Source organism: Impatiens glandulifera, chromosome 1 (genome assembly GCF_907164915.1).
Source record: "Impatiens glandulifera chromosome 1, dImpGla2.1, whole genome shotgun sequence".
Classification (NCBI taxonomy): Eukaryota; Viridiplantae; Streptophyta; class Magnoliopsida; order Ericales; family Balsaminaceae; genus Impatiens; species Impatiens glandulifera.
In genome coordinates this window covers 34,831,409-34,903,497 of record NC_061862.1, presented here as the reverse complement: position 1 = coordinate 34,903,497, position 72,089 = coordinate 34,831,409, and the positions used below count along the sequence as shown (strand labels likewise).

The following is a 72,089-nucleotide window of genomic DNA, read 5'->3' as shown; positions in this document are numbered from 1 at the left end:
GTAGTTGTGACTTATTTGATTTATCTTGATGCAATGAAAACTGTCAAATTTAAATGTATCCATATGACTTAATAGGTGCTCATTGATTTAATTAACTTATTCATTGTGAATAAATTGTTATAATATTTTGGATGAATACATTATTATAAATAAGTTAATTTAAATGGCTTTATTATTCTGATAAATAAGTTAAAAAAAATAGAATAAATAATTAAACATATCAAACACATCATACATCATGCTAATAAATTTTATGAAACACACTATATTATATAGTGATAAAAAAAAATAACGTGAATCAAACAACCCATACATTATCATATTTATTATATTATAAAATGGTATGATAATATTATTAATACTGATGTTAAACTAATGTTTAAAAAATTCAATTGGCAGAGCCGACGTAGAATATACTATAAAGTTCAATTATGGATTTCATAGTTTTCTGTGCCTATGATTTTTACCAGCCTAAGGACTTGTTTGGAATTCAAATTCTTTGAAATTAATTTAGGTTTTAACATATGTATATAAGATTAACACGAGAATAAATAAGCCAGAAAATGTAATAGATTGTTCACCTTGGAAAACCAAACATGTCTTTATAAGGTTAAAAAGAGTAAAATAAAAATTGGGTGTTATAAAATTAAAAGGCATGTAACTTTGCCCTTTTCAATTTATTTATACAAGAAATAAAATCTGGAAAATCCCACGTGAATAAAAATTCAACAAATTGATCCCCCGGCCAGTCATATATGATTTTTCTAAAAATCTATTTACCCAAAACAGTAAAATTCATTCATTCAAGTAAAATTTAACTGCTTCAAAGATTGCTGATTCCTCTTCATCCTGAAATTCAGTTTTTTTTTCATTAATTAATTATAATATTATTATAATTCAGTTGAATTGCTGCTGTTCCAACCAAGGCCAGAATCCTGGCTGATCATCAATTCCATTGAACATGTTGCAAAAGCTTTCTTCTTTAACAGATTGATCATTATTAGTAACAGATGCAAGCTTCTGCCATTGAAGATCCGATCTTGCGGCGGAGGAGGAGTTGTTGATGAAGAGTTGATGGGCTACAGTTGGCGGCGCCGGGAAGACTGGCCTGCAACTGTTTTCCGGCGGCGGCGGCGCCGGTGCCGTCTGGACCGGTGGCCTTGAGATTATATCGAGTTTCACGTCTGAGCTGTTCTCACTCCTGTTACTACACGACCCTTCAGTCTCTTTATTAAGGTTTATGGACTCTGTCGGTTCTCTTCCCTTTAATGACAATAACTGTAAACATGACCAAAAAAAGATTCAATCTTTGAAAACGAAATTGAAAATAAAGCTGGATCTGAACAATGAATTACCTCGGCATGAAGTTTGTGATTGTGGGTTTGTAAAACATCATTATCAGCCTTAAGGGTATCAAATTGTTTCTTGAGAATTTCATAATCTTTCTCCAATTGCTTTGTCTTCCACCTCGCCCTTCTGTTTTGAAACCAAATGGCGATTTGACGTGGCTGAAGTCCGAGTGCTCTGGCCAACTGCATTTTTCTCTCCGGTTCGAGTTTATTCCCCAATTCAAAGTTCTTCTCTAGGGTTTTCACTTGTTCCATGTTTAAACGCCTCTTTTTCTCTCCAGGTTGTGATTCATCGTCGGATAGTTCATCTTGTTCTCCGTTCATCTCCTGGTTATCGAACTGGGTTTCGTTCATACCTCCCCCAAACGACATCGATCTCTTCCCTAACAGGGAAGCCACTCCTGAGATCAAATTTAAATCTCATTTAAAACAAATATGAAAGAAAGAAATCAAGAAGTAGAGAGAGAGAGAGAGTACCGTGAAATTCTTGAGGTGGGAGAATTGAAGAGAGAGAAGAGGGATGATTATGATGATGATTGTCTTGATCTTGATCATGAGAGACTTGCATCAAGAAGTTGGCAGGGAAGAAGGCCATTTCTGTAGTACTGCAAGTCATGACCTAGCTATAGCTGAAACTAAATTTCCATCATTAATCCATTAACAGATCTCAGGATCATATTATTATTTATGTCAATGGAGAAAGGAGAGAGAAAGGTGCTTCCAGAATGAGGGGAGGAGAGGGGGAGGGTTAATATATCCAATATTTCAAGATAAAATTTAAAAATTTTAAAAATTAAAATGAAATGTGATTTACTTTAATTGGAAAGGGGATGCATCAATTACTGTATCATTGACAGCTTTTTAAATCTCAACAGTCCAAAGGATTTCCATTGCAAGAGGGGTTTCCTATTGTACCATACCTTTGGCTGATTTATCTCTTTTAACCCATCCATAAAAGATTAAAATAATTAACTTAATTATGCATAGAATCTTTTTTATCCTAGGTAAAACTATCATACCCATGTGGGGTAAAAATATTGGTAGTTATTAAATAAACAAGTGTATGTTAACACATTTTCAACACACAATTGATTTAAACATGACTAAAGTTGCACAAAACTAAAAACAATGTCAATAAAAAAGAGTTTGAATTATTAATTACATATATTACACAAAATTCAAAATAAATGTTTGCATTAATCAATCTTTGATTCACTAAAAAAATAACTCTTCTTGCCCCCACCTTCCAATTAAGCAATACCAATGTTTCTCCTATTCTTAGTAGTAGATCATGTGATTATGTTATAAGTAAAGGAATACCTGGCTAGTTTATAAGTACAATTTAATCATATAAACAATATACACAATTTGAGCTTATTTATAATATAATGTTTTATGTAAGTATCATTCCATTGAAAAGTGTATTGGGTATAAATTATTTTTTAGATAATTATTTAGATTATTTTATGAATTTATGAATATATAATAATCAAGATTAGAGTGTAATTTTAATTTGTTTGAAATAAAACTTACTTTTCACAAAAATTAATTTCATTAAGATTTTCACAAACATAACCAATTAGATATCTTATAAATAAGTAACAATTAGGCCAAATCAATTTTACATAATATTGGTTATCCTTAATATGTTTTAGAGTAGATCATAGCCTTGTTTTATTTTTTTTAGAAAAATTTTAAAATTCATTGATTTTTTTTCTTATGAAAAATTAAGGATTATTATTATTTTAAAGAAAATAATTTCATACGTGATCAAAACTCGGTGAAAAAGAAATTGGAGGTGAGACTCAATACACAATAACGCATTCATTGTTTATTGTAAGAGGATGTAAAATTCAGTATAATCTTAGAGTTTGACATGAAGACCTTTTGTGCCAACATTGTCTATTTTGCGCTTGTCAAGATGATGTTTAAGCTAGTAAACTATCTCTTGAAACATATATACCATATTGCGCTGGTCTATATGGACCAAATGATAAAAGACACCTTAATGATACATTTTATTGTGTTCCTTTTATATAGACCATAATAAAGGAGAATATTGTTATGCGAAAAGACATATATAGTGAGAATTTAACAGCGACCAATCAATAGTACACTAACTCACGATAAACATAAATGTTATATTTATTAAAAAAAAAATAGTCCAGTTTATATTAACCACGACAAGAATGAACAAAGTCTTTAATTCTCGAGCATCAAGATTATTGAAATTATTCATATTCAATTTGAGAATCGATTATTCACACCCGTGTTGACATTGTTACCTCTCCTATGTTCCCCTTCCTGTTTTCCCTCCTATAATTTATAAATATAGCATTGATAGTATGATATTTTATATTGAGGTTTTACTTAACATCTTTATCAGAATAGAATTTGCATCCTTTAATACTCATTAATTTAAGGTATTTTCAACTTATTTTGTTGCTTACTTCTTAAACACTACCAAAGAAAAGTGATGCCACCTAAACTTCTTACTCAAGGCTTACTTAATTTGGTCTCCTTTATTGAATACAATGGATAAACCCTCTACTGAACAAATAATCAAAATGAATCTTTTGAATTCATTAAATACTTTTCATCAATATAATTAATAAATTATCCTTATTGTTTACCAATTAACATATGCTTATTATTTATATTTTAATTAGAAAATTAGCGTAACTCAAATTAACGACTTTTACTTCAACTTGAAACGTTTTAACTGAAAATCATACTTGTAACTTTTTTCTTTTTCTTAGACACCGACTCTTACCACATATACTTAAGATATATATTTTACTCAGTCTTCCAATAATTTCTTGAGGAACTTAAATATTAAACTATCATTGAATCAAACTTTAATGCAAAACATTTACTTATAAGAATCTTTTGTCACTAAAATATCTTAAAGTTATTAACTTCGTCACATTGAAGAAATAACATATCAGAGTGATATGTAAATTTTTTTTCTTTAGAACTTTTTATGATAAAAATATTTATAAATTGTATTACTCTAAAAACCAAACAAAGTCTAAAGTTTGTTAAATGTGTTGTGAAAGATATGAGAGAAAACAAACACTGTTGACAATTGTGGCAGGAATCTAGGGTTTGGGACCCACATATCCCCCACCAACAGGCTCTCCCATCCCTTTCACATCCCCTTTCCCAATCTTTGGATAAAAACATTTTTTGTTCTTTAATTTTTGGACTTAAATTTAATAAATAATAGCCATATCTTTTAATATTTCTTTTGAAATGTCCTCACATACTCATTATTGTGAAATACTTCATATAAATTTTTAATCAAACATGTTATTTAGTTATACATGATTTCATAGGAGTTTTATATTTTCCTACTTTTTATATAAAAATAAAATCAGTGTAGCTAATGTACATGTTAATTTGACACTATGACAGGAATCACAATTTCTTTATTAATTATTTTAAAAATAAATGTAGATAAAGAATATTAATATTAATATTTATAATGTTTACAAAATTATTAATTAAGTTGTTGCCGGACCAGCCTCATTAGAAAAACAATATTTAAGTTGACCTACATGATTTCATAAATTAAGATATCTTTGAAAGTAATGTGTTAAAAAAAATTAAAAAATAGGCCAAAGTATGAAATGATGTAAGGTTTTTTTTATATTTTTTATTTCAGGGTAATTAATATGAACATTATAATCATAATTCTTTTTTAAATATAATATCTTACTAGGTAGCAGGTTATTTAAAAATTAAGAGAGAAAAAATAATAAATGATGAGGATAATTTGGAGAATGTCATGATTTTTTTTAGTACAAAGACTTGAAAGTATTAATATATATAATAAAATAAATAATAATAATTTAAAAATAAAGAATATTTTAATTAATAAATTAAGTTATATGATTGATGAGAGAAGAGCGAGATGGTGTTTGATTTGTACGGAATTATTTGAAAAACTCATACCGAACACAAGCTAAGATTTTATAAGGAGAATGAAAACTCATTTTTCTTCGTGAGAAATCTGGTATAATTATTTTAACGGACAAAAATTATATTCAAAGATATTACATATTTAAAATACAATTTTCTATTTAGTTTTATCAGCTTTTTTTCCTATCATTTTCATTATGTTTTTTTCTTTTATATAATTGACTTAATTATTAATTATATTTTTTATTAAATTAATTAATTATATAAAATAATAATAATAATAATATAGGTTTATATTTTAAAATAAATATATGTGTATAAGTTTATAATGAATATATAAATCTAATTTAGAAAATAATAAAATATTTATATTTATATATAAGTTATTTCTACTAATAAGCCATGATTAATTAATTTATTTATTTTTACCTAATTTTTTATGTTTACATAATATTAGTGATGATAGACTTGTTTTTTTGATATTCGCTTATTTATACATCTTTATTTTCTTTTGTAATTTTTTTTGATATATTCTTCTAACATATTCTATTGATTAAATAATATTATTTTCAAAATAAGCCCATATGAATTTGTTTAATTCATTTGAATGACTCAATCCCAAGACAAATATGTTTCATTCATATATGAGAGAAGGGCCAAAAGAGATGCCCTATATAGAGAGGGTACCCACCAGCTGGGGTCCTCCCCTTGTCTTTGTGCATGGCCATCTCATTTCTCTCTCCCCACTGTACGTACTCTTCTGCACTTCTGAAAAGAGAGAGAAAAAGAAAGACCTGTCTTCTGACTGGGACCTGTTTGGCTTAGGGACAACCCTTTCCCCAATAGTTAGTTTTATTGATCTTATTTCCCATAATAAATACTGTAAAATAATTTATTGTTACTAATAAATTGAATTAAACTTAAAGTTGAAAAAACCCTAAATAACCTAAATAAGTAAGATGCGCATGTATATAATTAAAAACTTATATAATTGGAAGAGATAAATTGGGAAGAGAATGAACAAAATGTGAAGAAAAAGAAAGAAAAAAGAAAAGTTATTTTATATTTTCTGCCAATAAATTGTGTTTTATTCTCTTTCCATTTCCTCATCTAAATTCCATCTCCCAATCATTTTTAAAAAACAATTAGGTAGGGATGACAATTTGAAATCGCCCCGCGAAAACCGAACCGAATTGTCCCGTTTGAGATGGTTTTTCCCCGAAACTGAACGGAAATGGTGCGGAGATGGTATTTATGTCCCTCGCTCCGATTTCACCCCGATTCTGCCCCGAACACCATAAATATAATTAATTATATTAAATCACCAATATATTTATTTATTTACTATATTTTTGTAAGAATAGTAAGGTTATATCTTTATAATAATTTAAAATTTTAATATATATTATATTAAAAAAATTCGTTTATATAATTTTATTATATAATTTTTATTTTTTTTTTAAAAGAAAAATTATTAACGGTGTCTCGCGGGATTCTCCGAAACCGAAAAAAATCGAACGGGACGAAGATGGTATTAAAAAAATCCTCGAAATTAAAACGGGACAGGGATGGTAAATGAATTCCCCGCCCCGAACCGCCCCATTGTCATCCATATAATTAGGAATGCAAAGAAATTATAAAGAGAGAATAAGGTGAATCAAACTAACCCCAACTGAGAAAATGGGTATTACCTTTTCTTAGGACCCTCTTTCCACTCTCCTTCCTTAGGCCTATATACGACGACGTCATTAATTAGGAACTTACTTAAATGACACATTTTATATAGATATACGGCGTCTAGATCTTGATCAAATGTATTCCATACCCTTTCATCTTTTTATTTATTTATAATATATAACAATGTCAAAATCCTTACTTTTATTTACTTGGATTCATCCATCATATTATATAATATATAATACATTCAAATATGTCAATTTCACTCCTGCCTGCATGCATGAGTTTGATCCCATTGTGGTAGTTAGCTTTCCCCTTCTCAATTTTAAGGATGTCAATTTCAAATAATGTCTCATATATACGACTACTGTTATGATCAATTACGTACGTACCCAATTTTTAATTTTTAGTAATATTTAAATAAAATACAATGAAGATAAGTGATGTTGATTTCGTTGGGGATTTATACATTGTGACAAAATCAAACCACCCACCAGAAAGGGTGCGTATGGGCTATGGAAATATACGTACATACAATATTTGGAATTTATAAGATTGAAAAGATTACTGTTAGCTTACAATACAATTTCAATTTTATTATTATTTAAGCAACTTGTCACTTGTATATGTCTTTTAACACGTCAATTCTTTTGTCCATTTTAACCATTTTTATATTTCAAATTAGAGTTAATTGGCATCCAAGGAGAAACAAACTATGGCCTTGTTCTTTTAAGATTTTTTATTTAATCTATACTAAATCACTTTTCCAATCAATTACTTTTCACCAATCACATCACTCATTTCATTAACCAAAATACTAAAATACCCTCAATTTTAAATTATTATTTTTTATTTTATTTATATATATCAATAACCTTTAAGTTTTTTTACCAAAAATAATCATTATCTTCTCAAAATCATCAACCATCATTATTTTTCTCTCTCTCCAGGTTATTCAAATAACCCTAATCCGAACAAGGCCTATATATATATATATATTATGGTCTTGAATAAATTATATATTATGCATGTGGTTTGGTTGGTGGTTGGGACTATTGATTTTTTTTTTTTGTAATTAACTTAATTACTATATTTTCATTTATCTTCTTATCAATTATATTATTCAATTTATTAAAATATTTTATATTAAAAAACAATAATTTTATCATTATATATTAATATATTTGTACCTAAATAATTATTTTTTTAAAATAATTTATTAGTTATTTAAATAATCAGAATTTAAAGGAGGCATTATATACAAGAAAAAAAATTATAAAAATTATAAAAATAATTAATTTAATAAATAAATAATAAATGTAATCAACTAATACTTATCTTGGGATTTCTATCCATGATCGACATAATTAATATATTGAAGATCTCTTAGAGCCTATGGTTTTTCTCTCTTCTCTCTTCCGCCGCGCCCTAACCTAACAGTCCATTTTCTACTATCTTCTCTTCAATCACTCTTTTACGTCGTATCCCAACATTTAATCTTCTATTTAACTTTTCTTCAATCACTTTTCTTTTTCGATGAAGAGTAACAAATAAAGATTTCACCCGACCCTTTCCATTTCCAACATAAAAAATCACGTCTTTATTATTCTTGAGTAGGAAAACGTTTAATACACGACATGGACAAATTTGTTCAAGATCCATGTCTGTTCTCATCGGGTCTTTCATCACATCATACCGTCAGTTCCTGTTCTACCGCCGCCATCGATGGATGAAGAGAAAGATATGTGGTTAACTCTCGATGCCACTATCCTTTAGTGGATCTATGCCACAATTTCACATGATCACCTTTACACAATCTTAGAACCAGATTTTACACCCGAGTAAGCCTAGACACAACTACGTGGGATTTTTCAAGATAATCGTCGTTCTCGTGCGATTTCCCTCGAGCAAGAATTTTCCATCACCATTATGGCGGATTTTTCTGGGGTCTTGGCTTATTATCAATGTCTCAAAGTCCTGGCCGATCAGTTTCAGGACGTCAGTAGCCTGGTCTTGAACGGTCGTCTCGGTTGTAGTTGGTTGCGGGCCTAACAGATGTGTACAACTAGGTGGCGACGTTACTCTAATAGAGTGATCTTTTGCTTTAATTCTACCAAGCGCGATCCATGTTGATTTTGGAGGAATTTAGCTTGGCGAAGCGGACGACCTCTAGTTCGATACCGACGTCGGGTTTGGCTCTTGTCTCCGACGCATCTAACACGAATGGGTCACAACGTATGTCATCATGGGGATCTCGGAAGAAACCAAAAAAGAAGGGCTCTCGTAATGGGGGTCGATCGGGGCCGTCCCAATACCAAGTCTAAAGTCAACCTCCTTCTCCATACCCGCAACAATGGACTGGTCATTCAAGCCCACCATCATTGTCTTTGCAGTGACCATGGGCTTCTCCTTCATGCTCGTATCCAACAGCTCAATGGAAAAGACCTTCTTCCAGCTCTCGTTTGTCGACGCCACAACATCAGTTGGGTTTCATTGGCCCGCGTCCGCAAGCATACATGGATCGGTGTCCACCAACTCCGACGGACATTAGAGAGGCCATGTATACCCTTTGTATTATGTCTCTTGATCCGACATGGTACATGGACACTAGTGCGACGTCCTACATGACATCTCGACAAGGTATTCTTTCGTCTTACTTCAATTCAAGCATTAAACATGATATTCTTGTAGGTAATGGTAATACGATTTCAGTTTTAGGTATTGGGCATACCACTATTTCTTCTTCGAATTCTAAACTTACCTTGAATAATGTTCTTTATGCTCTTTCTCTTGTTAAAAAATTAATTTATGTCCGTAAATTCACTACGGATAATTCTATGTCGGTTGAGTTTGATCCTCTTGGTTTTTTGTTAAGGATTTTTGGACGGGGACGTGTCTAATAAGATGTGACAGTTGGAGGATCTATATCCGGTCACAAATGAGAGTCAAGTGTCGACTTCTATTTTTACTACTTTGTCGCCATCCTTGTGGCATAGTCGCCCGGGTCATCCTAACAACTCTAGTTTTGAATCTTTTAGATTAAATAAATTAATTCACTATAATAAACAACATGTTTCTCATATTTGTCCTTCGCGTTTATTGCGAAAAACATGTTCGTTTGTCGTTTAAGGCTTCTACTTCGATTTCTTTATTACCGTTTGACATTATTCAATGTGATGTATGGATGTCTCATGTATTAAGTTCTATGGGTCATAGATATTATGTTTTGTTTCTCTATGAATTTTAGTCTTTTTGTGGACTTTTCCTTTATCACATAAATCCAAAGTGCTTAGTGATTTCTTGCAATTTTGGGCACTCGTCAAAGCCCTATTTGAGAGGGATATAAAATCTTTTCAATGTGATAATGAGAGAGAATTTGATAATCATTCATTTAGAGAATTTGTGTCATGCATGGGATGACCTTTTGCTTCTCATGTCTTCACACTTCGTCTCAAAACGACAAGGCCGAGAGACAATTACGTACTATCAATAATATAATTCGTACATTACTCATTCATGCCAAGATATTCACCTCATTTTGGCATCTTGCTCTCCAAATGGCACAAAACTCCTAAATATTCTTCACTATAAACACATGGAATATGTTATTCCGTTACAACATTTGTACTGAAAAGATCCAACGTGTGACCATTTACATGTGTTTGGGTATTTGTGTTACCCTATATTTTTATCCACAACGATTCATAAACTTTTTCCACGTTCTACCTTATGTGTCTTTTTTGGATACCCACCGAATCACCAGGGCTATAAGTGCATACCAAGTGATAAAAACATTATTTGTTGTCAGGTCATCTTTGACGAGTCTTGTTTTTCTTTTGTTGAAATTTAGTCCATTCCACTCTCGTATGATTTTCTCGATGATCTTCCATCACCATATGTGATTCACCATTAGTCTACACTTTCATCTCCACCTCCTCCTCCACCTCCACCTCCACCTCCTCCCCATCCCCCTCCTTCTCCGTCCATCCTCCCTCTTCTCTTCGATCGGTCACTCGAAGTCAGTGGGGGTGTTTCAGTCTTAACATATTTTTAACCCTCTTTATGCTGGATCTAATTAAATCTCAACTTCGTAACCCTGTAGCCTATAGGATCCAAATAGAAAGTTAGCCATATAAGAAGAGTTTAATGCTTTAATTTCTAATAAGACATGAAAGTTAGTTCCTTATCCGAGTGATGTTAATATTATTCGTTCTTTATGAGTTTTTACTCATAAAGAACTTACTGATGATTCTTTTGAGAGGCATAAAGCCCGTCTTGTAGGTGATGGAAAACTCAACATGTTGGCGATGATTGTGGGGAGACTTTCGGTGTTGTTGTCAAACTGACTACTATTCGGTTGGTCCTTAGTCTTGCCCTATCAAAGAAATGGTCAATTCACCAACTTGATTTAAAGAATGTTTTTCTTTATGAAAATCTTATGATGTTGTATACATACATCAACCTCTTGGGTTCAGAGATTCCTCATTTTCTCATCATATTTGTCGTTTAAAGAAATCATTATATGGTTTGAAGTAGGCTCCTCGAGTTTGGAACAAACGCTTTACGGATTTTGTGTCCACACTTGGTTTTTCCCGGACTATTTCAGATCACTCATTATTTGTGTTTTGCTAGGGGTGAGAAAATGACATATTTTTTATTGTATGTTAATGACATACTCTGACTCTCTCCGTCGATTCTTCATCTCCAGCTTGAGTAGGAAATTTTCTATGAAGGATTTGGGTCACTAGCATTATTTTTTGGGCATTTCGGTAAGGCCTCATGCAAATGGTATGTTCATCTCTCAATGAAAGTATGCGTCTAAGATTATAGATCGTGCGATATGTCATCTTATAAGCCTTTGACTACGCCGGTTGATACCACACTGAAACTTGGGGCTTTAGTCTTTTCTCTTGTGTCAGATTCTTCTTTGTATCGTAGCCTAGTTGGTGCTCTGTAATATTTGACGTTTTCTCATCCTGATATCACGTATGCAGTTCAACTGGTTTGTCTTTTCATGCATGAATATCCCCGGGAGGTACACATGGTGGCTCTAAAAAGAATTATTTGGTATATTTAGGGAACTCTTGATTTTGGCCTTCATTTGTCTCCATCCTATGTTACATCCCTCTTGGCTTACACTGATGCTGACTGTGGTGGGTGCTTGGACACACGTCGTTCGACGTCTAACTAGCTATTGTGTCTTTTTGGGAGATAATCTAATATCTTGGTCGGCTAAGCGTCAAACCACTTTGTCTTGTTCTAGTGCCGAGAATGAGTATCAGGCAGTTGTGAATGTGGTTTCGAAAACTTGCTGGATACAAAATTTACTCTTAGAACTTCATTTCCCGGTTCCCACCTCTTCTCTTGTTTACTGTGATAATATGAGTACTATCTATCTCTCTAGTAATCCGTTCAGCATCAATGGACCAAGCACATTAAGATGGACATTCACTTTGTTCGTGAGAAAGTCTCACACGGACAGATTCGAGTTCTTCATGTCCCAGCTCATTTTCAACTTACGGATATCTTCACAAAGGGCTTCCGAGAGTTCTTTTTGAAGAATTTTGATCTAATCTTAACATACATCGCCCACCCACTTAGTATTGCGGAATGTAATAAATGTAATCAACTAATAGTTATCTTGGGTTTTCTATATATGGTTGCCTAATTAATATATTGGAGATCTCTAGATTAGTGACTAGGTTAGTGGATCTCAATGTTATAATCTTGTATATATATTTTATACTTTGGAATGAATATAATAGAACATCGGATTGTATTTATTTAATGACTACTGTTAAATCTCTTATCATATATAGAAATATTTTGGGATAATGAAATTAATAATTTTTATAATGAAATAAAAACAACTTTAGGGAGTGGAGTAGTACTGATAGATTAGGAAGATGCGTGTGAATGGGAAAAAGAAATATAACTCAATTAAAAAGAAATATAACTCAATTAAATGTGATTATGGTTAAAACAAGGTGCTTTCTTCTATTGATATCATTGATTTATCGTTTGTTTGTTTGATTTGACTTATAAGTACAAATAAGTTGATATAGTAATTGTAGCGAGTAAATTATTTGTGTATAAATAAAATTAAACATAATTAAGTATTTAGCGAATAAATTTGATAATCTGGAATAAATAAAAACAATAAAATTAAATGATTAATTATATCAAAACACACTAAAATATTAACAATTTAAATAAACTAAATACTAAATAAAATATTATATCTAGCTAATAGATTATAAACGAAAGAGAGGAAGATGCATGTGAATGGGAAAAGGAAATATAACTAAATCAAATGTGGTTGTTGGTTGCTTCTTCTATCGATAACATTGCTAATATATCTTTATATAATAAATATATATATATATATATATAATGATGCTTAATATCCGGATTGTCAGGTCGAAAGCTGTGGTTAATTTGGATATATATGTAAGAGTAAATGAATATTTGGGTCGGATTGTGGGTTGACCCGCCCATAAACTTAAAACGGTTAAAAATAAAAATAAAAATGTTATATGTATGTTTCGAACTTGCAACCTAAAAAACAAGTACAACCCTTTAACGAAGTGTGATTGAGATGTGGTTTGCCGAGAGATAATAGGTCGGTATCAATTGAAAGTGGTTACAAAAATATGAATAAGTATTTGATTAATCAAAGAGTGAGGTCAAAATGTTCAATATTAAAAAATATAAATCAAATATTCAATTGACAAAATGAAAGTGTAAGGTCACGAGATAAGAGGTTCATTTGAAAAAAAAATGCTATTTTTTTTTATTGTAATATATTATTCGTGATTTATTAAGAATTTTAAACATTAAGTACATATTATTATTATTTATTAAATTTATTTTATTTAAATTGTTATTCGAGTGAATCGCACGTGAATCTTACTAGTTGATATAATGATTTTAGCTAGTTGTGAATAAATAAAATTAAACATAGAATAAAATATTTAAGGAATAACTTAGGCCTTGTTCGGTTGGGGTTATTTAAATAACTCAATCCACTCAAACATCTTTTCACTCTCCATTTCATCAATCACATCACTCAATTCATTACCCAAAATACTAAAATATCATTTATTTTAAATTATTATTTATTATTTTATTATTATATATCAATACCTTTTAATTAATTTTACCAATAATATTCTCATCTCCTCAAAATCATCACCAATCATTACTTATTTTCCCTCCTCTAGGTTATTACAATAACCGCAATCCCAAACAAGGCCTTAGATGATTTGAATTAAATAAAACAATAAATTGGAACTATTAAGTGTATCAAAACACATTCAATATTAACAATTCAAATAAACTAAATACTAAATAGAATTTTATAAATAGTTAATTGACCTTCTCCAAAATTTATGAACTTATCATTTGTTAGGAAAAATGTTTGTTTTTTTTATTTATAATTTATAATTTTCTCTCTTTATCATGTTTTTGTATAGTTACAATTAGATGACTTTCATAATTTATATATAATATATTTAAGAGTAGTATTCAATAAAATAATGAATCTTTTATTTGCTTTATTATCCCCTTTCTTTCCTTGAACAGTAATTATCTGAACTATTTAAAAAATGTTAATTATATTTAAAATAAAATTGCAACAGTGTGAATGTGTGATCCATCCATCACCTGTTGGGGATTTATTTATTATTTAATTTGTGAAAGATAGTGGCGGTGGGTCCTATATATTATTTTATACTGAGATGATGATAGGGAGAGGAGGAGATGTAGGTCCCACTTTCAAAACGGTACTGTTTTTGGGATTTAAAAAATTGACAATGGGCAGTGTGTATGTCTCTCTCTCTTTGTCTGTTTTCATTTTTCTCTCACCTCCACCACCACATGACTTTACTGTATGGAAAATGAAATTAAAGGATGATGATATATAAAAACATATATGGATAATTGGATCCATGTTTTTTGGCCTCAACTTAGGGGGATTCGGTTCATAGTTTGATTTATCAAATTTTCAATTTATTAACTTCAACTTATTCTATAATAGCTTAGTTACATATTATCTATGTTAATTTATTAGATACTTGTAAATATGTAACAACTTATTTATATTAGAAAAAATAAGTCTCAACCAAATGAGCTCAATTGAATATGTACTTACAATTACATGTCTTATTTCAATCCTCTCTTTCAATTCCCATTTCTCTCATTCCTATCCCATGTGCTTCTCTCTCTATAAATAAAATAAACTATTGATAGAGATAGGTCAACAAATGAGATATCTTCGTGGAATAAGGGAGAATTGAAAATAATTTGATGTTTATGTAGCTTTTATATATTATTAATTGTTTGATAATTAATATAAAATTGTGATTATTTTTAAAAGATGGAAATTTTGAATTACCAATCCCATTAAGGTGAAAAATAAGGAAAGAAACAATTAGGGCTTGTTTGATGTTTGGTTATTGGAATAAAATTCAGTTTTTATCCCAAAACTTAAATATCTTATCAACAATCTAATCATTAAGTTTATCTATTTAAATACCAAAATTACCCCATCTCTCTCTAAGACACCTTATCCTTTCTTTCTCTAATCCACAATTCTCTCACATTCACAGTACCCTCTCAACTCAGGGGTAAAATAGTCTTAAAATTTTAAAAACCAATTTTTTTTTTTTTTTTTTTTTTTTTTTTTTTTTTTTATCAAATGAGAAAACACAAATAAAACTCAAAAACCCACTTCCTCAAACAAGGCCTAAGGGCTAGATTGATTTTGTTTAATATTAAAATAAATCGGGTTGTGAATTAGCATGTATTTAAGGAATAATTGGATAATTGGTAACAAATAACAAAGATAACTTGAAACAATTAAATTATCAAATATATGTGAATATTTAGCATAATGGATTAAGGAGTCAAATTAAGGCATAAATCAAGATTAGTACCAATTTATTTATGAGTACTTGGCCCATTGGATTGGAAAAGACATTGATGTTATAAAAGAAAGATTACTACAACTTGCTTGTGGTGGGCCTCTCTATCTCTATGTGTCAAAAATGTTTATGCAGTTGTGTTTGTTGTTTAACAAAATCCAAATTTCAGTGTTAATATACACGCCACATGACATCACCCATTTCTTCTCTCAATTTTTTTGAAAACTGCCTTTGTGGCTTCTGTCTATTGTTTGTTACCCCACCCTACTCTCTATCGTCCTTTGTTTTATCTTTTATCCTACCTATTATAATTAACCAACCCTTCATCTTAATACAAAAACCCAAAATGGACCATTTTCTTTTGTTCAAGAAACTGAAGAAACTTTAGGGGAACAAACAAACAAGGTATTTTTATTATTATTCAAATAACCCTATACATCAAGCAAGCTAACCAAATGTCAACATTAAAGAGGAGTTTGGTGTTTTGAGCTTCAAGGGTAATCTGCAGGTAAGGCCAGAAGTCAAAACAAAGTTGTATCAAAATTGAGAATTGTGAATACAAGGCAAAGGCTTGAAGACATGCATACTTGCAGGAAAAATTAAGTGAGCCCAACTATAAGCAAGGAAGGAAATTGTCCCAAGTGGAAAAACTTCATATATGGAAGAATTGCATGTAAAAAATGTAATATTAAAAGCCCATGGAGAAAAGTGTGACATGCCACACTATATAGGCATTTGTTTGAGCCCATAATAGTTTTGTGACACAAAATAAATTATGAATTAGATCTGGATGTGAAAAACCTAAAGGTTGGGCTATATATATAAATAAACTGTTGTGGAAGACGGCTAGATAAAAGAAGAAACAAAAATGAAAAATATGCTTACAAAGAAGAGAGTTTGGTGCATCAAATCAGACAAATGTGAGTTTCTTTTATAGACTAAAAAATTTCTCCCACTTTCCCCATCTTTCGATATGAAATACTAACTGTGAAGATAATTTATTTTATATATTAAAAAACTTTCCCACTCCAATATTAATCCAATATGAGATTCTAATTGTGTCAAAAACAACAGATTTTTACCTTGATACAATATCAAATACAAATATTCATTATTAAAAAATAGTTCTTAAACGCTTCCAATTGATACTCTTCAACGCCGACTCAAATGCGCAAAATATTACCAAATCTAAACAATGTTTTAAATTTGAGTTTTTCAATGTCTTTCATCTCGAACTTTTTTTTGTGTCAATTATTAAATTTAATAATAACTCTTTGATGTTATCAACATATCATCAACGTATCAGAGTAGATAGATATAAATTTATCTTGCAGTTTGCGCAAATATACACATGAATTGAATTTGTTTCTTATGTACTTGTGTGTAGACGCTAATTTTTGTTCCCGGATATATATATTTTTAAATAAATCTGGAGTTTACTAATTTTTTTTTTAAAAACAATAAAATCACTTATTATATTTAGATCCAAAAATAAATTTTATACGAATATTATTAAAATAAAGTAACAGTTTGATAAATATAAATATGTTAAATTTTAAATGATTTAATCTATTATTAATTTTTTTATAAGTAAAATAAATAAGTAATAGTTTGATTTATTTATTTTCTTTTTGCAGAAATTAAGAAAAAATAAAGGAGATTATTTGAAGCCAACGACCAAACAATAATAGCAGTGGTGCTATTTACATAAATTCCAAACTTTTTAAATTTATATTGGGTAAGAGCACTGAAACCAATATAAATAATAAATAACAAATAAAAACAAAAAAATGGGAGATAAAAAATAAACAATGGCTCATAACATATTCACAATTTTTAATTTTCAAATTTTTATCTAAATTTTTCATTTTTTGTATGTGTGAGAGCGATAGTTACATGTTCAAGAAACTTCTAGCATTTTAGTAGAGAGCTCATTGTAATTTTTTATTTTGTTTTATTTCATTTACGATTTAATTTCTTTAAATTTAAATTATTAATTGAAATTCACTACTAACAAGGTTTAAAGTTTTTTTTGGCTGAACTTTATGTTAAAAGTATTCAAATTTTAAGATTGAAAAAAAAAGGTTAGTTGTTCTCTAACTTTTGTTCAGAAATGGCAACCTAAAAAAAAAGTTAGTTGTTCATAATATTTCTCTTTCTTCTTCTTCAACTTTGGGTAGTTATTCTTCCAATTTTTATTTTTGCGGCATAAAATACATTCATCTTTTACAACTCTACTTTTAGATCTTCATGTTGAGAAAAGATCTAATCTAAACACATGATAAAAGAAGATATAAAGATAAAGTGATAAAGAATAATAATAAAGAATACAAGATATAACGAGGTTCGACCAATAATGCCTACATCCTCGGAGAGTCGTCCATTCTATTGATATTCCATGGAATAATGATCCAAGTAATCCTAAGTTACAATGTCTCTATTTATAGGAGTACAACAAAAGTCAAAAGACTAAATTACTACTTCTAAGCCCAATATAGGCTTAAAACTCATTAAAATATATAAACTCTAATAAAATATGAGCCAAAAACCCAACAATCTCCACATTGGGTGAATACCGCGCTTATTGAGAAGTGATGAATAAATTACAAATTCAACAATCTCCACCTTGACGAATTTCACGTCCCTTAGGAAATACACGAGTCGTACCCATCAATCTCCACCATGACAAAAGTCAAGCCATCAAAAAATAAGTGGGTTCAACACTTCAATCTTCACCTTTGCTCGAGCCATTCTTTAGATAACTTTTCGTACCTCCACCTTCACTCAAGATCCCTTAGAAGAATAACAATCTCCACCATCACGTATATCGCGTCATCAAAGTGTTATGAGCCACACATCAATCTTCATTGCTCCAGCCATTCACGAGATAAATCATTATACCTCCACTTCCGCTCAAAAGCCCCTTAGAAGATAAAATCATAGAGTTTATAACACCAAGTAAATTTGGGTAACCATGCTATTTCAACGACGAAAGATATTCAACAACTTTTCCCAATCTTTGTTCATTCCCGTTGACATATGCGGAAACTAGAATTAACAATTCTTTATTATGTCAAAATAATCTTTACCTTTGTTTGCCACAAACCAAATGTCTTATTTTTCAAGTTCAACAATCGACTGAAACCAAAATACCGATTTGACCCAAGACAAACTTTCATCGTCTACTTTTTCAAAATCAGATATCTATCGAAAATTGAGGACACCCAAAACGAACTTCTATCGTCTACTTTCTCAAAATAAGACATCGATCGAAAAAAGAGAAGACCCAAGACGAACCTTTATCGTCTACTTCATAACAAATAAATTAGGCTATCACGACATCTCTTTTCTCTAGCTCAAGATCCGACAATGTATTTGTCACCCATCTTGCCTTGAACGTTGCATATTGTTAAAATAAGTTTGATACTCGTTTGTAATTATAAAATAAGTTTAAGGACTATTTTAAACTTTTATCTATCATTTTAATAAAGGGGAGGTGACCCCGTAGGAGTCACCACTTTTGTGTTTTTTCATTCTCATGCTTTTCTCTCTTAACTAAATCTCTATCAAGAAGTGATAGTTTGAATCTTTAAATTCTTTAGATGGTATCAGAGCAAGATAAATCTGAAGAAAGTAGTGATAGATCTAAAGAAGTTGAAGTTACGCCGAAATCAAGAGCTGAAGAGAAATTGGAGAAGATCGAAACTAAATCGTCGATTAAAACTCAAGAAATAATGGCGCAACTGTCAGATGATCCACTCTACGTTTCAGCACATGATAATCCTGGTATGCCAATCGTTACAACGTTTTTTAATGGAAACAATTATATGAGTTGGAGTAGAAGTATTTGTATTGCTCTCACAGTAAAATCCAAGCAAGAATTTATTGATGGATCGATTTCTTGTCCAGAAGATGTTACTGGACAAGTTCGATGGATTAAAATTGATTCTCTTGTTAGGTCTTGGATATTGAATTCACTAACTATAGAAGTGAAAGAAAACTTTATTCATACTAAGACTACAATGAAGTTATGGTAAGGAATCAAGAAACGATATCAAGTCAAGAATGAACAGACATCTTTCCAACTTCAAAAGGAGATTAGTTTAATGAAATAAGGACTAGGTACTGTGGAACCCTATTATTCTAAAATGAACCGATTGTGGGATGAATTCAGGGCATTAAATCCATTGCCAAGATGCGACTGCAAGATTAGAGTTTACAAATGCTGTAGAATTTCTGACCAAGTAGAAGAAGCTGATGTTAAGAGGAGAATGAGTCAATTCTTGATAGGTTTAAATGACTCTTACGATTTTGTAAGAAGTCAGATTCTTGTGTCTAAATCTTCACCATATATTGATAAAGCATATGCTGCCATTCTCTCAGTTCAAAAAGAAAGGGAAATTAGTCATGTTGGGGAGGATATAATTGAACATAATACAATGGAAATCAATAATGGTGGAGGAATTCATCGTAGTAAAGTAGGGACACAAAACAAAGTCACTAAAGGGGGAAACTCAAAGGCAAAATTGCATTGTAAATTCTTTCGTGGAACTGGACATTTGCAAGAGGGTTGCTTCAAACTAATAGGATATCCTGAGTGGTGGAAAAGGAATAAAGAATGGAAAAAAATAAAGAACCAAGTTAACATGGTGTCCACTACATTTAGTTACTGTGATGAGGAAGAGAAGAAAAACATCTCTCAACAAGAATATTCTCAAGAAGCAAATTAACATGCTGAGTGCTATGCTGCAGCAGATAAAGCAGAATAGTTCTTCCTATTCTAAATCATCATTTAGCAGAAATGCTGCAGGTTAGTTTTATTCTAATGTATTTTGTGAAATCCATAACTGTTCTAAATCAAATAAATATAATTTTTTAAAACTCAAAGAACAGTTATGGATCATTGATACTGGTGCTAGTAATCATGTATGTTTTCAAAAACATAATATGTTTGAGATTAAAATATTAGTTGAACCAATTTGTGTATTTCTTCCCAATAAAATAAAAGTTTATGTTAATTTTACAGCTAAAGTGAAATTGACAAATAAACTTATTCTTGAAAATGTTTTTCTTATTCCAGAATTTGAGTATAATCTATTTCTGTTTCAAAACTTTTAAAATCAAACAAAATAAAATGTTTTCTTGATTCTTCACAATGTAAAATGCAGGACCGTGATACTGATTATATTTTAGCTGTTGGTTTGATATCAAATTCACTATACGTTTTAGATACTAGAAATTTATTTTCATTTAATAAGAACAACATTGACTTGAATAAGATGAATGTTTCACTTTGTACAAGTATTGTTGAAAATGATCTTCTACATGTTAGATTTGGACATCCTTCTGATTGTGTACTTAAACATATTTATCCTAAATACAAATAAAAAAATAGACATTGTGAGGTATGTAACAAATCTAAAATGAATAGACTGCCATTTCCAATTAGTGAAACTAGTAGCTCAAAATGTTTTGAATTGATTCATATTGATGTTTGAGTTCATATAGGGAAAAATCTTTTATAAGTTGTCCTTTAATGCTAATTATAGTTGATGATTATAGTAAGTGCACTTGGACGTTTCTAATTGAAAGCAAAGAAATTGTTTTTGATAAACTTATTGTGTTTTCTGAAATGGTTAAAACTCAATATGATGCTAATATCAAAATAATTCGAACATATAATGGTACCGAATTTGTTAATTTAAAATGTAACAATTTTTTTAAATCAAAAGGAATTTTACATCAAACAACATGTGTCTATACTCTACAACAAAATGGTGTCGTTGAAAGAAAACATAGACATTTGTTACAAGTTGCAAGGTCTTTAATGTTTCAATCCTGTTTACCTATAAAATTTTGGACTTTTTCAATTCTTATGGCTACATATCTTATTAATAGATTGCCTTCTCAAAACATAAGTTGGAAAAATCCGTATGAAATTTTAAAAAAACAAAAACCAAATTTGGAAGAAATAAAGACATTTTGATATCTTTGTTATAGTTCCAATAACAAAACAAAATTTGATATTAGAGGAATAAAATCTATTTTTCTAGGATATCAAATAGGTAAAAAGGCATATAAACTTTATGACATTGAAAACCATAAAATTTTACATCAAGAGATGTAAGATTTTATGAAAATATTTTTCCATTTGCTGAAAAAGAACATCAGATGGAAAAGAATAATAACAATGTTTCTGCTGAAATAAAAAAAGATTTTTGTGATATTTTTGACACATATTGTTTAGATCAAAATGTTTCTGCTGAAATAAAAAATGATTTTTGTGATATTTTTGACAAATGTTGTTCAGATAAAAATATTTCAGAAACAGAAATTTTAACAAAAAATCTTCAAGAAAACAATTTGACACAAAATGAACAACAACAAAATATTTCTAATTTAGATGAAAGTGAAGAAATATCACTAGATTCTAATGATATTATTCAAGAAAGTTTTAAAGATTCATTAAGAAAAAGTGATAGACTAAAAAGAAAACATGTTTGGACAAAAGACTTTATGAATATTAGTAAATGTCATTATGTTCTTAAAAATTTTCTTTTCCTGAATCAATTAAATTATTTAAAAGATGAATCATTCTTGATGAATATTACAAAATCAATGAACCACATTCATACAAAGAAGCAAGTATGAATGATGGTTGGAATACAGCCATGTAACATGAAATTAAAGCTTTAGAAGATAATAAAACATGGGAAATGGTTGATCTTTCTAAAGGAGAAAAAACTATTGGATGTAGATGGATTTTTAAGACTAAAATCAATCCTGATGGATCAGTTTGTAAACTAAAAGCAAGACTTGTAGAAAAATGATATAATCAAAGGGAAGTAATTGATTTTACCGATAGTTTTTCCCCTGTTGCGAAAACTGTTACCATTAGATTAATTTTAGCTTTGGCCGCTGCTAATAATTGGCATTTGCATCAAGTTGATGTCAATAATGCCTTTCTCCATGGTACTCTTAATGAAACTATCTATATGACAGCACCAGAGGGTTATTCTAATTCTAGAAATACAAAAGTTTGTATGGACTAAAATAGTCTTCTAGACAATGGAATGTTGAATTTACCAATATGTTGATTTCTTATGGTTTTAAACAATCACCACATGATAATTGTTTGTTTATTCAACATAAAAATGATAAGATTTATGTTTTAGTTGTGTATGTTGATGACATGCTTATTGCTGGATATGATTTGATAGAAATTTCAAAGATTAAAAAGTTTATGGATCATCAATTTTCAATTAAATACTTGAAAGAGGCAATGTTTTTTCTTGAGATGGAAATAAGCCGAACTAAACAGGGAATTTATGTTAATCAACGTAAATATATTCTTGACATTCTTTGCGAGACCAGACTTCTTAGTTCTAAACCTGAAAAAACTCCAATGATGAAATGTCTTAAATTGGAAGAATCTGGTCATGAATTGTTAAAAGATCCAGAAAAATATCGAAGACTCATAGGTAGACTTATTTACCTTAATTTTACAAGATCAGATATTGCATTTTCTGTTTAGCAGCTTAGTCAATATATGCATCAACCAAATACATTACATTGGTAGTCAGCTTTAAAGGTATTGAGGTATCTAAAAGGTAATCCTTCTCTTGGTATTTTTTATCCTTATAAATCTAATAAAATTGTTGAGTGTTTTTCAGATGCCGATTGGACAAATTGTTCAGATAGTCGCCAATCTTTAACTGGATTTTGCATTAAATTAGGACATTCAATTGTTTCATGGAAAACAAAAAAAATAGACTATAGTATCAAGATCAACTGCAGAAACAGAATATCGTAGTCTTGCTTCATCGGTATGTGAACTTGTTTGGATTAGTTATATTCTAACAGATTTGAAAGAAAATGTGCAGCTACCGATCACAATGTGGTGCGACAATCAAGCTGAAATTCATATCACCGAAAATCCAATTTTTCATGAAAGGACGAAAAATTTATAGATCGATTGTCATATTACAAGAGATAAATTTAAAGAGGGCTTTATTGTGCCCAAACACATTTATACTCAATTTAAAATTGCTGATATTTTCACCAAGGCATTAGATTGTGGTAGATTTCAAGATTTGTTGTCCAAGTTGAACCTCAAGGATGATCACCTTAGTTTGATATTCATTTGTAATTATAACATAAGTCTAAGGACTATTATTAACTTTTATCTATCATTTTAATAAACGGGAGGTGACCCCGTAGGAGTCATCACTTTTGTGTTTTTTTCATTTTCATGCTTTTCTCTTTTAATCCTAAATCTCTATCAAGAAGTGATAGTTTGAATCTTTAGATTCTTTAGATCAACCAACTTGAACCTCATACTTTTTCTTGAACAAATTAGTTTGCAATCCGCTAGTTTCTTGAATCCAAAAACTCCTAGAAATCCAAGAATATTATTTCAAGATTCACTATCTCTCTTCAATTGTCTTCACCAATGCTACAAATGATCATTTATAGTTTCTCTGAAAGAAATCGAATATCCTTCCATTTGAATTGATCGAACCTCTCATCTAGCCCCTTTTTCATGACTAGGAATCCCATTCAAGGTCTCAATCATCTCATTAATGAGATGACAAATAAATCATCTCATTCATCTAAACTATGATCCACAATGTATAGACAATTAAGAGAGAACAAAAGAAGTAAAAAAATCATCACTTTCGAATTAACCGAGTCACCCATCTAGCCCTTTTTCATGACTAGGAATCCCACTCAAGGTTTTATTTATCTTCTCACATTAGAAGACAATGCAATGATTTCTTCTTGGTCGTTTGAGAGTTTCTCTCAAGATGTCTCTACCTCAACTTATAAGTGTCTTTAATTAGTCTTCATCTTCTTGATCTTTCATTCATAATCTGTGTTAACTGGAATTATTTCAATCCTTAATCACCCGCCAACCCAATGCAATCTTACAATTTGGCCCGAGTATTGCCCTGTCAACATGTCGATAATGTTGTTATCGGCAAACACCATTTTGATAACAACTTTCCATACTCGACCATGTTTTTGTCAAGTGTAAAAGCACAGAATCTCACCACCGTCTTTATCTTGATTAGCTCTTCCAATAAGATAAGGTCATAATAAAAAAGATACAAACTTTTTGGCCCCAAACAAGTCAAATAAAACTAAATTAGGCAAACAATTTAAGCCCCAGAAAACAAACTTCGAGACGTCCAAACTTTGATCCGATCGTTGAAAATGTAGAGGAATGAGTTACCGACCCTCTCAATAAAATCTCAACGCAATCAGACTTCGTTTGAATATCTGATTGTCAGTTTGATGAACCTTGCGCAGTTGTAGGCAAAAATCTGCTGCTAGATTTTCTCTCTACCTCTCTTTTAATTTTGACTTCTTCAATAACCGTTTTACAAAGAAAAATCTCTCCAAAATCCTTTTAGTTGAGAATATTTTCAAGCCAAAGCCCTCAACATAGTGAAATAATATCACCCATGTATGCCAAGACAACAATCAATTATAATAAAACCTCCAACTAATTTTTAACAAGCATGAAGATGTATCGTTTGTTCTCCACATTCTTTAGTCAAATCCTGCATAAAAAGAATCTAACAAACTATATATATGATTAGTGCACCCTCAACTCATACCTTAGAAATTATCATTCTTGATAGAACCCTTGAGGCATCAACACCCACTTGACAATTTCGCACCAGCACTTACCGGGATTGCCAATCAAAACCTACTCAAAAGGTTGATGCAAATCCAAATCCGACCTTTAAACACACATATCAAAAACACACTCTTGCAAACAAACATTAAAGTCACCTGCTTTAATTAGAAAACCCTTTACATGATGCATCAATTGTCTTCCACAATCCACAACATTGAATAAGCACTTCACCTTCTTTTTCAACTCAAATTTTCAATCTCCATATTGACGAATATCAAATCTCTTAGTAGATAAATCACAAATCTCCATATTTGAGAAATTCAAGTCAAACAAGCCTCAATACAAATCCAAGATCAAAACATATAAAGCTTTGAGAGTTTGATTAAAATCAAACAAGGCTTATGAAATCAAACGAGACTTAAGTGAAAAGTATTAGTTGAAAAAGTCTTAGTTGTTGACCGCTTCAAAGATTCTTGGCTTCTCTCTATATATTATATTATATCATAATATAATATCTATTTATTTTGGAATATATATAGATATATATAGAATATATATGAAGATATATATTTTTTCTTTTTTATATTTTAATACACCATATGTTCCAAATTAAAATAAGTCAAAGGAATATACCTCATCTTCTTCATTCTAGTGTCGTTGCCTACACGACGACTTTTCGTCAACTGCACCCATTGATGCATTCGAGAAGAACAAAAAGTTCATTGTTTTCTTCTCTCTTATTCTCAAGACATCGTCACCAAAAACTAAGAAATATTTTAACGACCGTTGACATCTCCTTAGCAATTGAAAATTTCGACTCAAATCTTCACAGCGGCTAAATCTTCTTCAACCAATATCGTTTTCTCAAATAACCAACAATCTTCAACAAAAGTACAAATATCCAACAACTTCTTCAATGGTGGTTAGGGTTTCCATCATATCTTCACAAAAAGATTAGGTTAAACATTCTCAAAAATGCTCTAATATCACTTGTTAAGAAAAGATTTAATCTAAACACACGATAAAAGAAGATATAAAGATAAAGTGGTAAAAATAATAAAGAACACAAGATATAACGAGGTTCGGTCAATAATGCCTACATCCTCGAGGAGTCGTCCATTCTATTGATATTTCATGTAATAATGGTCCAAGTAACCCTAAGTTATAATGTCTCTATAAATAGAAGTACAACAAAAGCCAAAAAGACTAAACTACTACTCCTAAGCCCAATAAAGGCTTAAAGACCATTACAATATATAAAATCTAATAAAATATGAGCCCATAACCCAACACTTTATTCTCTCCCTTTTGATTTGCTTGGTTAACAGCCTCTTACCACCGATGCTTCATCTGATGTAGCTATTTTGTTTTTCTTTTTTGTCTTACTTTCTCAATTCGTGATTATATAAAACAAAACTTACAACATCAAGAGATACATTTCTCTTTTCCAGGAAGTAACGATGTTTCAAAATGTTCTAATTAATTAGTAATAGACGATAACAACATCAAAGCCAAAATCTTCATCCTCAAATTTCACATCAAGATTTAAAAGATTGACTACTAATTAATTAAACTTAATAATGTGTTAAGTCATGGTGGTACATGACTGATAATCAAACCGAAATATACGTTTTTTATAAGGAGTTTATTCTAACCACTATTTTTCATCCAATGCTAGCCATAATTTATGTGCAGATTTCCATTTTTCATGACATACTTCTATTCTCTAGACATACACAATTGAATTGTTTTGCACACCAATTGATTTATGATACTCAATTATTTCCTTTTATTTTATCTGATTTTTTTGACCTCAATAGCAACATCTAGAACCTCACTTTGCTAAATGTCAAAATGCCTAATATCATTAAATATTTCTACCGCAAATTCTAAATTCGACATCGGAGTCCTCGCCAAAGACAAATCTTCAGCTCTGATACCATTTGTTGTGGAAAACTGACATATAAAAGATGAAAAAAAAGAAAGAAGACAGTAAATAATTTATTAACAGGTTCAGACAAATGTGAACATTAAGACTATCAATTAATAATGAAGAAGAAATAAATATTGGGTACATCAAATGAATTGAAAGAGAGTTCATTTTATAGAATAAGAAATTTCCCCCATTTTCATCATATTCCGATGTGAGATTTTAATTGTGAGAAGAGTTTATTTTATATACTAAAAAACTTTTCTCATTCCCATCATCTTCCGATGTGAAATTCTATTTGTGCCCCAGCACAAACGAATTACTCAATCCTCCTATCCCATTAATTGATTATGGATGTAAGAGTTGATTTCAAAAAAAAATCAACCTCATATATCTTGAATTGAGCCGCGTAAGTAATTGTTAGGTTAGGTGCAAACATTCCATAATTAATGCAACTCGAATTAAGCCATGCAAAGCAAGAAGTGCCTTCTCAGAACACGATGATGATCACTTTCTTAGTATGCTCAAGATTTCCCTTTGACCATCATGGGACAACAAATAACTTTTCAAAAAGTGATTCTTAAGAAATCGTGGGTCATAAAAATTAAAAATAAAAGAATTTCTTCCACATTGGTGAATAATAAAACGAATTGAAATCAAATAAAAGAATTTCTTCCACATTGGTGAATAATAAAACAGATTGAAATCTGTAACGATCTTGTACAAATCAATAACATCTTATCCCCTTTACATATGATTTATCCAAATAACAAAACCAATTCTTATTAAATAATCAAACAATCCCTGTTCCAGATTAGGTTTCGAGCCCGTAGCCGAAACATTTCGTTAAATTGGATGGATGTAATTATAAAAAAGAAAAAGAAAATAAAAAAAGTTCTACCTCAAATATGAACCAATAAATTTTGAAGTTATAAATCAATTTCACATATTAAAATTTTGTTTTTAAATTAATATTTAACTTGCTTAATACTATTTTTTATTGTTAGATATTTTAAATATAAAAAGAATATTAGTAAAGATATTATTATTTTATTATTTACTGTTATATTGGATAAACAACTCATTTATTTAAATTCAATAAATAACTTTATATTTTAATTATTATCTATCTATCTATTATTATCATAATTATTTAGTTAAACAACTTTTTTATTTTAAATAATTATCTATAAATTTTATTTATACATTATTTAATAAAATAAATTATTTGAAAATTTTATTATTTTAGGTGTTTTTTTTGTTAAACATTATTCACGTATATAAAAAAAAATTATAAGAATCGTTTAAGTAAAACGAAAAAAACATAAAAGAAAAATAAAATATAAAAATCGGAATGGTTACGAAATAGGTAGGTCTATCATATTTAAATGTTTTTTCTAATAATTTTATATGATTATTGTTGTAAAGTTAGTATAAGCATTTATGTCTAATGTGAATTATTATTTAAGGGCTTAGAATTATATTTCATTTCTTATATATTCGGCCAATTAATAAATCTAATACGTTGAATGTAAAGTCTGATATATTGAGTTTTAAATCCACTAAACTGTATTCTTGTTATGCCTCCAATTAAAATGGTAGTGAAGCTAAATTGCATTTGTTATTATAAGAAGGAAAACAAATCAATTATAAAGAAGTGGTTATATGTGTAATCATAAATTTGCAATGGAAAATATCAAATGTCACAAACTTAAATCTGTGAGCATTGAAAAACAATAAAGCCTAATAACTTTTTAGCGTCTTAGTTGACTACAAAATATATCCGTTTTTCATTAATCGGATTCATCAGTAATCTAATCTTTTTTTTCTTCTGTAATGATCTAATAGTTTAGCTGTTTTTCCCTTTGTTGATCCATTGTACCAAATGTTGTGATGAAAGTTTTGGTAATGGATGAGATCTACTTCAGTTTTAAGTTTTAAGTGTTTATTTGTATTTCCTTGTTTCATATATATCTGAGACTATCATATAGCAACAATTTTTTTAATGTATAATAAAATTTTAACACGTTTTAATTTCATATATAATTTTGAAATAATTTATTTCTTGAAAAAAGGAAATAAAAAGGACTAATCAATTATTGATAGTTACTCTACACTGTAGGGAATCACGAGTCTCATTTACAGCTAATATACAAATGTATTAATGCAGTGCTAACATCATTTAATTAAATTCTCATTTTTATAACATTAAATGCAATTATAGTATTTGTTAAGAGAAAAAAAAAAACATTAAACCGCGTATCAAGCCATGATAAATTAGATAGTAATGTTATTATATTTGAATAATTTCAATAAAAATTATTTTAGCCATTATAATAATATGTATTCATTTTCTTGGCTGCTGAAATCTAATTATAATAAGCTTTGCATAATAATAATAATAATAATAATAATAATAATAATAATAATAATAATAATAATAATAATAATAATAATAATAATAATTAGACATGCAATTTATGGACATATCACTTCATCTTGAGGATTGTCAAGTGGGCAATTTGGTCCCCTAGACTAGTCGACCCATCTAATAATAATATATATAGTATTATATATGTTTAATAAAAATAAGAAACATAAATATGCTGTAAACTCTTGTATTTGTCCCCAAATAAAAGATATGTCACTTCTAGGGTTATAATTTGATTTTAGTTTTTAAACCAGCTTAATTATTACTAATTCATCGGTCTATCTTAACCTTGAACGATAATTAATTCATTGCATTTTACTGATAGATGTTTGGTCTCTTTATTCTTTAGTTTGAAGTGCTTATATATAGAGTCCAAAAACAAAAACTAGATTCTCTAGTTATTTCACATGCCAAGCTGGGTATTTTTTTTTCTTTCTATATTGGAATATGTTTCCTTATGATTAATTATTCTAAAAAATGTGAGATAAAATTTTCTGATTTAGCAATCAGTCAATAGGTAAGAAATTTTACTGAGAGTAAAGTTTAGTTACATATAATATGAACTTAATTAACTGAACTAGCTTGGTTTAAGATTTGTCACGGTTAACAGTAAAAAATTAACCATTTGCATGCGGGTTTACTACTATGGTACATAGGGATAGGGATAGGGATAGTGATGTAAATGAACAAAGTTATTCGCAAGTTATTCGAATCTCGACTCGTTAAAAAGCTCGTTCGATCTCGTTCGTTAGTCTTAACTGAAGTTCGAGCTCGTTTAAAAATTTGAAAATTTAAACGATTAAATGTAAAACTTTTAGATATTCGGCTCGTTAGCTCTTGAACATGTTCGTTTAGAGACGCGTTAATGGCTCGCGAACATGTTCGAATAGAAGTTCGTGAAAATATTCGTTTAGAGGATGTGTATAAACTCGTGAACATGTTCATTTAGAGGCTAGTTTAAAATCTCGTTTAATATTTATTAATATATTATTAGTAAGCTTTAACATTTGGGCTTTCTTAATATGCCGATCCAATTATATATTTACTACATCTATCTTTGATTCTATAAATGTTAGGATTATATATGTGTTAGGTTTTATATCGGTTATAATTTTATATCTGTTGAGGCTTATTTAAAGATGAGATTAAATTTTTCCAAAAAAATTGTGAATAAAGACTTTAGAAAACTGAACTCTTTTGTCTTGAAATTATAGCTTCAAGTCCAATTCTGTATTTGTTAGAGTCTTGGGAGACTAAGTATTATATACACTAACTAGTATTATAATTCTAGACTATTATGTTGTAATATATATTATAATTTATTCAATAATATTCTTTTTTTTAACGTAGTCAAATTTTATCTTTATAAACCACGTTAAATATGTGTTATTTCTTTATTGTTTTTACCATATTTTATAATTCGTTCTAACATATATTAATATTTAATAAACTAAAAATAAAGGTGAAATTGTTCATCTAAGAATGTAAATCTTTCTTTCATGCATATTGTAAACGAGCTCTTCACGAATTTTCTTAATGAGATATAAACGAGTTCTGAACAAGCCGAGCTCGAGACCAAGCCTGAAACTGTTTAATTTGAGTACTGACTCGTTTAGAACCCTACATAGCTATGACCAAACTAGTAAATTTCATATGTTTGAGATAATTCATACTCAATTTGAAATAAAATTATAAAATTCTCCAAACAATTTTAATCATTAATTTGGTACCAATCATATATATATATATATATATATATATATATATATATATATATATATAATTAAACTTTTTTTTTTGTTATATTCTTTTTATACTCTATACTATGCTAATTAGTTATCACATATAATTATTTTCTCTTATCTTGAATAAATTTATTCAAATATATATTTTGCTATCAAATTTCATCAAGTAATCCAAGTACTCATTTTAGTTAAAAAAAAATTATCATCTAATCACAAGTCACCTATAGCTAGCTTATTTTTATTTTATTTTATTTTGTAGCTGACTACAAGATGTAAATACATTTAATTTTTTTATATATCAAACAACAACTCTAATATGTTAATACAATTAATAAAGTTTTCTTTACTTTTTTAGCAACATCAGCATTAAAAAAATCTTCATATATATAATAATTTCACAATAAAAAATAATAATTTCACAATAAAAAATTAGTGATGCATAAAGTTCAAAATCCAAAAATTAGATAATTAATGATTCGATCAATCTCATAAATAATTACAAAATATTATTGTTTGGGGTGTAAGAAAATACTTTATGTAGATAATTTGAATAATCTTGTATTGAACCAAATCCAAAATTAATTATCCAGTCTAAACCAACCAAATAGCTTACCCAATTTACTAATTCGATTTTGGTTTCGTTTGGATTTCAAATTAACCCATATTAAATACTCGGCCATAGCTTTATGGAAAGATATTGTATCAGATTGCAGCGCCCACGCGGGAACGTGGACAAGAATTCCAAGCACGGAGCAGAACTGGAATATCTGTAGGAACTAGAATTTACCGTTTTTTAAACTCACTAAAATTGAAAGCATTGTAATCAGATAATTCGTTTACGTTTTTAGCTTTTTAGCTTTTATTCAGAATATTACGACTTCAAACTAGAATGATCTCTTAAACTCGTGAATTTTTTTTCCCATTTTTGGGAATTTTTAATGAAATGACGATGATTCGTTTTTCCCCCAAAAAAATTAAAAAATACTCGGCCATAGATACACATCTACTCTTAGATAGATCTTATGCTCATTCTGAATTAGCATAATAGGTGCAAAACAAACTCATAATCTTTGCGCGCATCCACAAGGACTATGGTGTTCAATCAAGCAAAGATTTTAAACTTTTCACTTGCCTATTTGTTTCGACTTTCTCATGTTTATATTTGATGTCGAGAGTAATCTAACTCCTTCAATAGTACTTTCATTATTTCTTCTTTTGGATAAGAACTGTTCATATATTACTCTATTACATGCAGAAAAACAAGATGATGGCGATAGTAGCTTGATTGTACCTCTCCCATGACATTTACAAAAAATCTAGACCTAAATTTGATTGAAATAGATAGTTTTATTTATTTTTTCAATAATATACAATAATAAAATCTCTATGGCATGTCCATGGGGCCACGGCCATTTCAAATGTTGGGAGTTTCTTTGCCTGACTGTCGGCCCATAAAGAAAAAAAGTCCATTAATCCAAAAGTCCACATTTCATTTTCTCCCCTCAAAAACAAGAGTATTCAATTTTCAATCATCTTTTAGATTTTAGATTATAAGTCAATCCAATATTCTTAATCATTTTATATCTATAAAAAGCTATTATCGAGAAATGCATAGAAAACAACAAATGTATACACATCTTCTTTTAACATAAGATAATTGATATTTAATTAATCAAAGTACTCTCGATGATACACAAGGATATGAATTAAAACATGAAATATATATATAGTACTAATAATTAATATTAGAAGCCAAAATGGAGATCGATACACATATTATATAGAGTAGTAATTACGAGATGACTAGTATATACTAATTATAATTAAAGCAGGTAATATAATATAATGGGTGGGGGATAGGATATTGATGAAGACTATATATATATATATATAATATATTATATATAATATTTGATTATTGGAGAAGCAAGCTCCTAATAATGGCGGCCTGAGCACTGTTATCATCTGTTGAAGCCAAAAGCTGAGACAAACGTTCACTTAGGTCATCCATTTCTCTGTGCAGGCTTCTAATGTAGTTGCATGTCTCTTGTAACACTCCTGAAGCTGATACCTGCCCCCACCCCCCATACATTTTTATTTTTTTATTCAAATTAATCATATCAGATTCTTTCTAAATCTAATAAATGAGCTAGGTAAGCTTGTGGGTGGTGACCCAAATAGATAGAATGATAGATAGATAGATAGATAGTGTGTACCATACTTGAAGTGAAACCAAGGCCACACAAAATAAAAATTAAAAAAAAAAAACATTTTTTTGGTGAATTTAATTTATGGGTATTGATTATTGAATCAATATCACATCTTGGCAGTAATTTTTTTTTTTTAACTGAATTTATAACATTTATAATTAAGTATAGTAGTACCTTGTTAGAGCGTCTTTGACGCATTTCGGGTATGAGTTGTTGTAACTTGGAGACTAGATCGGCAATTTGGTCGTCGGAGATGGCTGAACCGCCGCCGGATTGCCTTGAACGGGACCTTCTGCTGGACATTGTTGTTAGTTAATTTAGTGATGGAAAGAGTTTGTTTTTATATATATGTGTATGTTTCTGCTAGGGTTTTATAAGTTATAGAGAAATGAAATGGAAATGGAGTATATATAGGTGGAGAAGAAAGAGTTTCTTGCAGACAGAGAGAGATGGACTAGTCATTAACAAGATTAAGAGAGAGAGAGAGAGAGAGAGAGAGAGAAATAGAGAGAGAAAGAAGATGTTGGGAGTGATGAAGACAAGGGCATGGTGGTCTAAGTAAATTTAAATATAGTTTAAGGGCATACTTTTTTTTTAGTAAAAAAAAAATATTAATTTTTTATTATTTTAATAACTAACGGTTATTTGAAATAACATTGTTAAGGTACAATTTTTTTTTAAAATGTTATGATTGATTTATTTGACATTAGGGTTAAGAGACTGTTTATTAAGGGTTGTTTGGAAGCCAGTTAAGATGTTAGAAAAGATCATCCCCTAAAGAGATGAGTGTCTGACTATTATTGAAATTTGGGATGAGTCAACATCTCTCTATGGCCTTGTTTGAGGAAGTGTTTTTTTGAATTTTGTCTGGGTTTTATCCAAAAAAACCCTTATTTGATAAAAAGTAGGAAAAAACTGGTTTTTAAAATTTAAAGACTAATTTGTCCTTTGACTTTAGAAGATATGGTATAGGTGAGAGAATGATGGTTTAGAGAGAGAAGATAAGATTAGAGGATAATTTTAGTATTTAAATGATAAAATTATTTGATTTGATAGTTGATAAGATGTTTGAGTTTTAGGATAAAAACTGGGTTTTATCCCAAAAACCCCTTCATCAAACGAGGCCTATGTCTAGGTCTCGGAATGTCGGCCAATAGAAAAGAGGATTTTGATTATCTATTGTTATAAACAAACAAGCCTCAAGTGATATTCTGAATAAAAGATAAGGATATATATAAATATTTTTAATTTGTATATATATTTTAATTATTATGTGTTGTTGATGTACATGACTTTTTTAATAATGGATTAGTTCTTACTTAATTTTCTTTTAAACCGAAATTCTTAAATTTTAATTCTTTAATATAAGTATTTTTGTTTTTAAAAAAGTTACTCCAAATAGACTAACCAGTTAGGTCACATGTTGTCTTTGACTGGTCTAATGCATAGAGATGATTCGGGCTTGTTTGGTTTGGGAACTGATGATCATTTTATATTTTGTATAGTAGAGAAAAATAACATATCATCATTATTATATTTTTCCTTCTTCCAAAAACAAGATTCATATTAATTAAATAAATTATGATGATACTATATCAAACAAGACCTATCTAATTAGCTTCGGTTGTAGGAAACTTTAAATATAGAGTTTATTAATATATGAGATTTTATGATAGATGAAATATTGTGCTAGTTTACTTCAAAATAGAGTGGTTTTTAAAACATAATAATAATTGAAATAAGCCATGGTTATATCCTAAATTAGGTAGATTAGGACAAGACCAAACGAATCAATCTCTGACAGAGCTACAAACAAGTTACTATTAATTACCTTAATCAATTGAGAGAGACAAACAGGCATATATATATATATATATATATATATATATATATATATATATATATATATATATATATATATATATATATATATATATATATATATTGTTTAATTTGTTTTGGTTAATTTTTTTATTTTAAACTTTTAATCTGGGTACAAATATACTAATTTGTTTTAAAATTTAATTTAAAATAAGTCAATTATTTATGTGCATGATTTTCAATTTTATAGTCGTTGAGAGTTTGAGTCCATCCACACTTATAAAGGAAACAAGGAATAAATAAAAAACAAGCATATCAAAAAAGTTATTAACCAAAAGTCAGCTCTAAATTTCAACCAAAAATAATTATATATAACAAGTAAAACTAACACAAAGTCTTATAACTCAACTTCTCAACAAAACCATAGCACCCACAAAAAAAAATGAGAATATAACTATTCAAAACCAACCAATTAAAGCAACTCAAATGGTAAAAATGGTTCATAATAGATTAAATGTAACGGTTCTAATATCCCTATTTAGAAAACATTAAGTTAAGTTGTTTTTTTTTTTTTTTTCAAAAATCCATAGTAGCCATTGGTCTATCCCTATCTAGTTAAATGTTCCACCAAATTATGATTAACTGGATTAGTGCTTCTAGATTTTGGACTCCCTTCACTAATCAATCCAAGCCAAGCCTAAACCTAAAAATGAACTTGTTAATTGACTAAGAAAGATTCAAAATGTTCCACAATATAGGCCTAACTCCCCACCATTTGCCAAAAAAACGAACAAATGAAAAAAAAATGTGACAACCCCATGATCATGATCCATTTTCATTTATAATGTTAATGATGATACTCTTATAAATGACCCTCCATAACAAAATTATAATAAATATTTGTTTTGTCCAACAAAATCAGTCATATCATTTCTTTACTTTGACATTTTTAGTGAAAGGATTATAAGTCACTCTTATAATAATAAAAACTCATATTATAGCCATCATTACAAAAAAATAAAAATAATAATAATGTAATCTAACATTAATATTTTCTTTATCAAATATATATAATTTTTTAAATCAAAGATATACAGTCCCTTTCATGGTTGAAAACCAAACTAATTTGTCATATTATATTCATCATTACAAAGAAAAAAATATGTAATTTAAACTTAATATTTTCTTTATCAAATATATATATATATATATTTTTAAAATCAAAGATGTACAGTCCCATTCATGGTTGAAAACCAAATCAATTTAACACAATTTACAACATGAATTTACCTGGGTAAAAAGACTAAAACTTTATGAAGACATTAAGTACTAAAGAGACACTTGTTGCAACATCATATAGTCACTAGTGCCCCAGTGCAATTTTTAGTTTTTTATTTATTTTTTAAATCATAAATGAACAATAGAATATACATTACTCTATGACCAATACTCAATAGAGAAAAACTTCATACTTTTGCTATATTTTATTGAATCAATTTATACTTTGTATTTCATTTTCAATAAAATATATATGCATCACCTTCAAATTTAAAAAAAAAGTTCTAGTGACTCAAGACAATTGAATTCTTAATACTCCAACTCAAAGTAGGATTAAACATATTATAATAAAATAAAATAGAAACAAGGGTCAACAAATTATAAGAACTTCAATTGTTATTAAAAGTGTAATAAAATAAAATATAAACAAGGGTCAACAAATTATAAGAACTTCAATTGTTATTAAAACTTTATAGTATTTTTTAGGCCTTGTTCGGTATAAATTTTTAAAAAAAATCATACAAAATTAAACATTACTTCACTATCTTTTTATTGATTACATCACTCAAATTATTAATCAAAATACTAAATACTCTCTATTATAAATTATTATTTTTTATATCAATACAATTTATTTTTTTTTATAAAAAATAATCATCATTTTTTTCTCCCTCTAGCTAAAAAAAATAAATAAATCCAAACAGCCTCTATCTTGAGTTTTGATGAATGATTGAAGATGAATATTTATTAATTTAAAATTATTTTAACATGTAAGTATTTATAGAAATATGAATTTAGGTGTAGTTTAAAAGTAATCCTTATGAGTGAACGAACACAAGGATAGTATTTGATTGAGCTAACTTTGGGGCCTCTTTGTGTCAGTTATAGCACGCAAGCCCATGTTATCTTATTGTCTCCTGTCATTTAGATTACCCACATTACACTATATTCATACCATTATTATTATTATATTATTTGTTATTATTATTGCTTGCTTATTATTTAATTTTTTTTTAGAAGTTCAAATAACTCCTTATAGTTTATAGTTAAAATTAAACTAAATTCTAAATTATTTGGAAAATATATAACTGTTACATATATATTAGATTAAGTTTTAAGTTAATTTTATACTTATGTATTAATGTATTTTATGAACTATCCATGTGCCACACTCACTTATGTGTCACAAATAATCCAATATACCCTACAATTGTAGTGATGTCACTATGTGTTTTTATATCCCATATTAATGGGACGAATGTTGCTAATCATTTGAAAGTTAATTTGTAACTTATTTAATTAATTTGTAGATACAATTTTAATTTTAAAGAGTCATTTAATTTTTATCATTTTTTTACATAATTAATTATATATCTAACTTTCAACCCACTATCATGTGATTAAATGTCAAAATATTATTATGGTCGTGCAAACTAGTGTTTAAATCCAAAATATGTATTATAGTTTTTCTATTTAGAATTCTCTTTGAACTATTTTTTTTACGATTTATTTATTTTTTTAAATTTTTTTTCTCAAAAAAGAGTTTTAGAGAATAATCTAGAGTTTAAAATCATGGATGAATTTTAAAAAGATTCAACTGATCAAGATGGAGAAGAAAAAAAAATGAGTGAAAAAAGTAAGAGAAGGAGAAAGTAAGTTTGTTGAAGGATCGCAACCAAGTTTGGTGTGGAGGTCGGTGGTTGTGCCGCACAACGAGCCAGATGATGGAGAATGTTGGTTTTTCGTCATTAAAGGTGGAGGTGACCAGGTCAATGGTCGCCCACAGGTAAAAGTGAACTTGTTCTTGTCGTTGTTAGCTAGAAGGGTGATGAAGAGAGTCGGAGGGGTGTGCAGATCGTCGGTCTTCACTCGGGTGTTTGTGAAGCCCCAATGACCATCTCTAGTAGTTGGGTTCGAGAAAGCGAGATGGAGGAGTGAGATAGATAAAAAGGTGATAATAGTTTATGTATCTAGGATTGATGTTGGTAGGGTTAGACACTAGTGAAAAATGGGTCAAAACGAGAGTAAAATCTCTCGGTAATGACCCTATATCTCTCGGTATAGACTTAATACCAAATGTTTGAGTAACTCTCGCCATTCATCGATATTGCCTCTTTCGGTAAATATAATTGGGTATTTACCGAGAGATATCGTAGATTTTTCAGGTTAGATACCAGAGAGAAAAAACGAGAGTTAATTGAAAAACTTTCAGTTTTTCTTAAAAGTGAAAACCGAGAGTTATATGGAAAACTTTCAATTTTTCCCTTTTAAGAAAAATAGAAAGCTTTCAAATTAACTCTCGGTTTTTCCTTTTCAAAAAAACCCGAGAGGTATATGGAAAACCTTCGGTTTTTCCTTTTCAAATAAACCCGAGGAGGGGTATATGAAAAATTTTGGTTTTTCCATTTTAAAAAAACCCGAAAGATTTCCATATAACTCTCGGTTTTTTCTTTTAAATAAACGTGAGAGGTATATGAAAAACTTTTGGTTTTCCCTTTCAAGAAAAACCGAAAGCTTTCCATATAACTCTCGGTTTTTCCTTTTCAAATAAACCCGAGAGGTATATAGAAAACTCTCGGTTTTTCGTCTTTCTAGAAAAACTGAAAAGTTTCCAAATAACTCTCGGTTTTTTCTTTAAAGTGAAAAACCGAGAGTTTTCATTGAACTTTCGGTATTACCCTTATAAAATGTACAAAATAAGCCGATTGTTTTGTGCGCAACCAAAACCTGTTCAACCAAACCAATATATACAAATAACATTCATAAACCAAATGACCATTATCATTCCAAAATTCTAAACCAAACCAATCATCCAAACAACCTATTATCATTCGAATTAAAACGTATTCAATCATTCATAAACCTATTATCAGTCGAAACAAACAATCAAAACGTACTAGAATTAATTGGTGAGGGGAGGAGGAGGTGGTTGAAATTGCATCATAAATTGTTCATATCTCTCCATTCTTGTCCTCATTTCTTTCTATTCCGTTTGCATTTCATTAATAGTTAGATCTCTTTCTGCATCCCTCCTTTCCAATTCCTCCACTTTCATCGTCATCGATTTATGTTCTTCTCTTAATCTTTCATTGTCCTCAAAAAACCGATTAGTGGTTCATTGTGAATTGTTGCCACTTCGACGATCCTCTCGAAAGTGTGTGGGCCGGACACCTGATCCAATACTGATCACTATCCCATGCTTTTGGCTTCCGAACACTCTCTCCGTCAAGTCGAAGTCAGATATATCTGGTTCATTGCTTCTTACCTCCTCCATCTCCTCCTGCACATTTGAAATAAATTTTCATTTATATAACAATAAGTTACCTTTATGTAATTTATTTAAATTCAATTAACTTACAATTTTCTATTGCGATCTTTCGTCCGGGACGGGGGTTGGGTTTTCTTTCGTAGGTTTTGGGGTACGGGTCCTTTTGAATACTTCAACGATGGAGGGGGTCTGTCCTATTTTAAGCGTCTGTTGAAAGAAATGATTTATAAAATTAATAACAATCTTTATATTAAGTTATTAAAAATAATGAATAATGTACATACCAAGTCTTCCTCCACTTGAGAAAACGGTCTACTTCTAGTATGATGTGAGAATTTCATCTTATTCATGTTAACAACATTGGTACGACTGTACCTCTATATTTGAAATAAAATTGAAGTTAGAATAATTGATATCAGATTTGATTTAAATTTTGAAACTGCACCTTAAATTTATCGGTGAAATAATGGTTTCGACACACGAATTCCCAATCATCTCGATCGTAGTCTTGTAGGGGATTGTTAAGTATCGTCGTCTCGTCTCCTTCATTAATTCGTATATAATCCTTGTTCAAATCCGAGTGCCACCTATCCCATATTTGTTTGGCGTGTGCCAATCCGGTCTCTCGATATTGATCAATAGAACCATTAGTACACTCGAACAGATCCTGAAAAATAAATCATTCAAATATTATAAAAATTATTGAATTATTAATGTACAATTAAGTAATTATTACCGTCATAGCAAGGCAAAGTGAATCCAATTGGTCAGCACTTGATGCTTTCCAATAAACCTGCGTAATTATAAATTTGGGAAAAGTTAAAATCGAAGATTTTCTAATAAACCTTCGGTTTTGACCCTTCTCAATACTCAGAATTATTTTTAATTTTTTTTTGGGAAGGGTCAAAACCGAAGGTTTATTAGAAAACCTTCGCAATTACCAATTTGGGGAAAGTTGAAACCGAAGGTTTTCTAATAAACCTTCGGTTTTGACCCTTCCCAACACTTAGAATTTTTTAAAATTTTTTTTGGGAAGGGTCAAAACCGAAGGTTTATTAGAAAACATTCGTAATTACCAATTTGAGGAAAGTTAAAAACAAATATTTTCTAAAACCTTCGGTTTTGACCCTTCCCAACACTTAGAATTATTTTAAATTTATTTTGGGAGGGTCAACACCGAAGGTTTATTAGAAAACTTTTAGTAAGCCCTCATATCACCGAAAGTTTTACACACCTCTCGGAATCTTTTTTTATTAAAGAAAGTTTTCTTCCTCTCGGTAAACTTTGTCGGTAAAGGTCCATTTTTCACTAGTGAGATTGGATGCGTTCATTGTGCTAAACTTAGATAGGAGTAGTAAGACTGAGGATAATACTAGCAGCCTAAATGTGGTGGTTGATATAGTGTGTGAATATGTTGGGCAACTATTTCTCGTGTGTTTGGTACTCCATCATATGTTGATATTAAGAATGGTGTAAGAGTGTATCTTAGAGTGATATGTCATAAACAGTGAAGACATGATCGAAATCATTTAAGTTCGCTACAGTGGTGAAGTGAATAAAAATGGTGGTTATTGTTGAGATAAAGAATGACAAACAAAGGACAATTGAGTTTGGGTTGGATGATTTGATATTGATTCGTAGGTTCTTGTCTTTATTAGTTTGGAAGAGAAATCGACTTGGAACTAGTTATTTTAATGGTGAGTTTTGGTACGGATTTAACTTTTGGGGAATGTATGTTTCTCTTTAAATTGGATTCCACACTATTTTTATTATGTCCCATGAAAATTTTTATCCATATGGTAAATGATGGAATTCGACATCTTGATAACGAACGTATTAATGTTGGAAATAATATAATGACTAATAGTCCAATGGTTATTGATGCAGGTGAACATTGTCACGGACTCGGTCTTTCCACCAACAAACCGTGCGACACTAGTTACGATCTTCACAAGAACGAGTAATTTGTCAGCCTTACTCAAAACAACACTTGAACTTATTAGAATTGACACAAGATTTCTAGAGAGAGAGTAAACTCTTACAAAGAATAATATTATTTCACTTGAATACTTGTTGCTTTACAAAGTAATACCCTTTAAGTATTTATAGGACTAACTACAACTACTACATTAATGGTACTATCCAACTACACCATTAATGGTGTGCTAGCCAACTACCACATTAATCCGTTACTAACCAACTAACACATTTAATGACTCATTAATGTAATGAATGATTTCTTATAATGCTTCTAAAATGTTCATTGGGTTGGGCCTTCATGGATGATTAAGCCCCTTAGGCTAGAAAGAAGAGGGCGTTGTGAAATTCCCCCCCACTCATTCCGGTGACGCTCCTTGTAGGTCTAGATGATGTATCTAAATGCGACAGAAGTTTTTAATGATATGCTAACTTTCCAACCCGTTTTTCTCTAAAACAAAGGCCTTCGTATTGCCTCACAAGCCCTTGTGAACTTTGGAAAATCGTCTCCCTTGATGAAAGAGAAGTTTTACTATCACTCGGTTTCCTCCGAACTTCAAATATCTTCTCTTATTGTCCTCCCATTTCTTTATTCTCTTGGTTGCCTTAGCAACTTTTCACTTCCCTTTTTTGAAGAGAAACTCCTCCGGTTTCCTCTTCAATTCCTCTAATGTGGGAGGTTCCATGCGATAAAGGACCACCGCCGATGGTTTAGTACCTTTGACTAACTCTTCTTTGTGATCCACATTTTTCTTATTGTGGGATTTCTTTGGTAATCCTGCGGGCATTACATCCTGACCTTTCTCTAGGACAGTTGTAACTTCTTGAGGTGTCTTCTTTTGTGACGCATCTTTCTCATCTTCTTTCAAGGTGACAGAATATGATGGGTGGGTCTTCTTCACACTTTTTGAGAGTTGCATGGAAGAGAGGTGCCTAGTTTCTCTCTTGCCCTCCCTTGTTAAAGGTATAGTGCAAGTATTTCCTTTCTCTAGAATGCACATAGTATTGGTAGAAGAAAGTAGGAAGACATTTACCTTATTTAGGAACTCTATGCCGAGAACCATTTTATAGTTATCCATGTTAATGATGGAAAAATCCAGGAGGCCTTTCTTCACAGATTTTGGCTCTTTAAACTTTGCTTTAAGGGCATTAATGAGGTTTAACGACCCCAATCGAGCTTCATCATGAATGCGTTCTTGCTCCCCATCAATGCGGATAATTTCTTCTTCATATGGAGCTCTCTTGCTTTGTGCAGCCCTTCACAAAAGAAAAAATTTATTCGGGGTCTCTCTCCATGTTTCTCATCCCAATCTCCTTTATCATTGGGTTTGTAAACTTAACCAGGTCATCAATTTTGTAGAAATGGTCTCCACCATTTTCCCCATTGTCATTCCTCTAATAGGTCGACTTTGGTTTCTCTTTCCTTCACATTTGAACACGAGATTCAGCCACGAGAATAGCGGTGTTTAAATTTTGGACACCACGCCATTCCAACTCCAACTTCGCCCACATTTGTAGACCATTAGTGAAGGAGAACAAGGCTTCATCGTATAAGTAGTTAAGAATCTCAAGGAGAGTAACGATGAGCTCATTGACATACTCCTTAATACCCCATTTGTGAAAGCTGCTGAAACTTGGCCCTTGCTTCTCGAATGACGTTTTTAGGATATAACAGTCTCTTGAGTTCCTCCTTGAATTTACCCCAAGTATTGATAGTACATAGACCTCTTTCTATGTCATTACTTCTTCTCCTCCACCACAACATTGCGGTGTCTTCTAGGTACGTCGTGGTAGTATATATTTTTCTCGCCTCTTTCACTAGGCTAAGTGCTTTGAAGTATTGATTCAGACCCCATAAGAACTTGTCAATCTCTTTTGCATTTCTCTCTCCTAAATACGCTTTAGGCTTTAGAACGTCTATCCTTGTCGGATTAGGGACTCATATAGGCGCATATTCGCACTTTTGAACAACCGCTTTCTTGAGTAACGCCACATCCTCTTTAGTGGCCTGTAACATGGATGTCGTTACCTCGAGTTTCTCATTCAATATATTAATCTCACCAAGGAGGGTCTGCTCCATGATCTGAGTTTTCTCTTGATATATGGCAACCCTTCGTTCAAGGCACCTTGCATCCCTTCTCGGAGCTCGTCTCTCTCCTTCTCAATCTTGGCGATACGTTTCTCCAAGTCCCCGAAGTTATCTTGTCTGTAAGCCACAGTTAGTTGTATTTTCTCCAACCTGGCAACAATGTCCGCGATAACATCTCTTGATCTCCCCCTTTCTTTGGTATTTTTGGATCCTCCCACTTGAACTTGGCTCGGGTTCATAAGATCATCTTTAATCTCTTGGAGAAGTTTCTCCACTCCATCCACGTTGTTGATAGTTGCACTTTTATTCGATCTTTTCGTCATTCTACTATGTTACCAACTGTCACGAGCTCAGTATTTTCACCAACGATCTGTGCGGAACTAGTTACGATCTTCGCAAGAACGATTAACTAGTCAGCCTTACTTGAATCAACACTCGATGCTTATTAGAATTGACACAAAAATATTAGAGAGAGTAAACTCTTATAAAGAATAATATTATATCACTTGATGCTTTATAAAGTAATACCCTTGAGGTATTTATAAGACTAACTACAACTACTACATTAATGGTTATACCCAACTACACCATTAATGGTGTGCTAGCCAACTACCACATTAATGGCTTACTAACCAACTATCACATTTAATGGCTCATTAATGTAAGGCATGCTTTCTTACAATACTTCTAGAATGTTCCTTGGGTTGGACCTTCATGGATGATTAAGCCCCTTAGTTTAGAAAGACAAGGGCGCTATGACAACATGCTCCAAGTAACTAAGTCTGATAAGGATGGTAATATGGTGCAAGTCAGAAAGTTGCATGTCCAAATTGAAATGATTTTTGATACATGGATCTGACTATTTAGGTTTCCATCGACTTTTGGCACTCTAAATGTTTAAATAGTGTGGAAGATGAGTTAGGTGGATTTGTGAAGATGGATGAAAATACATCGTTAAAACATGAGGTTGGGTGTGTAAGGATTCACATGGGATTAATGTAGAAATTTCCAAACACGATTAACGAGGAAAAGGGTATATCAATTTATAGAGTAGCGGTGTGGCCTGAAAGACCATTGATTGTGTCACTTGTAACAAAGATTTGTTTATGTCTAGATAGTGAGGAATAAGAACTATTGTGTATGTTTCCTCCTATGGGACTAAATCATAACAATGTAGAGAATAACCTTAAGAAGTGTAATGAGAAGTCAGGATTACAAAGATTACAGATGACCATCTATGTGACAAAGAAACACTTGTTACAAGAAAATTTTCCTATATTAGATAGTGTTGTGTTGAAGGAGAGTCAGTATATGGAGATTGAAAATGAATTGTCGGGTGGTGTGTTTAGGTTGGTTAATGAGATTTCACCATCCTTATACAAGTTAGAATTTGACCTTCGTGTAACATTTAAGAAGACTTTTTCAAGTATTATTAATAAGCCTCATAATATATTTGAGTTTGTTATGTATCAAAAACTGATGAGTTCACCACATCCTATTTCAGTGATGGAAACTAAATGTGACTTGATTAAAGAAATAAGGAGGGATGATTGTGCACTTTCATGGGAGAAGCGATTATTATTAAGCCAATGAGATCTCTTTATCCTGAAACCACATGTGAGTTTTTTATTAGGATGCATGAGATGTTATTGGAAGAGTCGGTTGAATCAGATAAAGATTAACACAGATGAAGAGTTAGGTGAGATAATCTCGACTCGGGACATGACGTGGAATAAAATAGTTCACCTATAAGAGAGATTAATGCTAAAAAGTCATAAATATGGCCCAAAATTTGTGAAATCCCCTATTTGACAAATAATTATTAGAGTAGTCAGATTAAAAAGATAGATGACCTCCCTCATGGGTTTCTAAAGTCATTAAAACGTACATTGAAGCCAAATTAGATATATTCCGCTTAAAATCTATATGATTGAAAAATATTATCATGGAATGTTTGTGGGATCAATGATAATGTAAAACATAACATCCTTAAATCTCTTGCAGGATATATGGGTAGTGGGATCAATTGCTTTTGTGAGACGAAAATATGTCATATGGATTAGTGGATTATTAGGGATATGTGTAACTGGAGATTGTGTGGTTGAGAGGCTCTCGACTCTATCAGGACATCGTGTATAACTGGTTGCTTGGAATGATGATTTATTCAAAAAATTGGATGTTAAAATATAAAGATTTTATGTTAGTATACAACTAAGGAATAGGAGTGACAATTGCTTTGGGTGATATCAGCGGTTTGTGGGTCGGTGCTCTAAAATGAGAAATTAGAGATTTTTAATGAATTGTCAAGAGTAGCAGGTTTATAGGATTTACTAATCATTTTTGTGGATGATATGAACAAGGCAAGGAATCTGTCTAAAGGAACTAGGGTCAGGAGATTAACTAGCATAATAAGTTTTTTAAGACTATTGATAATTTTGAGCTTATTGACCCGCCGTTGAAAGTATGATGGTATATGTTTAGAAGAGGTAATTGAAGAGGCGAATTGGTCTAGTCCCATATCGACAAATTTCTTATTAGTGAATCGGTTTTTCAAGGAGTGGAAAATATCTGGTAGAAGGCCCTTTCTTGGAGTTATTTAGATCATTGACCTATTATACTTGAGCGTAGAGAGGTGGATAAGGCATGTCGCCCCTTTAGGTTCGAGAATAAGTGGTCTAATAGGGTCGAATATTTGAAAATTTAAGGAACTTGAGGAAGTTCTTGAAAAGTTGGTACTTGGTTTACATGCGATTTTTTGTGTAAAGGTCGATGAATTATGTAATAAAATTAATGAGATTGATGGGAGGAAGAGATCCGTGATCATTTGATTTTGGAATCAATTCTTATATTTATTTGGTGAGTAAACTTCTAGATATTTTTTAAGGAAGAGAAGATGGGGAAGAGACAATGATGTAGAGCTATCTCGCTGAGAGATGATGTGAATTCAAAATATTTTCACGGGCTATCAAAGACAAAAGCGAGAAACAATGCGATTAACTCGAATTAGGGTCAAGGGGTTCTTTAGGATTGTGAGCTAGTAATTTAGAATAGTATCATGCAATTTTATTAAAAATATTCAAAGAACCATACACAGTTAGTTCTTGACTGAAATCGGATGATGTGTCTTTTGATGATATTAATGAAGAGTAGAAGATGTTTTAGAAGCTCGTTTCACACTTGAGGAAGTGGATGCGACCATCATTAGATGTGGTAGTGATAAGGCTCCAAGAAGCGATGATTTTATATTGATATTTTTTAAAAAGGCGTGGTCATTCCTTAAATATGATATCATGAATGTTTTTGAGGTTTATTTCTTATTCTCTTGACATGAGCTACAACTCAATATTAATTTGTCTAATTTATAAGGCTTCCACAACCACTGATATAAAGAAATTTAGACTGATTAGTCTTGTGTCATCATTCTATAAGATTGTATCCAAATGTTTGACAAAAAAGTTCCATGAGGTTCTTGAACTGGTGGTTTCAACTAATTAGATGACTTGTATCAATGGTCGTCAATTTTTTTGATGCAGCACTTATCACAAGTAAATGCATTGACTCAGAAAACTACAAGGGAGATAAGTGTGCCTTTATTAAGTTGAATATAAAAAAAACATATGATCACATGAACTGAGAATTTATATTTGATGTCATGGGTAATATGAAAATGATGGTTAAGTGGATCAGTTGGATTAAATTTTGCGTTTCGATGATCAAGTTATTTATAATTGTGAATGTAAGTCCTAAAGAGTTTTTTTTAAAGTTCAATTGGTATTAGACAAGGTGACATGTTGTTTCCATTTTTGTTCGTCATTGAAGAGCTCTCTAGAATGTTGAAGTTCGTAGAACAATGTGGTTTCATTAAAGGAGTGGATTATGGAGATTGATTCTCATTTTATCATTTCTTATCTACTTTTTGCTGACAATACATTGTGCGTGATACAGGCCACACACATAAATGTCAAGCATTTGCGTGATATTTTATGGTTGTTCAATGCATTCTTCTAATTGTGGGTCAATATTGGTAAGTCTAATATTTTCTTCTCAGACTTTGTTTCTAATAAAAGGAAAATATATTTGATAAGTATTATGAGTTTCGGTATTGGAACATTTCTATCTACTTATCTTGGTATGCCTCTCGGTGCTAAAATACATTCCAAAGCCTCTTAAGACCCAATTATCTCTAAAATGAAGAGGAATATACATATTCAGAAGAGCAAGAAGATTTCGAAAGGGGTCATTTGGCCTTCATCAAGAGTGCATTATCATTTATGTACACTTTTATCATGTATTTGTTTCTTATTCCCAAGAGTGTGGTCGTGAAGATGGAAAAAATTATGTGTGAATTTCTTAGAAGATTCTCCGAGTCCTCCTTCGGTCATTTGGTGAGTTGGACTGAAGTAAAGAGATTCAAAGATAAGGAGGGCTTGTGAGTTAGTGATTTTAATTCATTTAACAAGCTCTCTTGTCAAATGGTGCAACAAATTCTCTTTGAAGCCTAACTATTATTTATGGGCTGATATGATTAAATGCAAGTACGGAAAAAATTGGTCTAGATGGTTCACCAAATTTAGCCCTCGACCAACTAGTTGTAACGTTTTTATAGACTTCTCTACTATGTGGAAGTCTTTTTATGGGTAGTGAAGATTCTCGATAGGAAATGGCTCATCAATCAACTTTGTTAGGAAATGAGTCAACAATAGTAGGGGGTTGACCAATTATTGTTAAATGCAAAAAGATTCGTTTGATATTAACTCTGTTAGAAGTTAATATTTGTTTCTATTCTTCGCAAGTCATTACAAACTCTTGAACGGAGTTCAAGTGCGGAACTTTTTGTTTAGACTTGAAGCAACAAATAACGAGTAGGATAATGCTGAATGCAAAGAACACAAGACACAAAGATGTTTATGGATGTTCGAAGAAAACTCTCTTATGTCACCCCTTCTTTTCAACCTTGATTATAACGCGCACACAAACATAGTCGAACAACCAGGACTTAGACATTGTCTATTTCCGAACTCCTAGCACACAAGACTTCTGTTGAACAGAAACAGATTTTGTCAACTTACAATACTTAAAACTCACACAAGATAAACAATATATAATACAACTTTAACAATCTAGCAAACTTAAACCCTTAAAACTTGAGAGCTTGAGAGATTGATTCATGAAAGCTTGAGACTCGTGAAAACAATATGATAGAACCGGTGATCAAAGAGTTGTGCAAATTGTCTTCCAACTTCCTCTTAAATAGATAAAAACTAAATGGGAAACTTTGCTTCAGAGGACACTTGTCCTATTTCGGTTGGCTGAGCTTTAGGGTAGTACATCAAAGAATATTCTTTTGATCGTGGATGTACTAGCTGAAGGTAGTGCGTTGAATATTCATTAATGAGATCATGGTATACTGGGAACATAGATCATATGGGATTTGAAATAGTTGGCACATGATGGTCTTCTTTAGGTTTAGCTCAGCTGCTGTGTTAGACTGCCAATAATGGATGCTTGATCAAATACCGAATTTGATCAAGAACCGAAAATGCTTAATATAACCGAACTTGATTAAATGTCGAATTTAATCAAATACCGGAAGGCCTTATAAAATACCAAAATGGAGATAAAACCGGAAGTGCTTGTCCAAAATACGATTTGGACACACTACCGGATGCGCTTCTACAAAATATCGAAATTGACATAAAACTGGATGGCTTTATCCAAAAATCGATTTGAACAAAAAACCGAACGCACATCTAAAATATCGAAGGCATATAAAACTGGAAGAGCTCCATATAAAATACCAAACGTGATATAAAACCGGAATCGCCTTGATATAATATCGAACTCAATATAAAACCGGAAACACCTTGATAAAATACCGAACTTGATATAAAACCGGACGTGCTTCATAAAATACCGAACTCGAATATATAACCGGAAGCGCCTTGATAAAATAATGAACTCGATATAAAACCGGACGCGCTTCATAAAATACCGAACTCGAATATAAAACCGGAAGCGCCTTCATAAAATACCGAGCTTGATATAAAACCAGATGCGCTTCATAAACTACCGAAATTGATCAAATACCGAATTTGATCAACTACCAGACAGCTTCCCGATTCGGTTTTCTTCACTTTGATCCTACATATAATAAATAACACAACTTAGTCTTATTGATACACTGAAAATTGATCAAAGACTTTAACTTAACAATTTCTCCCTTTGATTATTTAAACTAAATTATCAAAACTAGGTAATTTTATAACTTTGATTAATTATCCTAGGTTAATTAACAACTTTAATCTAACAATTTCTCACTATTTGATTGTTTAGAATAAATTATCAAAGCCAGTGATTTGTATCTAGCAAACTTTTAGGACGATATTTGGTGTAGTATTAGAAGACTTGCATTGTCATTCACAACGCTCGCTTCGGCCACGATATATAGAAATGCTTCAGTCAAGGACATATTCGATCAATGTTAGTTTCACGAGTAGAATTAGATACATAAGAAGAATTAATGTTAGATATGTAACCTTATATGAAATGATGTTGCTCTTAGTGGGTTGCAAAGTGGTGGTTCCTTCTTCGTGTGATATATTACATTGATAGGATATGGATTCCTTTAAGGTTGGTCATCTTTATATATTTGTAGAGACTTCCCCATATGACTTCCTATGGGAGAAGTTGCGAGATTCTAAATTCCCTTCAAAAATCTTGCTTTTCGACAAAGTATCACACATAGAGGGATCTTAACGGATGATAGATGCATGAAAAATAGTGTATTATGGTTAGTCATTGCAGGATGTGTTTCTAAGAGATAGAGACAACACCTCACTTACTTTTGCATTGTAAATGAGTAGTTGCGATTTAGAACTTACTTTGGAATATTATTGACATTGAGTGAGTTATGCCTAAGTTCATCGTTAATTACTGAGACGTTTGGATAGAAACTGCGAGCTCGGTTAGATTGAGTCGATGGGTCCCTAACCCGATTATTTTATAATAGACTATTTGGCTCGAAAGAAACCATTGAACATTTAGTGATCGCAGTCGACCAATAAATTTATTTCACAATGCTATTATTATGACGATATAAAAAATCTCTTTTGAAAAGCTGATGTAGGTGATCGATAAACTCATTGATCTTTTTGAAGATTTCTAAGTTCGTTAATATTAAATTTTATGTTATGTTTATTCGTTGGTGAGCATTTTTAGTTTATGTTTTCATTATTTCTCTCAAATAATTAATCTCGTTGTGTTTTGATTGTGTTTAATGACAATGTGAACACACGTATTTTTGTATTGTTTTGTCATTACGTTTAAATGATTATATTTATATTATATTACATTGACTTTATTTTTTTTTAAAAACTAATTTTTAAATCCAAATAATAATAATTATTATGACTAATATTAATTTTACTAAAATTATACTATATCTTGATTTCAATGGTACAATAAAATTTGTTTGAAAAATACTACAAATATTACAATAAAATTTGCTTGAAAAGAAAAGTAGATGACTTAGGACTGATCACATGAAACTGAATTTGTAGCAAGAAATATTTAACAAAATTGAGCTTCCACAACAATTTCAATTAAAATGGCCATTATTATATATATCGGACTAAAATTATATATTGTATTTGTTGGGTTTTATCCTCCTAGTTAGAGAGACCCAACTTAGTGTGGAATTTATTTAAGTCAATATATAATGTGAAAATATCAAATATTACAATAAAATTTGTTTAAATAAAAAAGTAGATGACTTAGGCTTGATCATATAAAACTGAATTTGTAGCCATAAATATTAAACAAAATTTAAGCTGCCACAAAAATTTCAGTCAAATGACCATTATTATATGTATGATCGAAATTATAGATAGTATTTGTTGAGTTTTGTCTCCTAGTTGGAGAGACCCAACTTAGTGTGAGCTTTATTTAGACCTAGAGTATATAATGTGAAGGGATATTATGTTTTATTTAGGTTTTCAGTGAGTTTTACAGAACAACAAAAGAGAGTAGAGCAAAAATAGATTTAGGAGTTTGAGGTAACAGTTGTAGAAGATTTTCGTTGTTAGAGTTTCCACCGTTTAATCGATTTCAAACGTTGACAACTTGTTAGTTATTTATGGGGCTACGTTCTGAATAGTGAAGATCTATTTTCTAATGCTTTTAAGTCAATGAAGAGAAACCAGAATTACAGAATTAATATGGTTGGTTGATCTTACTCTTTATATTATTTGTTGTTATTTTCCAAGATTGTTGTGTGATTTTGATGCAATTGATCTATAGTTTGGTTTTATCTAGAGTGCACCCTTACTTATAACCTTGTTGATGATGGTAGATTGTTAAGTGCCAAATTCAGGTCCCGTAGTTTTTTACTCTCGATTTGAAGAGAGGTTTTTCCACACTAAAACTTGTCTTGCATTATCGTTTCAATTTCATTTTGTTTTGCTCATCTCTCATACCCAATCAGTTGGAAAAGTGTTCTGTTTTGAATTAATCATTTTCCCATGAAAGTGGTATTAGAGCTTGGTTTATTTGAGTATAAGGATGGAGACTAACACATCTAAAATTGTGAGCATGAATGGTTATAATTATAAAATATGGAAAGCTAAAATGGAAGATTTGTTGTATGTAAAAAAAATTCATCTGCCAGTGTTCTCTTCAGTTAAGCCTATAGAAAAAAGTTTAGATGATTGAAATTTTTTGCATAGACAAGTATGTGGTTATATTCGTCAATAGATTGATGATAATATTCTAAACCATTTGATTTCTATTACTGATGCTCGTACTCTTTGGACTAAACATGAAGAATTTTATGAGAGAAAGACAAGTAATAACAAGTTGTTTTTGATAAAAACAATTGATGTTCTTAAGGTATCAAGTTGGTTCTCTGATAACTGGTCACTTTAATACTTTTGTGGGAATTATTAATTAATTGGAGGCAATGAAGCTCAACTTTGATAACGAGATATAAAGCTTACATTTACTTAGTACACTGCCTAATTCATGGGAGAATTTTAGAACAACTCTGTCCAATTCTACTCAATATGGTGTTCTCTCAATGGATTTAATAAAAACAATGTGTTGAATGAAGAGATAAGACGAAAGACACACGACTGCTATTTATAATCTGAACTCTTGGTTACAGAATTCATGGGAGAAGTAAATAGAGAAATGTAAATAATTGTTGCGAATCTCGTGGGGCTTCTAATAAGTGAGAAAATATTGAGTGTCATCATTGTGGCCTGAAATGTCATATTAAGAAAAAATATTTTAAATTGAAGAAGGAGAACAAGAAGAAAATCAAAACACACTCACTACTTCCAACTATAAAGAAGGTAAAATTTATGATGATGTGTCTATTGTTGATGTTTTCCTTACTAATTGTTATAATGATGTTGAGAATGTTAATGTGTCTTGTGATTAGATGGATTGGATTGTGGACTATGGTGTTTCTACTCATGCTACATCACGACGAGATTTTTTCTCAACATATGAGGCTATTGATTTTTTATTAGTCATATGGGAAATATCAGTCAAGCTAAAATGGTTGGAATTGATCATGTTTGTGTTGAGATGGTCAATGGCAGTACTCTTGTTCTAAAAGGTGTTAAGCATATTCCAGATATTCGCTTCAATCTTTTATCGGTTGGGAGATTAGATGATAAATGCTTCTTTAATTCTTTTTATAGTGGTTAATGGAAGCTTAAAAAAGGATAATGGTTGTTGCTAATGGTAAGAGAGTTTTGAATTTGTATATTGTTCTAGAATATATAAATGTTACATCATCACTTGTGAAACTGATTCTTCTTCTGAGTTGTGGCACAATCATTTGGCTCATATTAGCAAGAAAGCCTTAGTTATGTTGGACAAGAAGAATGTGTAATGTGGGGTTTCAAATGTACACTTGAAGAGATGTTCAGATTGTTTGGCTAAAAAATAAAGACGAGTATCATTTAGATCATCTAAATTTAAAAGAAAGTCAGAATTACTAGACTTGGTGCATTCTGAAGTATGTGGGCCAATGAAGTCAAGATCACTTAGTGGTGCATACTACTTTTTATATGTGGGTCAATGAAGTCAAGATCACTTGGTGGCGCATACTACTTTGTAACCTTCATTGATGACTATTCCAGAAATGTTTGGGCCTATACGTTGACGACGAAAGATCAAGTGCTAGACACATTAAAAGTGTTTCAAGCCTCAATTGTGAGGTAAATTAGAAAAAAAGGTGAAATGTATTCGAACGGATAACGGGGGAGAGTACATTGGGCATTTTGATGAGTATTGATGTCCACAACAAGATATTCGTCACAAAAAGATCGCCTCCAAAAATACCATAATTAAATGGGTTGGCTGAAAAAATGAATATGACACTGGTGGAAAGAGTGAGATGTGTACTTTCACAACAAAGTTATTAAAATACTTTTAAGGTGAAGCATTAAGTATAGTGGTACATGTGTTTAATCTCACACCATGTGTTCCTTTGAACTTTGATGTGCCAAACCATACTTGAAGTGGTAAAAATATCTATTATGACCATCTTCGAGTATTTGGGTGTATGACATATGTGCATATTCCCATAGATGATAGGTCAAAGTTGTAAGATAAGACAAAAAAGTGTGTGTGTTTGTCGGTTTGGACCGGATGAGTTTGGATATTGGTTTTTAATTTAGTTAATAAGAAGCTTATTTGTAGCCACGATGTTGTATTTATGGAGGATTATACAATTGAAGATATCGACAAGGTAGATGAGTTCGTTCTCACTCAAGTAAATGAGGAGATGGTTGAAATGAATTCAATTTCAGTTTCTCCTAACTCAAAAAGTAACAACAACGATCAAACTAAAAATTAAATGTAGTGATTTATATGTTGGTAATACTTTAAATACTAATGATTTCTTTGATATTGACTTTAATAGTGAAGTTAATGCTGGAAATAACAATCAACAAGGGAATGGAAATGATGATGAGTCAATTTCTTTAAATGAACCAAGACAGTCTACTCGAGAGAGACGTCCTTCAGTTATATACCCAGTAAATGAGTTTGTAATTTTCATTGATGTTGAAGAACCCGGGAGTTTTCAAGAAGCATTAGAAAGTGAAAATAAAAGGAATGGATGGATACATTGGAGGATGATATGCAATCTTTTCGTGTGAATAACACTTTTGAGCTAACAAAGTTGCCTAAGGGAAAGAAGGCTTGGAAAAATCGATAAATTTAGCGGTTGAAGCAAGATGAGCATACTTCACAGCCTAGATATAAGACTCGGTTAGTTGTAAAAGGCTTATAATAAAGAAAATGTATTGAATTTGGCTAGTTCTTTGCTCTTATGGTGAAAATGCAATATATTCGTGTGGTTCTTGGTTTTGTCGCTAGCCTTAATATAGAGGTTGAACAAATGGATGTGAAAACACTCTTTCTTTATGGAAATTTAGAATAAGAGATATACATGGAGAAACCAAAAGGTTTTCAAGACAAAATGAAAGAAGATTATGTTTGCAAATTAGTGAAGAGTCTTTACGGTTTGAAACAAGCGCCGCGTAAATGGTATTGTAAATTTGGTTCAGTTATGGTTGAACATGGATACAAGATGAACAATACCGATTATTGCATTTTTGTGTGAAAACTTTCTAATGATGATTTTATTATTCTTCTTCTCTATGTAAATGATATGTTGATTTTTGGAAAAAAAAATCTAAAATTAATGAGCTAAAAGAGACTTTGAGTAAGTCATTTACCACGAAAGATTTGGGACTAGCACGTCAAATTCTTGGGATTTAAATTATACGTGATTGAGATAACATAAAGATGCATTTATCACAAGATATGTACATTGAGAAAGTTTTTCAAAGCTTCAATATGGACAAAGCTAAAGTGGTGAGTATTGCTTTAACTTTTCATTTTAAGCTTAGTCATATTGGTTGTCCTACTACGGATAAGTTTTTTTATAAAGAACAATTCATATTCTTCAGTAGTTGGTAGCATTATGTACGCTATGGTTTGTACTAGACCTGATATAGCGTACGATGTTGGTTTGGTGAGTAAAAAAAATTATGTTTGTCGGAGTTTGCACTGTTTGATACGTTTACAACTTGTTGGTTATTTATGGGGTTACATTCTGAACAGTGAAGATCTTTTTTCCGATGCTTCTAAGTTGATGAAGAGAAACTAGAATTGCATCATTGATAAGGTTGATTGGTCTTGCTTTTTTTGTTCTTTGTTGTTATTTGTCAAGATTATTGTGTGATCTTGATGCAATTGATATCTAGTTTGGTTATATCTAGAGTGAATACTTACTTGTAACCTTGTTGATAATGGTGGATTGTTAAGTAGTATGTTCAAGTCCCATTATTTTTTACTCTCGATTTGAAGAGAGATTTTTCCACCTTAAAACTTGTATTGTATTGTCGTTTCAATTTCACTATCTTTTACTAATCCCTGTTATTCAATTAGTTGGGAAAATATTCCGTTTTGAAGAATAAATTTTCCTATCATATATGTGATTATGTTAATAAATAATCAAACTTTTATCTTTAGAGATCTATATATAGAATATATAAAAACCTAACACTATTTTTCTTTGGAATCAAACATACGTTAAATTATATATAAATGAATGTGGATAACTTATAGAATGGTTAAAAAATTATAAAAGACTTTATAATAACATAATTTTTAATCATTTCATATTTTTCCCTCTCTCATAATAAGAACTTATAAAAAAATGTGGCCACATGCATATATCTCGCAAACACAATTAATCATTTAACCAAGCGTGTCACCTAACAAGTTTGAACCCGAAATCTCTCAAAGAGACTGAGAATATCTATATCTTATTATCGTTAGACTAGAAGAGGTGATAAGCTTATAATTTATAAGGTAAAAGGTAATTGGGAAATTGTAAAATAATATTACATTATAAGTTTTTTTTAAAAAGAATTAGGACGTATTTATGACATCACACATTATAAATTTATTTTTAAAAAATGATGATTTTCATACCTCATAAAATTTATTGGTGAATTTTGTTAGGAAACTAATAGAATTTTAAAATTGTCAACAATAATAGCACAATAACAAATTACTAAGGATTGATAATGGGTTCCCGTATGATTGATACTCGTAAGTACCTGATGATCGGGTTTGGGGTCAGGTTCGGGGTGAACACGGGGAGGGGAGACGGTACCCGATCGAGTACGGGGTGGAAATGGGGAGAGTGCGAAACCCAAACCCGATACCCAATTATATTAATATTAAAAATAAAATATTTTTTATTAAAATTTAATGTCACATTTCAAATTGGACAAATAACTTGGGTGACCCTTCAATTACTTTGTTCACATACTTTTAGTCCTCAAATTGTATTTTGAAACAAATCACCACTCAAACTTTTAAAAATAGTCATCAATGACTATTCTATCATTTTTTTTGTTAAAGTTTAATAGCTCTACCTAAATATTATATATTATCTTAAATTGTTAATTTATCTATAATATAATATATATTATTTTTTATCATTAATTTTTATGTTTATATATATAACTATTAAATCTCTTTCAAGGTTAAAAACTATTTGGGTGACCTTCCAATTACTCACTTTTTAATACACAAATTATTTTTTAAAATATATATTATATAAATATTATATATATAAAAGGTTTAATAATTATATATATAAATATAAAAATTAATGATTAAAGATAATATATATAAATATATATAAATTATTTTTAAACTTTGTTTTATATATATATAGATATAGATATGACATAAAATATATGTATATATAAAAGAGATTTAATAATTTTATAAATATAAAAATTATTGATAAAAAATTATTATTATATAGAGATTTTATAATTATATATAAAAATATAATAATTAATGATAAAAGATAATATATGTAAAATAATAGCTGTTATGTTTTAAAAAATTTAACAAAAATGATATTGGTAACCTTTCTCAAAGTTTATTGGACGATTTATTTTAAAAAAATAATTGAAGGGCTAATTGGAAGATCACTCATATAATTTATCCTTTCAAATAGCATATTTATTTAACTTTTATTCACACATTATTCCAACTTTAATTTTATATTTTTAAAAAAATAATTATTTCTCTACTCTTCGGATAATTTTCTTCAGCTTATTCGTTTCAACTTATTCGTCAGAAAAGAGTGATAGAGAGAAAATTACGTTTAAACGCAAAATATGTTTGATAATAATTTTTGTGTTAGTTTATTACGCAAAATTATTGTAGCAAATTATTATGCAAACACTAATGCTAAACACAAATGTTGAATCAAACGCACTCTTCATCTTAAACTTTTTTTTTAATAACAAAATTTTATTTCTCTCGTTACTCTTCATTTAATTTTTTATTTTTTTCCTTAAACTTATCATGTTTAACATTCGTAGTGTAAATATGTAAGATGGGTAAATAATTTTTTTATTTATTTTGTTAACATTTTGATATTACTAATTTTAAAATTATTTATAAGAAAATTATTATTTTTCTTAAATTTTTATAATCTTGTAAGTATTTAATCGGGTAATTAGATATCCGTCAGGGATCGGGTACCCGGCAAATCGAGTATCCAAAAAATCAGGAATAAAGATAAAAAATAGAGAGGAAATGAAGAAACCATAGATCACCTATTCGGGAGCTGCTGTATTGCTTCGGAGCTTTGGGACAGATTCTATAAAAGCCTGGAGCTGACCAGTTTCCCGAGCGAATAGAATGAAATCAAAGAAGCAGCACTACTCAAAGCCAAGGGAAATAGATTTGCAACAAGCGTGTTCAAGTGTGGCTTTGGAGCAGTGGTGTATAACATTTGGCAAGAACGGAATGCAAGGGTATATGATAGAACCCGCAGGAGCATTGACGAGTTATGGAAAGATATTGTATCGGATTGCAGCGCCTTCGCGATAACATGGAGAGGAATTCCAAGTACGGAGTAGAACTGGAATTTACCGTTTTTTAAACTCACTAGAATTGAAAGCATTATAAACAGATAATTCATTTACGTTTTTAGCTTTTATTCAGAATGTTACGACTTCAAAATCATTCTAGGCCTGTCTAGAATGATCTCTTAAACTCGTGGTTTTTTTTTCCCGTTTTTGGGAATTTTTAATGAAATGACGCTAAGTCGTTTTCCCAAAAAAAAAAAAAAAAAGATTAAAAATAGAGATATAAGTCGGGACTAGAGTCGAATAGTAAAATAAAAGTTGGTTCCAAAATGAGTACTTCGTTACCCTACACCGACGACGAGATTTACCATGTTCAATAATTTTAAATTTTATTGAATAGAATGTGAGACTGATAATGTGTTTAAGCTATTTATTTTAATAAAAATTGTTAATACAATATTATATATAGAAGAGAGTTGTTTAAAGAGTGAATTTAAAATATAATATGTATATTATTTAAAAGATGTAATCCTAATTGATTGATGCTACCATCTCCCGCTTTTCGAAGACGATGCATTCTGCTATGGCTAAACCTAAATATAAAATAATAGATAGCTAGCTTTGATAGAGGGAGTTCGTACATGGGCAAGTGTGATCGATATTGCATGCATGTGTTGACCACTTAGTTATCCGTGTAACCCAAAATTATATTCAATAATAATACGACCACACGAACGGTAATTAAGTTTAATTAATGTCTCGTTTATTTCACATTATATAAACTACGACCAAAAGTAAATCTATTTAAGAATGTAATTATTGGGAAAATAAATTAAAAGTTAGAAGATTAACCACACTTTGTCATTATAAGGCACACTTTGTAGTATATCTAAAGATATGTTATTAAATGTTGAGTAATCAAATTAAAAGACTAATTGAATAGACAAGAAGACAAACCGCATGGAATATTGTTGTCGTCAATACTTTGTTTATTTTGTAGTACTCGTTGATCGATGCTTTCTATGTTAATTATCTTTGTTTTTATGGTTATTAGATTATAACCCATTTTAGTTTAATGGTTAATTATTTTATTGTATATTTTGATAATAAAAAAAAGAATAAGAAGAAGCAATCTACACGATTTCAACTAGAATTGGACGTGTGTCATTTTTAATGAGCTAGTCAATGTAGTGGATTATGATAGTAATATATTTAATGATAAATATTTTCTCTTAAGTACGAGATTTGAAGGAAAATAATTAACTAAAAGATCACCATGACTACAATAATACATACTTAAGAATTATTTAGGTATTTTTCTCTTATAGGTGTCATGTTTATAACAGAGACAGAGTAAGACAAATTAAATTAATCAGAGAAAATTGTTTATTTATTCATATAAATTAAATGAAAGAGAAAATAATGCCATCAAGATTTCCCTTGTTATTGAGAATCTCACTTCATTTTATGAATAAATGGAGCTCATATGACATCAAGATTGTTCAAAATTACATATAAATTGCTAAATATTTTTGTATGATAAAGATAAAGATGATCATACTTCCATATTTCTTATAGGTTTTATTTTTTCCTTTTTATGAGATATTGTTGATATTTAGACTTATTTGTTTTTGAAAAAAAGAATACAAACATATTTATTTGCTGCGATATTAGTCATCATATCGCTACTTATTTATGAAATAACAACATTAAAAAAAGGTTCGAGTGTAGTGTATTTGAAGAATATTACATTAAATTATACATTAAAATTACTACGTACGTTGATATTAGATACATTGATAGAAAATACAAAAACTCAATTTGATGAGACAAATTGATGCATATATAATAAACAAAGTTATGATTTTTGGTGAATATATTATAATTTTAGCTTGTTTATTATTGAAGTTTACCTATATATAAGTTTGGTGGATAGAACAATTATTTTGTATAAAAATTGATATTAATTTTGATTTTTTAAATTTAAATATTAATAGTTTACTTTTAATATTGAATATTTTAATTTTAATATAATGCATTAAATTTAATAGTTAAAAACAAAGTAATTTTTAAGTTTGTTGTAAAATATTTTGCAAATATTATATTTGGTAAATAGTTCCAAAAGGTAAATAGTTGTATGATAGTTATTTTTAGATTTAGTTATAAAATAATTGGACAAAATATTTTATTCAAAGTTAACAAATAATTATAAGTTTCATAATTATATAACTTAATAGATGTAATATGATTGAAAAATATAATTAAAAGTGTTACAAATTTTATTGTAAATAATAATTATAAAATGCATTGCAAATTATTATTTAAAATAATTATAGTAGAGACTTAAAGCTAAGTGGTATATAATATTTTTAGTCCAGTAAAAATAATATTTTTTTTTGTAGTGTCTCATGTCTTGCCATATATATATATATAATTGTAACATCTTTCCAATATTCTTTATATAATAAATAAAAAATCAGTTACCACATATATTTAAGTTCAAATTTAAATTAAAAAGCTTATTAGAATATATATATATATATATATATATATATATATATATATATATATATATATATATATATATATATATAATTTCACATTTATAAACATTTTTTTCTTTCTTTCTTGAACACAACAACGTGGACTGTCCCATAACAAGGGTAATTAGTCACAGGCGGGCCTACAGGAAATTTTTAAAATTTGATCCGTATCCTAATAGTTATGTACATATGGCAGACATGTGTAGGTGTGGCCCTTAATTTGAAGGACTTTTCTTTATTGAGGTAATGTTTTAAGCCATAGGCCTTACATTTTTTTTAAGGGCACCAATTTTTTTTGATTCAACTAAATTTTTCTTAGGGAGTAAAAGATTTGTAAAGTGTACAGGATTAAGATTAATTAACAAGATTTAATGAGATAGGGAATGGTTAAGATGGATGTTGAGAAAACAATGTGATTAAAAGTCTTTTTTTCAGAGAGGAAGAGACATATATATAATAGGGTTGAAGTAGGTGATAAGAAGGGAATATGGGAATAATTAAATTAAAATTTGAACTCTAATTTACTTTTTTTTTTTTAGATTTTAAGTTTTTCTAATATTATACTTAATTTTGGTAATGTATTTAAATAATTCTTAAAAATATGGCAACATAAATTAGTTTGTCACAATTAAGATAACTCACGTGGATATGACGCTAACCCATGTCAACAAATCTTCATGGCAGATTTAAGTGCTTCATTAATTAATTATTAATCACTTAAATAATAACTAATCTGGATTCTATGAGATCAAATTGATACTATTAATTACCTAGTAATGGGTGGCATGAGACTGATCGATCAGGTCTACCTAGCTAATTAAATATGTGTCAATCGAATCTCCAATGTATTATTTACTTATTAATCTCCCTTAATCACATATAAATGATCCAACACATGCAAATGGCAGCACATGATGTAGAGGCACAAAGCAAGTCAAATTGTGATATTGTTTTTTTAAAATAGATTTGGAAATAATAATGGTGCAATCCTTAAAGGTAGTTCAAGACTAGCATATAAAGAAAAATATGAATTGATAAAAAGGTGAAGCAAGTTCATCATATGATTGAAGTCAACTTGGTTTATGTTATATAAAGTCAACTTCCACAAAACTACATATACTTTATCACATAAACATGAACAATCAAAAAGTTTGCCAAAAACTACCATAAAACAAGCACGCACAACATCAATTTGTTCATTTAGTTACTAAATTGTGAAGATCGCGGAATTATAAAAAATAGGGTAATTGTTATCTTTGAACTGATATTGACTTTCGAAACTTTACCCTTTATTCATTACATTTAATTTTCCTAACATTTTACTTTACAAATCTTACAATTTTATGTGTACCTAATCGTCGACACAGTTCAGTGTCAATAAAAATTTGTTTCTCTATGACCAAGAGAGGTTACGTCGGACATATTATACTCCCGTGATTTTTTTTTCTTATGCAATAAACCTTTGCCAAAAAAATATTGGGACTTATTATGGAACATGGCAACAAGCCAACAATTGAGTTATGGGGATGCTATCAAATTAAGGTTCACGAGATATGTGGATAGATATAGGGAGCTCAAAACAAAATGTTTTGAAAACAGTGAAATGCTATTATAATAATAAATTTCTCCATTTAGTTAAATATAAATGAAGCAATTAATTATACAAAAATTATAAGTAATTAAATGTAGAGATGGGCATATATGGTCTGGGTGTGGAAGCATGGGGTCTTTGGCGGATAGCTAAGCAGGGCAGGTCGTAGGGCAGCCCTATAAAGATGACCAAAACTCCCCATTGTTGAATCTTCACGTGACAATTCCTGTATTTGTCTCATACCTAATTAATAATAATAATATATTATAATTAACTCTTAAGAACCCACATCTCATTCTTTCATGTTTCCTTTGCAAACAATTTATTTATTTAATTACATCCCATTAATGTTTATATTATTAAATACTATAAAAAGATATTCACGGGATTCATAATTCTTTTCTTATTCTTATTTTCAAAATATTTATTACTCCACAAAGTAAGAAAACATATATTGTGAGAAGACATTTAAATAAAATAATATAAAAAAGGATGATAAAATATCTTTCCCGTTTCTAATAACAGCCCGTATATATAAGAGCTATCCCGGATCGATCTCCTGTTGGTAAAGAAAGAAGAAAAAATGATAATGGGTTGTATATATAATAATTAAATGTGGGGTTGGATACAAAAACATTGACATGTGGCAAAAAGGTATGACCATGTTTGATGAATTGCTAGCTGACAATAGCTGAGGATGTTGTAAATTTGGTTGCACATGGCTTTTATTGAGACCGGCCACACCAAATATCAAACTTTGATCAATTAAACATTTCAATGAAGAAGCACCTGATCATGAATCTGCAAATTGCTACCAATACATTCCAAAAACATCATTCATAATATGGTTGGTTAGCTAATCCCAAATTTAAAGCTTTTAGGGAACCACCCATGAATCTAACTTAATTACAAATCCATTGGCCTTTGTTTTTTTTTTCTTTCAATAAAATGAAATGACAAGAAATCACCTAGATCTGCCTATGAATGAGGCAATCAGTGACATCTATTTGCCATATTCTATAAACATACAGAAATGAATTCATATTGCAAGTAAATGTTAATTGTTATTATTTTAAAATTAGTTTTAGTTTAGGTGCAAGATTAATTAATGAATTCTCATTAAAATCGTCTTAAATTGAAATAAAGTTATGATCGTGAGATCGTGCTAACTTTTTAAACTTAAAAAGATATGATTTTTAAATTACGATTTAATTTATAGGATAGGTTGACCCAACATCTAATAACATGTTATTAATACCCAAGATTTGCTTAGGGTAAGCCCAACAAGCTCATGTATTAGGATAGCCCAATCTTAAGACATTCAAACAAAATAAACAAAATAATTGGTAAACTTAATAGGATAAAGAAAACCCATTAGGTCAAAAACATTTTTTTTTTGAAATTTATTATCTATAATAATTTAGTCATTTAGAATAAATAAAAAAAAATTGTATCTACTTAGGGAAAAAAAACTTCTTGATGTAAGATATTAGTTAAATTAGATAAAAAAAAAATTAACATATCTATGACTGCCCAATAGTTATAGGGACGTCAATGTAATAATACCTACTTGAAATGAAAAGAGGGTTTAAATGAAATTTTATATTAGGTATTAACTAGGGAATTTGTTCAGCTTCATTTAGTTACATATTATAATTTATTCATATTATTAATTTAAAATAAAAATAAAAATATATGCCTACCAATGGTGTTTGTTTCGGTCTTTTTTTGCTTTATGCATTGTAACTTTGAAAAATTATACGGAGGCGATTAAAGATAAGAAACACACAAGCTTGAATATGTTAAAAAAATTCAAAGGCTGATGGATAAAATCATCATTTTAATGCTCTAATTTAATACCAACAAAATTTCTTTCAGGGTCAATAATAATTTACCATCTTTAATTTAAAGACATTTTTTTTTAATAGTAAGTGTCAACATAAATATACAATATATAAAAACATTTAATCAGATTCGAATTTGAGACATTAACTTATAAGTGTCCAAAATATATGGACTTGAGTGGGGTGATATGTTTATTATTGTTATAACTTTGAAGAAATATGAATTTTATTGCATGAGATAGATAATCATTTTCAGTTTATGAAATTTTGTTACAATATAATTGAACCTAGCTTAATTTGTATTAGTAAGACGGGATAATCTCTTTGAAAGTCTTTTTCAAAACTTGGATTTCTTTGGCAGTGTTTTGTTTGGTTGGACTCTTTGATACTTTTGGTTGGAAAGAATGAACGAATTTCAACGACATGGCATGTGATCCTGAGCTTAAATGTCAGTAAACTTCGATCTTTGAAACTTCTCCGGCCTATGTGGCTGCCATTTCTTCATAAAAGCCTTTTCTCTGTCACTAGCTGTTTGTAATAATTGTTATAGCATATTGTGATGGTAGAAATTTTGTGGGTAAAAATGAATCAATTGGACATTTAATTTTTATGCTAAACTCTTTAACTTTAATTTAGTTACCTTGATCAATTGAGAATTCAAAAACCATATGCTTACTTTTTTTTAAATAAAAATTTATTATTTGTTCTTTTACCAAAGGATGAATACCTAGAAAATGTTTATGATCAACTATATAAACCAATCTAAAGAGCAAAAACTCATTGATAAGTGATAGAACACGTGAACTCATTTTCTTAAAGTTACATGTTCGAATCAATCAAATGCTGAAAGACATGTATAAATTGTTCCACACGTTCGACATAATTTCCAATGTATATATGTATTCCCTTGTCGAGGTCAAAATTCCTCAATAATATAAATGTGGAATTGGGCCTATGGTTTTGAGGCCAAATTTGGCGTGCCTCAATGTTAGGTACAAAAGGAAAAAGAAGATATGTGCGATTATTTTTGGATTTAAAAATGAATGAAATCACATAATAGTGAAGATGTCAATCAAATCGTATTATTTTATAAATGTCAATTAAATCGCCACGAGATCATATCATGGTGGATGGAAAAGATATTACATGATCTTTACCCTAATTATGAATTCTAAAAGCCTATATATCTACATTGTAAATGAGAAGAGTGTTTGAGACTAAAACCTAGAACAAACATAGAGAGTTAACGTTTGTAATCCCTATTATAACTATATTGAATCGATTCTCTAAAAGCATGACATATGTTATTGTTGGTCTGAACCTGGGTAAGATTTTTGTGTTGTTCTTTCGTTCTTTCTTACTTTTACGCTATTGTTTTGTATTCATCTATGGTTGCTACTACTTCGCTTTTATTTTTAGGGTGATAGTTTTTACCACAAACTGGTATAAGAGCCAAGTTGGGATAAGACGATCATTATTCGATATTTTTGGTGATTACTTTTTTCTTGATTCGATCAATTATTTTGAAGATTTGAGATGGGGTCGACTTCTAGTGTTGATATTGAGAAGTTTAATAGGACGAAGGACTTTGTGTTATGTAAAATGAAGATGAGGGCACAATTAGGCAACATGTGAGTTGCTAAAGCACTCAATGGGGAATTGCAATTACCGTCCACGATGGACGTGGAGAAAAAGATGGAGGTGTTGGAAAGGGACTATAACACTTTGATTCATTGCCACAGTGATAAGGTGTTGCGAGAGGTTGCTAGTGTCACGATGGCAACATATGTGTGGCTTCAATTGGAGTATTTGTATATGACTAAGACATGGTCATCTTATATCTACATCAAGTAGATATTATTCAAGTTTAGATTGGCTTAGGGGAAGGACTTACAGACGCATATCGACAATTATGTCAAGATTCTCCTTGATTTGAAAAATATCGGAATGAAATACAAGGATTAGGATAAGGCGCTGATGCTTTTTAATTCTTTATCTAAGTCGTATGAGATTTTCGTAGACATACTCGATCATGGGAGGGAGGAGATTTCCATAGATGATGTGATGAGTGTGTTAAGATCGAAGGACCAAAAGAAGAAGAATTAAGAGAGAAATGTAAGTGGATATGAACTCTTGGTTCGATGGAGAACCGAGAGGAAAGAAAATAAAAACAAGAAGAAGAGGCGTTCAAAGTCTCTTAGGAAGAAATCTACTGAGTGCTACAATTGTGACAAGGATGGGCACTTTAAGCGAGATTGTCCAGATTTATGTAACGACGGGAAGAAGAGCGGAGAAGTGGCGGTTTTAAAAAGATCAAGAATGGGTACTGTGGACGTTCTCATTGTCTCTATTAATTAGTCCAACAAGCATTAAATTATGGATTATAGGCGTTTATTCCATATGACACTTAACGAGAGTTAGTTTGAGACCTATGAGAAGACTTCGATGGGAGAGATTTTGGTAGGTAACAACAAGTCTTGCAGGGTGATGGGGATTAAAATAGTGCGTGTGAAGATGCAATATAGATTCAAGATGGTAATGACAGACGTACGACACGTCCCGGACCTTCAGATGAATTTAATCTCTCTCGGCTCATTGGACCAACATGGTTTTGTATGGAAGAGTTAGAAAAATGTATTGAGGATCACAAAGAGGTCGTTAGTGGTAATGAGAGGCGTGTAAGAGAATAGTCTTTACGTCTTTCAAGTCAACACTTTAGTTGGTGATATGGCGATAGTGGCGGAGCCTCGAGATGTATCGTCCACGAGTCTATGGTATAAGAGATTGGGGCACGTGAGTGAGAGGGGTTTGAAGGAGTTGAATAAGAGGGGCTATTTTGGCAATGAGAAACTTGATGATTTGGAATTTTACGAGAACTACATATATGGTAAATCTATGAGGGTGGATTTTGGGCGGTCGATTGAGGTGACACGGGAGATGCTCAATTATGTTCACTCAGACTTGTGGGGGTGGTGAGGACTACAACTCTAGGTGGAGGTCAATATGTGATCACCTCCATTGATGACTGTTCGCGCAAGGTTTTGGTATACATCTTGAAGCACAAGGATTAGGTATTTGCTAAGTTCAAGGAGTGAAAGAAGATGGTAGAGACTTAGACTGAGAAAAATGTTAAAAAGCTCATATTAAATAACAGTTTTGAGTACCTAGGAGAGGAGTTCAATTAGTTTATCAAGGAACAAGGAATGGTTCGTTACAAAACCGTTTGACAGACACCATAACAGAATGGCTTGGCGTAGCTAATGAATAGAATGCTACTTGAGCATGTCTGATGTATGTTGTTTGAGGTTAGTCTACCAAAGCGGTTTTGGGGTGAGACGATTAACAATGTTGGCTTATCTTATCAATTGTTGTCCATCGACGACATTCGAATGAAAGACACCGGAAAAAATTTGGAATGGCGCTCCTCCAAAACTCGAGAACTTGAAGGTATTTGGGTGTGTGGCTTACGAGATGGAAAGTTTGATCCGAGAGCAAAGAAGTGTATGTTCGTTGGATACATGAGGGAGTAAAGGGTTGGAAATTGTTTTATAAGGACAAGGAGAAGATCAAGTGCATCATTTGTTGGGACATGGTCTTTAGGAAAACTAAGTCCTATTATGGAGCAACACATTCAATCGAAGTTGGCGAAGTCGCTAGAGAGAGGACTAAATTTGAGGTGGAGTTCCTAGGAGGGATAACTAAAGAATAATTATACAAAGGGAGGCTAGTGAAGAAGATTAAATAGACAGTCACGTAGAGGAAAAATGTATAGATCTAGAAGAGAACCTTAGCTCCTACTAGTTAGCACAAGATAGAGACCATAGGACAACACGAGCTTCAGAGATATTTGGCTACAACGATTTGGCGAACATTGCATTCCTTATGGAAAATGAGGTATAAGATTTAAAGCCAAGATCGTTTAGAGAAGCGATGGAGAGAAATGAGAGAACTGAATAGAATGTTCTATGGTGGAGGAGATGGCATCACTTGACAAAAACGAGACGTGGAAATTGGTGAACAAACTTAAGAATCAATAGGTTGTTGGTTCAAAGTGGGCGTTCAAGTGCAAATAAGGTGTAGAGGGTAGTAATAAGTCAAGGTTTAAGACAAGATTGGTAGTTAAGGGCTTCACACAATGCGAAGGGGTCAACTTTAACGAGATACACTCCCTAGTAGTGAAGCACACGTCCATGCGTGTGTTTCTCACTCTAGTGAATTAATTTGGCTTGGAGCTCGAGTAAATGGACGTGAAAACGACATTTCTTCATGGGAATTTAGAAGAGAAGATCTTCATGATGCAACCCGAGGAGTTCATCAAACCTTGTAATGAAGGCAAGGTATGTCTCCTTAAACAATCAATTTATGGTTTTAAACAATCCCTAAGACAATGGTATTTGTGTTTTGATGAGTTCATAGTTTGTAATAGAGAGATAGAGTTTTTAATCCCTATTATAACTTTATTGAATCGATTATACGAAATCAGGACGTAATACATTGTTGGTTCGAACTTGGGTAAGATTCTTGTGTCGTTATTTCGTTATTTCTTACTTTTACGCTATTGTTCTGTATTCCACTACGGTTGTTATTATTCTGTTTTCATTATTAGGGTGATAGTTTTCATCATAAGAATGATAGTTTTCATTCTTAGGGTGATAATTTTCACCCTAAGATATGTGTGATTATTTGTTTGATTCAAAAAGGAATGAAATCACATAATAGTGAAGATGTCAATCAAATAGTATTATTATGAAAATATCAACTAAATCGTCACGAGATCATATCATGGTGGAGATATCAAAGATATCACATGATCTTTATCCTAATTATAAATTCTAAAAGCTTATATATATACATGTTAAACGAGAAGAGCGTGTGAGACAAAAACCAAGAACAAATAAAACAGTTAGAGTTTGTAATCCCTATTATAACTTTAATGAATCAATTCTACGAAAGCAGGACATGGGACATTGTTGATTATAACCTGGGTAAGATTCTTGTGTCGTTATTTCGTTATTTTACTTTTACGCTATTATTTTATATTCCACTACAGTTGCTATTATTCTGTTTTTATTCTTAGGGTGATATTTTTCACCACAATACATGATCCAATCATGTCGATTGCTATATCAACACCTTGAACCTCACCTCTACAAGAGTCTTGAAGACGAAGGTCATGATTAACTATGTTTGTCAGTTCTTGTTATCAAATTCACTAATATGTTATGCTCAAGACAAATTGTGTACCATATGATGAGAATGGAGAGTCATATTTTGATCTTCATCCCTTTATAATTCTCAATATATCCACAGTTATTCTCATATGTTTCTGATGTAAGAAGAATGTAATATCACTTGGATACCCAACTATCATCACTGAAGTTAGGGATGTCTATGCATAACCGACATATGCTCATGATCAAGATGCATTTTTTTAATCTTATCATAGTTAAGATGGTTTTTAATTAATATATAAAACATTCGCATTACTATACACCAGTCCACCAACCCTTTATTTCTTAGTTGAAGTCTCTATATATTTTGTATATTGAGTTATGAAGCATACACTTATAATAAACTCAACAATTATTAATTAGAGTTTATTGGGTTTAGGCTTGGGTCTGACCAAGAGTTATTTAGGTTTTATTACCTTAATGTTTACCCTATAAATAATTTATTATTAAGGGTTCACATTGACAAGATAGAATTCTAGAGAGATAAAATGTGAGACAAAAACTTTGTATTTCTTCTTCACAATGAAATCTAGTGGTGGCTGAAGTAGACGTAGCTCATTTGAGTGAACCACTATAAATCTATGTCTTCTTGTGTTTTTACATATCGTTTCAAGTAGGTCAGATTTGGGGGATCTAAATCCTAACAACTGGTATTAAAGCTTTTAGGATAGATCAGAGCATTAAAAATGATGGCAAGCGAGAACATTATAGGACACGGGATTTGAAGATTTGATGGAACAGATTATACCTTCTGAAGAATGCATATTGAGGATTATCTCTATGGAAATAAGCTTATGTTTTTTTGAGTGAGAAACTAGAGAAGATGGATGAAGCTGAATGGAAACTTCTTAATATACAAAATTTGGGAGTTGTCTGATTGACGTTATCCAAGACTATTGCGAACAATATAGTAAAGGAGAATACCACCATGGGTTTAATGAAAGCTCTTTCTAATATGTATGAGAAACTATTTCCTAACAACAAAGTATATTTAATGAAAATACTCTTTAATTTAAGAATGGTTGATGGTACTTCTATCACTACTCATTTGAACGAATTTAATACAATTGTGAATCAACTGTTATCTGTTGAGATTAATTTTGGGGATGAAGTTAGTGTCCTGGTTTTATTAGCATCTCTATCAATGAGGGCAACAATTAGTAACTCTATTGGAAATTCTAAATTGATATTTATTGAAGTTAGATATCGAATTCTTCCTAAAAAGGTTCATAAAATTGATTCTGGTGAAACGTTCAAAAATTTTGCTCTGAATGTTGAAAATAGGGGCAAAGGTATGATAGAAATTTCAACTAAGGTAAAAGAAGATTCATATCGAGGAATAGAAGGAATCATTCCAAGTTTGGGAGGAAATTTGATTACTTGAATTGTGGTAAGTAGGGTCATTTGAAGAGGAACTGTAAAGCACACAAAAGAGAAACATTGATTATAAAAATGATGCAGCCAACGTAGTTACATAAATTGTCATTGATTTGTTACTTTTGTGTGTTGATAGACCAATAGATTCATGGGTTTTGGATTTCTTGAGTGTCTTTTCACACCACTGCGCACTAAGAATTAATGGAGAATTATGTGGCTAGAAACTGTGGGAAATTTTATCTCGTAAATGGTGAGTCACTGGATATTGTTGGCATGGGGGATATCAATTTGAAGATAGAAAATTATTCTG

The 72,089-nt window shown here is 30.5% G+C and overlaps 2 protein-coding genes across 2 annotated transcripts; both read right to left on the bottom strand.

Moving 5' to 3' along the window:
• Positions 1–620: 620 nt before the first annotated feature.
• Positions 621–2,077, bottom strand: LOC124920801 (homeobox-leucine zipper protein ATHB-13-like). The gene is made up of 3 exons (XM_047461364.1): positions 1,827–2,077; positions 1,356–1,750; positions 621–1,278 (listed from the first exon to the last, which is right to left on the bottom strand). Exons 1-3 carry the CDS (start codon positions 1,963–1,965, stop codon positions 898–900), a joined length of 915 nt encoding a protein of 304 aa, XP_047317320.1. The 5' UTR covers positions 1,966–2,077; the 3' UTR covers positions 621–897.
• Positions 2,078–33,356: 31,279 nt separating this feature from the next.
• On the bottom strand, positions 33,357–34,360 carry LOC124921663 (transcription factor PRE6-like). Its single transcript, XM_047462347.1, has 2 exons — positions 34,011–34,360; positions 33,357–33,697 (listed from the first exon to the last, which is right to left on the bottom strand). The coding sequence occupies exons 1-2, from the start codon at positions 34,137–34,139 to the stop codon at positions 33,542–33,544; spliced, it is 285 nt and encodes a 94-aa protein (XP_047318303.1). The 5' UTR covers positions 34,140–34,360; the 3' UTR covers positions 33,357–33,541.
• Positions 34,361–72,089: the final 37,729 nt, after the last annotated feature.

Excerpts from the sequence above, each read along its gene's own strand:
- LOC124920801 (XM_047461364.1), bottom strand. The coding sequence starts at position 1,965 with ATGACTTGCAGTACTACAGAAATGGCCTTCTTCCCTGCCAACTTCTTG. Across the intron at positions 1,751-1,826 it reads CCCACCTCAAGAATTTCACG|GAGTGGCTTCCCTGTTAGGG; the intron begins GTACTCTCTCTC and ends ATTTGATCTCAG. Across the intron at positions 1,279-1,355 it reads ATCACAAACTTCATGCCGAG|TTATTGTCATTAAAGGGAAG; the intron begins GTAATTCATTGT and ends TCATGTTTACAG.
- LOC124921663 (XM_047462347.1), bottom strand. The coding sequence starts at position 34,139 with ATGTCCAGCAGAAGGTCCCGTTCAAGGCAATCCGGCGGCGGTTCAGCC. Across the intron at positions 33,698-34,010 it reads GTCAAAGACGCTCTAACAAG|GTATCAGCTTCAGGAGTGTT; the intron begins GTACTACTATAC and ends GGGTGGGGGCAG.